Below are 68081 nucleotides of genomic sequence, written 5' to 3' on the forward strand. Positions count from 1 at the left end.
CGATCAGACAATTGGAATATTCTTTTTGGGGTACATCCTAGTGAAGGTAAGGACCATATGATATCAATCCTGCTGTGATCCAACCATGACTTAACCTAGATGTGTGTAACGTTACTCCACAACGTATGCCGTTGGTGACCATCAAAAGACAATCCCCCCCCCCCCCCCCCTTTCATGCATTCATGATAAAACATACCTATTTTATATATTTTATTTGGAAATAGTAGCGTGTACAGGCGAGAAACAGCAACGCTTTTAGTGAAAATCACATTTGACTGTATATCGTCGTTTTCTGGGATTAGACAGGATCACTCTAAACTATATTCATATTCACCACGGTATAACACGGGAACGTATTGGCGAAAAAAATTATTCTTTTTCATATATTGAACGATAGATAGGTGATGTCAAAAGGCCATAGTATTGTATCGATAGCTATAATATATAGCCCTGCAAACACCACCACTTATTCCTATCTCAGAGCGTTGGCCCAGTAGGAACAAAAGATGGGCTAGACCGTGGCGTCCATTGAGTTAACATGTCCTCCATATGACTCAATGTTCAGATTAAAGAATAAGAAAAAAAGTCAAGATTTTTAGAAGTGGAAATGTACGTTTCTGGTGGAATGACCCATCATTTGGTCTAAAGATATGATTTAAAAAGTGGGGCAATCATGTTGACAATTAGGATTAATTTACGACAACAGACTATACAGGCTATATTATGAGTAACAGTTCTCATTTTGCTTTTAAGATGGATATGTACCTGTTCGTTTAAAACCTAATTATATAGCCTACTATGAAACGGAACCACAATGTGCTTTTATGAGAAGAATATAAAAGAATATGCTTTTATACATTAAAGTTAAAAACAAAAACAACCATGTGTAGAAGAGTATTGTATTCATTTATTCACCAGGTTTCAAATACTAAGAAATATCAGGTGTACAGAAGAAGCTATGACCACAAGTTGAATGACTAACACATTAATTGCCAAAAACGAGTTACCTCATTATTGCCCGCCATGCGAATATCGCCAAAAACGAGTTAACTCGTTTTTATGATCGTTATTTCTTTTTTTTTATCCACTTTTTCTCCTATTTTTTTCTCCCATCCCAATTTCGCTGTGCCAATTCTCCCCTCCCATGTCTTTTTTTGTGATAAAATCTTTTTATTTTATTTTTTCAAACATGAAACAAAGACATATCACAATAAATACAATAATAATACATAAAAAGACATCCCAATGCAACAACTTAAAGGGGAACTATCTTATAAATGGCCTTTTTCAGTGTTTAGCATTGTTTCCTAGCTATGTGGACTTATATTAATATGATCTATGTCTCTAATTCTCATATTGGCGCATTCTTCCAATTCTCCTCTCACAATATTCACCCTCACTGAACTGAGTCATCTGAAAATGTGCTGATCTGTGACGTCAGAGAGACTCAGCTGCATGATAATGTGGCAGTGTGGCATCAGGCCACACAGTGGTTTAGGAGCCCAGCCTCAAAACGGCTCGAGATCTTGAGGTAGAAAAAAGCTGTTTTTGAGGACTTGATTAGAAATACAAAACAATGAATTAAAAAAAATTATAATTACAGAGGTGTTCCATAAACTCACAGGAATTGTGTAAAAGTGCCCAAATAGTGAAAGAAATAGTAAAATAGTTCCCCTTTAACACAAGACAATAATTGAGACAGACTGCACAGTGACCAACCCGAGCCCCCCCATCAGCGACGATCCCCAACCCTCGAAGACCCAGAGTCCGGTGCCCCAGCGAGTCAAAGCATCAGCCTCTTTAACACCACGACCCGCCGAGGCCCCGAACCAGGCCCCCCCCCCCCCCCGCGACCATCCGACCCAAATCCAAAGGGGCCCAGAACATATACATAACCAACCATTAAAAAAACACAAAAAAACAATATACATGGACACTCGCTCACTCGACCTAAATCCACCTCTTATCTGCACTGACAGGAGGCACAGGATTGTTTCCAACTGCAAAACAACTACAGACTGAGAAGCCCTCCTGTCCGCACATCCATAAGGAGGAAGCCCCCTCCCCCCGCAAATCTCAGATTGCCTGCCTTGAATGCACAGACCAAGCTTTGGTTTGGCATACGACTACTATACAGCAATCTATTCTAATGTACAGTACTGTAGCATGGTCACTGTACGGTACAACACAATGACAAGTTGGTATGTTGAAGGTATAGCAATCATGTTCCCCTTATTGGAAAGTGAGGACGTGGGTCATTTTCTATAGTCTGTTATATAACAGGAGAACAAATGTATAATCACAAATTGAAAACCAGTGATGGACGTAGCTTTATTTGAGATTATGTCAAAATTGGGGAGCGAGTGTGCATCATCATCATCATCATCATCACCACACTTTGTGTGAAGAAAGGTAAGAGTAAAGTGTGAAAATGATTTTGTCTTTTTATTTTAAACGTTTTAAATCTAAAAGTCCTCATTAAAAGCTATGTAACATTTAGAAAAAAAAAAAAAAAAACTTGGTCCAACCTAGTAATTGGCTATCGATACTATACGATATATACAAAAAAACAAAAAATTTAAATACAAACCAAGTTTCTAGATAAAAGAACAGAATGTATGCGACTTTGATTTGAATCCGAAGTTTTTCACCCACCCCCCCCCTAATATTCGGTGCATTCCTAGAATTTATACAACTTTGATTTGAATCCCTCTGAACAGACAAGTTTGATCCCTATCTGGGAAAATAAGACATCAGCGTGGGACCGGTAGGTGCAGGCACGTGCACACAGAGCCCAAGGGGAGCACCTGCCCCTTTGAGCCTCATAAAAAAGTGCCATAAAAAGAATTAAAGAAAAAGGTTTTTTTATTATTTTTTTCCCGTTGCCCTTCCAACTGAAAAGTGTCAGGATAGAATCAAAATATTAGGTAAAGAGAGAGAGATGCCCCGTATTCCATTGCAGTTTGCACAGCCTCCTCAGCGTGCCTCTCCGCGGACCTATATATTTTATGCATAGCGTGGGTGGTGATGATGATGATGATGATGATGATGATGATAGAAACCGATGTGGCGCATACAGTTGAATGCTGGTATTACACTCACTGAGGGACACGAAGAAGTCAAGTCCGATGGGATTTAGGAATCTCAAATACAAATCGGGATTGGAATAAAAAATGCATAACATACACAGGTATAGTGCCCTTTTCAGCATCTGAGCACCTGCCCCTCTAAAGTCCTGTGCACGTCCCTGGGTAGGTGTGAGAACTAGGGTCAGTTGTAGAACCTGGATGGACCGTCAGAATACCAGGATGGACCTGCAGAGAGAGGATAGATGATCAACACACGGAAGGGTAAAAGACTGAACAGCATAGCCTGGAAGACGGTCTTTCTCGCAAATGTTTTTCTACTTTTGAGATACAGACTGGTCTTCATCGTATACATCGATTTCCAGGAATTGCCATGCAATCAGAGCCAATCAGGGACTGCGTTCCAACTGCTGTTCTGTCCCATGGTGGAACCGAGCCCCTGATTGGTTGCCATAGTTGTTGATCTAAAATGCAGGCCCCTGCTGGCAAAACAGTAATGGTATCTCCCGAAGCAACAAGTGGTAATGTTAACTTCAGTAGCGTAAACAAAACGAGCGGTAACGTTAACTCAATGGACGCCATAACCGAATAAAGTCGGGTTAACTCACAGACGCTTGAGCGCCAAACCCGAGAAAAGTCGGGTTTTCATTCATACACAGGCACCGTGATCTACGTTTTAACTTTTATATGCAACTTAAAGGGAGTTCACCAGGTTCAGTACACAACATAAGGATCCATGAAATGGTCCACATTAAAGAAAATAATAAATGAAATAAAAAGGGTACCCAATAAAGTCTGTTTTGAGTGCACTCAATAAAAAAAAAGGGGAACGGATATTCTTAATCCAAGTTTAAAAGAATAAAAGTGATAACATCTATTACTTTGTCCTGTAAGATTTATATGTTTAAAGACAATGTAGCGTATATCAGCCTATGATTTATGGTAAAGTCGATTCCCGCGGGGGTGCGTCATATAAAAAACATCTCCTGACTGAACTTTTTTTCCCCAGGCAAAGTCATTCTTATTTTAACCTCCACTGTATATTTTTATTTAATAGCGTTAGCTAAAAGGTTAAAGACAACCCGTATCAGGGTCTGACAGCACTATAATAACATTTTCATATAACAGGCTGACGGACTCACCGGTAGAGCCGTCGTGCCGCCGCTAACCCTTCAATAAGCTTTGTGGTCCGGGCATAAATGTGTCCATGAATCCATTCAGTTAGATCCAAAACTGTCTGAATGTATCTTGCGATTATTATACATTTCCGACGACGAACTATTAGCGCAATCCTGTCTCTCGAGTCGCTGCGTCCTGCCATTATTGCTCGCCAATGACTCTGCTTGGCGCGGCAACGGTATAATCTTTTTTGTTTAAATCTGTATGCATCTACAAATCATATTATACCAGGAAAATCAGTCACGACTCCGAATCAAATTGACGGAAATCCGTCTCAAGACGGAGCGCTTTAATGCCTGGACACTGCACATACCCTATGCACAGAGTCTGTGATTGTGTGATATCCCCATTGATGCTGAACATTCCTTAGAAAGTATAAATCACTTTTAATAAGGCACGGCTCAGATGAAATCTCAGGTGAGGAGATTTGGGGAGCCTCAAGACGACACTGTGTGTACCTGAGTGGTTGCTTGAGAGGTTGCCTGAGTAATGGTTTCCGGTGCTGGGCATTCTGGAAGGAGGGGAGGAGTAGCTCATGGAACTCATGGATGAGTTGTTGTTGTTCATGCTGCTGTTCATACTGTTGCTCATACTGGGGCCCTAGAAGAAACATAGAAAAGAGTTTAAATTCAAACACTGTTCTCCATAGAACTTGCAATGCATACTATATTTTTTATAATTATTTTATTATAATTGTTTATCTACACCACTTCCTCTGTCAGTTCTTAACTATAGACCTGTTCGCTGTATACAAAAATACCCTGTTAGAGCCAATCAGCAATACCAACTGAGTGACGTGACTAAGTTGCCCCCTGCCTGCGCGAGCTGCTGCGCAAAAAAAATAAAATGCTCTATGGATATTTATCGATAATTTTGTCCCGATTTATCGATTGTCAATCACAAATGTAATTTAGATTAAAAAAATATATATCTTCTAACAAAAAAAGTCCATCTGTCATTACCTTCAGCTAACTGAAACCTCACTTAGAATTCAGCACACCTGAATGATCCAGCTGCCTTTGAATTAAGTTTTTTTTGTTGTTACCCTAGTGAGTATTTTTTTTTTTATTACAATTCCATTATGATTTTATGTCCTTTATGCATTTAAAAATATAATTAGACATTATAGATGTTTCTGCAATGTGGTCTCTTGTCTTCCTTGTATTCTTTTTCATATCCACTAGATGGAGATCGGTAGGATTAAAGCACTGATATTTAGGATTTAATCATCTTGAAAAATCTGAATCTGGATCAGGGTGATCCTATCCTGAATTGCTTTGAAATACCGGGACAAAATCTGGCCGAGTTGTCTGATCCTGGATCACAAGAAATGGGATTTCAAAGTCTGATCGGATCTGATTGAGATTCAAAGTTTTGAACTACTGGGCCCAGGTGATTAAACTGGGTAAAAAATATATAAATATTTGATTGTACATACTATCATACAGAGTTATATGGGTTATATGCAGGAGTATAAGTAACTTGAGGTCAAATGCTAGAAAAGTATAAGAACCCCGACTCTACAGTGTAGCTTAACGCTACTAAACTATGGCACTGTGTACGCTTTGTAGTCTGAACGCAAAGCTGAATGCAGAGTGGCAGGTTAAACATACTTCTACAACTAGCCACTTAATCCTCTCCATTCTGCTTACAGTTAGTTTTAGCTGTAGTGTGTGAACACAACATGAGGGGTCTCATACCGAGTTAGCACTACGGGTGCGGTAATCCATCAGCACGTCCGTTAGCTTCTGCGTCACCATCAGTACGATATGGGCATCGTTATCGTTATCGACGCTGAAGGAATCCTGTGGAAAGTTATCGGCATGTTTTGTAGAATGGAAACCAACAGCTGGTGTGATCAGATGGAAAGCATTTTTTTTTTAACCTTTATTTACCCAGGGTAGGTTCGCTGAGCACAGATGCTCTTTTTCAGGAACGCCCTGCTTCACATTCACACAGTTCCATTCACACCTGGGAGCTGCCCAGTACAACCACAGTTGACACCATTGGCCACTGAGCAACTCCACTGGAGCAGTTGGGGGTTAAGTGCCTTGCTCAAGGGCACTTCAGCGGTTGGTGTTCCTGCCCGTCCCGGGGATCGAACCGGCAACCTTCCGGTCACAAACCCGCTTCTCTAACCTTTAGGCCACCGCTGCCCCACGATTAGCATCACGATTCCTAATTAATTAATCATGGTGATTTTTAGGGATGGGCAAAACTAACTATTTATATTCAATGGGAAGTCCCCCACCCCCCGTTAACATATAATACTTTTTTACTTAACACTAAGCGTGGCGTGCACTATTTATCCTTGAATGCCACCACCCACTTCAATGATAAATCAAATCAAATTTATTTGTAAGGCCCGACAACACACGTTAATGTCCCCATGGGCCGGACACGTCTTCTTTAAACAAGTCAAGAAGAAACATAACAATAAGTCAAGAACACGACACCATAAGGTCCAACAAATTTAAAATAAATGCAAAATAAATGAATGAATGCAAACACTCCCAGACATACCCCACGCGAAGGTAAGGAAAAACTCACTAAAACATAGCAATAGGGGAAAAAATGCACCACAGGCAGTGTGGAGGAGAGAAACCTTAGAAGGGCCATTCAAGGGGGGGGATCTCCCTTCTTAGATGTCGGTGATAGTAGTGTTGCAGACGGACAGTTGGTAAGCATGCACTCTGTGTAATGAAACACAGATGAGTGCAGGCAATAGCAACTGAACATTTTGAAAAATTTAAGATGATAGATCTGATGATAGCGCTCTAAACGCATAATCTATGTCTTAAATTATGGCTGTGTGTCTAATCTGCCCGTCGCTTATCAATGACTTGTTTGCAGTCAACATTGTCGAAACGGATTATTATTATAATTTTTTTAATAATTGGTTCATTTCCGTTTTATAGTATTTTGAAAAGCCCTTGTTTTCTTTAAAGTTTCAGGAAAATATATAGATTCCGTGATTTACTGGAATACACAAAAAACGTTGTAATTTTTCGACACACACACACACACACACACACACACACACACACACACACACACACACACACACACACACACACACACACACACACACACACACACACACACACACACACACACACACACACACACACACACACACACACACACACACACACACACACACACACACACACACACACACACACACACACACACACACACACACACACACACACACACACACACACACTCAATCAATCAATCAAATTTATTTATAAAGCACATTTCACATGACGCGTGTCAACCAAAGTGCTGTACAGAGGGTAAATACACAAGATACATATAGACAACAATCACACTCCGTTTTATGGGAGGACACACAGGCAAACACATAGAAAAACAGGGCATGAGTCAGTGAACGGGAAAGGCTAGTAGGTAGAAGTGGGTTTTGAGCCTCGATTTGAAGGCATCTATCGAGGGGGCGAGCCTAATGGAGGTGGGGATGCTGTTCCACAGTTCAGGGGCTGCGATAGCAAAGGCACGGCCCCCCCTGAGCTTGAGGTTAGACCTCCGGACTGTCAGGAGCCTCTGATCGGCTGACCTGAGGGACCTGGTGTTGGAATAGGGGGATAGGAGGTCTGAGATGTAGGAGGGTGTGTGACCATTAAGGGCTTTAAAAACAAATAGGAGAACCTTAAAATCTATCCTGTAGCGTACTGGGAGCCAATGAAGGGAGGCAAGGACAGGGGTGATGTGGTCTCTCTTGCGGGTTCCGGTCAACAGTCTGGCAGCAGCGTTTTGTACCAGTTGTAAGCGGGACAGGGAAGACTGGTTAATGCCTATATAGAGGGAGTTGCAGTAGTCTAATCTAGATGAAATGAAGGCGTGGATGACTCTCTGAAGGTCTGCAGGGGAGAGAAGGGCTTTGAGTTTGGCAATGGTGCGTAGTTGGAAAAAACATGCCTTTACCACTGAGTTTACTTGTCTGTCAAATTTAAATTGTGGATCAAAAATGACACCTAGGTTCTTGACATACGGCTTGACCAGGGAGGACAGGTTGCCAAGGCTGTTGGTAAGGGTGGTGACAGCGTCTGGGGGACCGAAGAGGATTATTTCGGATTTGTTTTGATTTAGTTGTAGAGAGTTTTGTGCCATCCAACATTTAACATCATCCAGGCAGGATATGAGACTGTTAAGTAGAGACTGGTTGTTGGGTTTCAGGGAAACATAAAGCTGTGTGTCGTCAGCATAACAGTGAAAAGAGATGTTGTGCTTCTGAATGATTGGACCAAGGGGTAGCATGTAAAGGGAGAACAGGATCGGGCCAAGGATGGACCCTTGTGGGACCCCACAGGAGAGGGATGTTGAGGGGGAGGAGCAGTTGGCGATGTTGACAGCAAAGCTTCTATTTGTGAGATAGGAGGAAAACCATGCTAATGCAGTGTCTCTGACACCAACCCCATGTTGGAGACGATCTAATAAAATGGTGTGATCAACAGTGTCGAAGGCTGCACTGAGGTCAAGCAGCATTAAAATAGAGCAGTCACGGTTGTCAGCGGCGAGGAGTAGGTCATTTGACACTTTAAGGAGGGCTGATTCTGTGCTATGGCCAGTCCTGAACCCTGACTGAAATGTCTCCAGGATGCTGTTCTGGTGCAGGTAGGGAGACAATTGGCACAGAACAACCTTTTCAAGTATTTTTGACAGAAAAGGAAGCTTGGAAATGGGCCTGTAATTACTGTGCAGGGTGGGGTCAAGGTTTGGTTTTTTCAATAGGGGCTGGACTACTGCATGTTTAAAGCAGGATGGAACAGTACCAGTTGCCAGGGAGCTGTTAATAATGGAGAGGATGCTGGGACCGGTTGTGTGAAAAACCTGTTTCAGGAGAGCAGTGGGAACAGTGTCAAGGGGGCAGGTTGCAGGTTTCATAGAGGAAACTATCTCTGTGAGGGTGAGTAGACTGATGGGCTGAAAGCAGGTCAGTGTAGATGAGCAGACCAGAGGGACAGCTACATTACGTGTGGGGGGTGAGATGTTCCTTCTGATATTTTCAACTTTGGTGGTGAAAAAATTTGAGAATTCCTCACACTTAGCTGGGGACACATCCAGGCAGGTGCTGGGGGGGGGGGGGCTAATGAGAGTTGATGGTAGTGAACAGGGTCCTGGGGTTGTGGGAGTTGTTGATGAGGTCAGAAAAATATGTGATTCTCGCCGCTTTAACCGCTAGCTGGTAGTTAATGCGACTGTCCCTAAGCATTTCAAGTGAAACTTGAAGTTTGTCACGTTTCCACTTCCGCTCTGCCTTCCTATACTCTTTTCTCTGGGCTCTGGTGTTATCATTGAGCCAGGGCTGCCCTTTAGGCTTAGGTTTTTTTCTGTCTAAGGGGGGCTTACAGAGTCTAGAGTGGAGAGGCAGGTGGTGTTGAAAACACCACACACACACACACACACACACACACACACACACGTGAAAATAGATCTGATTACCCCAAGACTGGTAAAATAAATTGCTTACCTCAGATCAGATTATTAAACATATTATACATATGCAGACCCACAGAACCCCCCAGCTTTGCCGGCACAGTGCAGTACTCCAATTCAGCCATTGGCAATTCAGCTGTTGGGTGGGGGGCGCTGCTGAGCGGTCCCCCGACCGAACCTGAAAACACTGCGGGTCTGCAGCTCCATGCTTCTCGTAAATCTAGCAGCAAGCTCGCGCTGACACACCGTTGTCATTATTAGACAGACCTGCTTGGTGAAGCAACGATGAAACAAATGTAATGATTGTTTCGTTCATCGCATAGGCTATTTAATTTTAGCCTATTTTAATACAATTCAAATAATCAAATTGTGCTTAGAGGGAATTATTTTCACCGGACATTATGACCAGCACCAAGTCGTTGGGAGGTGGAGATATACATCACGCAAACCCACGATAATGTTGCCGTCTCTCTCTGCCAAATTTCTCAGTTCTTCGCTTGATATAATTAATACAAATGTCCAATATAACGGAATTCGTTAGCTCATAAAAATGTGATTATAACAGACTGCTGTTTATTAATGTCGGGGCAGACTGCCCACAGACACCTGAAGTCGGCAGCAGCACGGAGTCTCGAGGGACTTATTTTATTTGGAATATATTAATGACTGTATATACGCAAAAGTAGCCTAGTTTTAAGTTAAAATATTATAAATGCCTTGAGGATGTCATTCTTTATATAGGCCTATCAATTGTTTTTAAGCTCAATAAACTCTGACCGGAATTGATCCCATTTCCACTCCGACCGACAAAAAGAAATTCTAACAGAAACCCTGGTTTGGATTAAACAAAGTGTATGCAGTGATGCTGATGCTTTCCCAGCGGAACACAAGTTACTTAACGTTACACAGGTATGTTATGCACATTACCGTAATTAAGCTATGCAGCCAGAGCGCAGCCCTTTAGCTTGCTAACGTTAAGAAGATAGCAGGAGCCGCCAGCCAACAAAGATGTTGTTTCAACAAATGTATTCACAAAATCGATTATCATCCAAATGTTATTGAAGCCTCCCGTGACCAGTAACTTAGGTACTACTACTCAACCGCAGCAATGTGCGCTATGTGGCTAAAGTCAAGACTCGAAAGTACTGAACTAGAAAAGGTATTTAGGATGATTAAAAACATCCGTTCGAGGGGGTCAGGTGGCGTAGCGGAGATTACGTTCGTCACCAACACCGGAGACGCTGGATTCGCCTGTTCGAATCCAGCTCCCGGCGTTGCTATCAGCTTGGCTGGCCTCTCACACTGATACAATTGGCAGTATCAGAGGGTGGGAAAGCTGAAGGGTAGGTCCTGGGCGTTGTGGACAGCGACCCCTACAGTTCGGTCATGGCGCCTGCTCAGCAAGGGTAGGAACTAGGGAGAGATAGTGCGGCCTCCCACACGCTACACTCTCCCCGGTGAGAACCTGCGCGGCCAGGCTGCACATGCGTCGGAGGAAAAGCATGAAACAGTCTCCGGTCTCTCGGACCAACAGTAGGGGAAAGTACGCAACAACCAGGAAGGGTGGGATGGGAGAAAAATCGGGAAAAAAGAGGGGAAGAAAGATTAAAAAAAGAAAAAGAAAAAAAAAAACACTGGTGTTGGGCGGCTAGGTGGTGTAGTGGGCAAGGCACTCGCCACCAGTGTGGAGACGCTAGGATTCGCGTGTTCGAATCCAGCCCTCCACATTGTTTTTCAGTTTGGCTGGTCGTCCGCAGTAATACACATTGGCCGTATTACGGGGAGGGAAAAACTGAAGGGTGGGGATCGAACGTTGTGAACAAGCGACTCCTACAAGTCGGTTGGTGCGCCTGCGCAGTAGAATCAGGAAGTGTCGGGGGCAGCGTGAGCCTCCCACGCGTTACTCCTCGACACTGAGAGATCGAGCTGCGCAGGTGAAAAGATGCGACTGCTGTTACCTCAAGTACCGGAGGGGACTTGTGCTATGTATGACTTAGTCCACATTGCAGCCGGCTTGTGGGAGGCAAGAAACAGCGTTCGTGACAGGGGAGGGTTGAATTGGATGATACGAAATTGGGATGGGAGAAAATATGGAAAAATGGGAGAAAAAGTGGATCAAAAAAAAAAAAACACACTGGTGAATGTTCGAATCCCAGAAACAGGTTTGGGGACAGCTCTACAAGCTGGCGTATTTTCGAGAACTAAAGCATTCATCCTGAACGTTACATCACTGATGCTTGAAATGTGTGATGTTCTTCATCTTTCTTTTCTATTCCATCAGCTGTTAACAGACTGTTGTGCTACCTGGCTAGCAAAAAGCAGGTGTACCAGCCAAAAGACTGCTGTAGCATGTAGGCCTGAAAAGTCATTCTATCAATTAAAAAAGGTGCTGTAAGTGGTATTTTCTGTATTTTTTTTTATCCACTTTTTCTCCCATTTTCTATTTTTTCTCCCATCCCAATTTTTTCGTATCATCCAATTCAACCCTCCCCTGTCTTTTGAACACTGTTTCTTGCCTCCCACAAGCCGGCTGCAATGTGGACTAAGTCATACATAGCATGAGTCCCCTCCGATACTCGAGGTAACAGCGGTCGCATCTTCCCACCTGCGCGGCTCGATCTTTCAGCGTCAGGGGTCTGGGCTTTGGAGGGGCCCCGCCCCAGTCTCTTCCCGATTCTACTGCGCAGGCGCACCAACCGACCTGTAGGAGTCGCTGTCCACAACGCCCGATCCCCACCCATCAGTTTCCCACCCCCTAATACTGCCAATGTGTATTAGTGCGGACGACCAGCTAAACTGAAAGCAATGTGGAGCGCTGGGCTCGAACAGGGAGGCGAACCTGTTCGAGCCCAGTCTCCAGTATTCGTGGTGAGCGCCTTGCCCGCTGCACCACATAGCCGCCCTGGTATTTTCTGTTTGTTAAAACAATAGCTCTACACTTCGACAGCCACCACTGATATAGAGTGTCTGGTCAGTAACATGGGTCTCCCAGTCCCTCCTCTCTGTAGAAAACACAAAATACATGTTCCATCAAGAGACACTCACCAGGCACTGGAGCAAGGTAGCGGTAAGGCTGCCGCTTTCTGGAGCTGCTCCCGTCAAGCCTGGCCTGTCGATGGGTCCGTCGATGGGTCTGTCGATGGGTCCGTCGATGGGTCTGTCAGCCGGCCTGTCCATCGGCCTGTTCCCCATCAGGCCGCCCCGGAACTCGTCAGGGTAATGTCTTTCAGGGCTGTCGCCCAACACTCCGGCCATCTCGAAGCCGTCTCTTCCGCCACTCGACCCAAAACCGTCCCCTCCTCCGCCCTGGCGAGGACCTTTATCGGGTCCCAAGTAGCCCTGGTTCATGCCACCCATCGGGAAGTCGGAGAGAGGACCTCTGGGATACTCTCCCGGAAACATCGGGTCAGAAAGCCTGCCGTCTGCCAGAGAGACATGGCGATTAGATTCAGAAACACTTGATCTGACAAATACAATGAATGTACACAAATTTGTCTCTGTGACAGTGACGCAAAGTAGAACAGGGCCTTTCGTTCAAACCTTGTGAAATGTTAAATACCCACCCCCCTATTACATCTTCTGCTGCTTACCTTCTGTGTAGGGTTTGGGTCAAGTGCAGAGAGTCATTTCATCTGCGACCCAATGCATTAGGGATGTCCCGATCCGATCACATGATTTTCCGAAGATCAGGATCGGCAAAAAAATAAAAATCTGCCATTTTTTTTTATTATTATTATTCAACAAACATGACCATGTTCACGTCTTAAACTCATACTGAGGCCTTAATTTTGGTTTTAAATTGCATATCATCATTCATTTATTTATTGTCACACAGAGCAGAAGAATTTTGCCAAAACAAACCAATAGTATCCAGCTGCAGAACAGCAGACCAGCAACACTCTCCTATGCAAGTATGCAATTTAAAACCAAAACTAAGGCCTCAGTATGAGTTTAAGACGTGAACATGGTCATGTTTGTTGAATAAAAAAAATATATATATTTAAATTTCTTTATTTTTTTTTGATCGGATCGGGAAATATCGGTATTGGTAGATACTCAAAAACCCCGTGAGATGATTTAAAAAAAAAAAAAAAAAAAAAAAATTGTCAGGCCACTGAACTTAGAAGCAGGCCAGGACAGTGTTTCTAGTTGTATTCTAAAATTATATTCTATTGTATTCTAAAATGTGACTATATGGTTTTATATTAACTTAATAAATAAACAAAAACGAAAAATCAACTTATTTCAACAAACATTTCAAACTAAATAACAGATTATGCACATAAAACGCTGAAAACAACCAAAGCAACAATAGTATTTTAATGAGGCTATTATTATTATAATTATTATTTTGCAACAAGTTAGCCCTCTCATAAATAAATAGCACATATAAATGAATAACTAACTTGAACTAACTTAATAGGATTGAAGTGATATTTGGCTTGGTCACCTGGCAAAAAAAAAAAAAAAAGCCTGACGATGTGCATTGGGCCGCGGCTCTCTGACGCCTTATTTTCTGGGTCCCGGCCTGAAAAGTTTGGGAACCCCTGCAGTAGAGTATAACTCCCTGTCAACGAAAGCTGGGTTGCTCTTCAGCAACATTTTTCAGAATGTATGAACAATTGATTGAAAACTTTATTAACAGATTGCAGAATGGGTACAATACAGTACGGCTCAACACAAAACAAACTGCTAAGAGGATGCAGACCGAAGGTTATCCTATAAACCTAGTTATGCGAGCACTGGCAAGCACCCTGCTTCGCCTTCTGGACAGCTCGTTCATACCTAATGTATACATTGAAAGTATTTCTCATGCACCTTACATCTACCCAGCCACGCCCACTTCTGGCTACGTATATAACCCTGTGGCGTGGCTGTTCTCCTTCAGAGTCTGAACTTTATTCGAAAGACAGTCAGGGGTCCTCAGGGCGCAAAGCAGGACGCTTGCCAGTACTCACATAACTAGGGTTATAGGATAACCTTCGCTATGTGTAGATACTGGCTACGCGTTCTGCTTCGCCTTCTGGACAAGTGGGCGGAGCAAGGCGCGTAGGTAAATGTACCTGCTGAGGTCCCCTTTACGACCACCAGAAAAACGTGGCCCTCACACTCATCCTAGCGAGGAGTGGAGGGATAGAACACAGACTATGTGAAAAAAGGGTGCAGTACCCGAAAAACGCACAAGGTGAGTAGGCCGTGTGAACCTCACCACGCATCCCGCCAGTTACCTAGCGGCGGGATGCAGAGGAGGTCCCAGCCCTATGGACCGCACGAGCAACAGGGCTCTCTGTCGGGTCCATGAGCTAGAACCCGACCAAAGGGACCTGGTGAGGACAACGAGGCTGTGGCATTTCATTATCTGTTCTTCATGCACGCCTGGTGATACTAAATCCAAATTGAACACGTCCATTTGAAAGAGAAGATTTGGGGCGGCTGGGTGGCGCAGTGGGCAAGGCGCTCGCCACCAACGCAGGAGATACTGGTATCGAGCCCAGCTCTCTGCGTTGCTTCCGGCTTGGCCGGCCGTCGTACTAACACAATTGGCAGTGTTAGAGGGTGGGAAAGCCGGTGGGTGGGTCCTGGTCATTGTAAAGAGCGACTCCTACAGTTCGGTCGGGGCGCCTGCTCAGCGAGGAAAGGATCTAAGGGGGGTAGTGTGATCCTTCCACACGTTACACCCTCTCAGTGAGAGTCCGCGCTGCGCTGCCAGGTGAAAAGAAGCGGTTGATTGGCTAGACGTGTGTCGGAGGAAGCATGTGATAGCCTCCACTCTGTAGGGGGTAGGTGCGCAGCGACCAGGAAGGGGATTGGGAATTGGCATAACGTCTAACATTGGGATGGGAGAAAAATGGAGGGAAAAGGAGGGGGGGAAAAAAAAAAAAAAAAAAAAAAAGATTTGGCCCAATCCATAAATGTGCGAATTGGCTATAATAAAATCATTTATAGGCCTGCTATTCTATAATAATATTTCAAATTGCATTCGTAAAACCTGAGAACTGCATTGGGTGTATTGATAAGACAAGCCCCAACCCATCGTTTCTCCCCTATTTAGAAATGGGGGAGACCCGGTCCCCCGTAGGGGCCCTTGACATGGGATTTCTATACAGAACCTGGGAATCCCCTTAGTGATGAGCGCACCTGTCAAGGCTTTCGCTTATTACACGCACCCTTGTCAGGATTTCACCAAATTGATAGCATACCCAACGATAAGGGTTTATATCTCCACCCCCCCCCCCCCCCCAGTAACCTCATGAAAGCAAAAACATACGAGGTGAAAAAGGAACCTCGAGGAACAGTGTTTTTAGCCCTGTGTTGATCATAAGTGGAAAGCATACGCAAAGCATATGTTCCTTTTATCGCTTGAAAAAAGCCCAACACGAAAGCCAACCACCATCCGTGGGCTCTAAGTCTCACACGAGAGCCCCATCACCTCCTGCCGCCTCGTGAATCAAGAGGTTTATTTGTCACATACATACCAGGGCATACAGTGAAATGCGGGTGGTCATGCCTGCATCGATTGTGCAATAATACAATAATAAAATAGACATGTAAGACTTTTACGAGAAATTTACAAGATGTGCATGATAAAAATAGACAGCTAAGTTCCTGAGAAACTGGTTCCTATGTACACTACTATAAAGTTTTAACACAGTCATTATTATACTTAATGTATCTAAACTATACAATACCTCATTCCTTTAAAGTGACTTTTCCATTATTTAAAGTGACATTTTGTTTAAAGTGATCGTTTAAAGCGGTTGCAGCATGTGTTGTGTGTGTGTGTGTATGCTCAATGTACTTGTGAGTGGAGAGTTCAGTGTTCTGATAGCCTGGGGGAAGAAGCTGAGCCGGAGTCTCTCTGTTCTCGTAGCGTGTGTACGCAGGTGCTTGCTTGACCGCAGCAGCTTGAACAGGCTGGTGGTGGGGGTCTTTCATTATTCTGCAGGCTCTGGATTTGCACCTCCTGTTATATAAGTCCTGCAGGGGTTGTAGTGCAATACCCGTAGTACGCTCTGCTGAGCGCACCACTCTCTGGAGTGCCTTCCTGTCCTGTGCCGTGCTGTTTCCAAACAAAGCAGTGATGTTTCCAGTCAGAATGCTCTCTACAGCCCCGAAATAGAAGGAGTGGAGTATCTTCCCCGATAGTTACTGTCTCAGGTGATAGAGTCGCTGTTTCGCCTTTTTCACCACAGAATCTATGTGTGTTGACCATGTCAGGTCCTCTGATGTGGACTCCCAAGTACTTGAAACTGCTCACCCTGTCCACGATAGCCCCGTTTATCCACAGTGTGTCACTTAGAAAGTCCAGGATCCAGGCGCTCATGGTAGAGCTCAGACCCAGATCAATTAGCTTGTCAACCAGTCTGGTGGAGACTATGGTGTTGAAAGCTGAACTATAGTCAATGAACAGCAATCTCACATAGCATGTTGTGTAGTACTTGGGAGACCGCATCGTCAGTGGAACGGTTTGTCCTATATGCGAACTGCAGTGGGTCCATGTTACTAGGGAGAGAGGCACAGATGTGGTCCTTGACCAGCCTCAAAGCATTTAATGACCACAGAGGTGAGTGCCACCAGTCTGTAGTCATTTAGGCCTGCTGGAGAGGAGTTTTTTGGTACAGGGATTATAGTAGACACTTTGAAGCAGGCAGGGACCACGGACTCAGCCAGGGATAGATTGAATATGGTTGTAAACACTGGGGCCAGCCGATTTGCACAGGACTTTAGTATTCGTCCTGTTATCCCATCTGGGCCTGCAGCTTTCCTAGTATTTACTCACATAAACGCTAATCTCACACTGTGTTCCGTCAATGAGAGAGTGTGTCCCCCCCGCGGATGAACCCCCCCTCCCTGCGGCAGCCGGCGCGTCAGTGACGTCATTAGCCGGTGAGCTAACGTCGCCATTGCTCGCCCCAAACCTGGTGTAAAAACGAGTTGAGTTCATCCGCGAGAGAGGCATCGGCACTCACTATTGAGGGGGGGCTAACTTTATAATCAGTTATCGTTCGTACTCCCCGCCATAAGCCTCTCGTGTCGTTCTGTGCCATCTGTGTCTCCATCTTGTTCGCATATCGCCGTTTTGCAGCCCGTACCTCTTTGCGTAGCATATAAGCTGCTACCTTCCCGATGCTCGGTCCGAGTTTTGAGCAGCGGTACGAGCATTCAGGGCCACTCGGATGGACGGTTTCTGGTTTGGGAAAACCTGCACCTTCTTCGTGGGGACAATATTGTCAGGTAACGTTGCTGACTACAACATCGGCAAGACGCCACTGGAGCTCGACCGGAGCATGCCCCAGTCGACGTCCTCCAGTGCGTCTTGTAGGGTGGCCTCGGACCACTGCTTCACCTCTCGCGACACAACAGCCTTACACCCCTTCCTGACAGGGAGCGACGCGAGCGAGCGTGATTGCGAAAATGATTAAAATGTTTTCGTTTCAAATCAGACTATCCTGACCTGCCGCGAGCGACAGCGAACTGAGCAGCGATGTCGTCCACCCCTCAGATATTCGCTCGCTGTGTCTCTAGTGGAGCGATTACGCGGCCGAGTCCCGCCCCTAAACACTTTTTATTGGTCAAGAATCGCAGGCCCCCCCCACGTGTGCTTCCAGGTAACACACACACACACACACACTCGGACACGCGCCGCCTCATATCAGGACAGTGTCGCGCGCGATTTCGTCTCTAGTTCGCTCGCTCGCTCCCTGTCAGGAACCGGTGTTAGGGCCCGCGTCCACCTGCCTCAGATTTATGACCGCACGCGTCTTTTTTCAATGTATTCCAATGGGAAGGGAGCGTATGTGGCCGCATGCGGCCACCTATAGAAAGTGCGCTGCGGTCGGCTTTTTTTTTTACCGCCTTTCAGCTTTTCTATGCGGCCGCATACAGCCTAGAGCAGTGATTCCCAACCTGGGGTCCGCCAGGGGGCGCAGGGGGTCCGCCAGACCACAGATGATTTGAGGTCTTTTTTTTTAAATTTTTTTTTTTTTGATTTTTTTTTTATCATCAGAAGCATGAATAGTCTCTCCACTACAATAAAAAATAAAGATAAATAAATAAACATCTAGACATGATTTTTGAACGTTAACAGTAGGCTACCGGGTAGCCGCTAAAACGTGAATCAGTTGACTGTATCACTTTCTGTAGCTAGCCTAGCACGCTAGTTAACTTTCTCGGCTCGTCTGCAGTCAGCCGCCAGAGGCGAAAATGTGTGACAAACGAAAAGGAGATGACGGCAGCTCATCTGCAAAAAAAGTTAGGACCTACAGCAATCGCGAAAATTACATCACCATGGGCTTCACTGAGGGACCAGACAAACGACCCGAGTGTGTGATTTGTGGAGAAAAGTTGGCAAACTCGAGCCTGAAGCCCAGCAAGCTGAAGAGACATCAGGCGTCTAAGCACCCAGAAACCGTTGGGAAGGATCCAGACTTTTTTCGGAGGAAAGAACAGTCTCTCAAGGCGAACAAGCCTGTTGATGTTAGAGTAGCGTGGAGCAGGGGTGGCAGTGATTTACAGAAGGCTACCGAAGCCTCCTTTGAGTGTTCGCTTTTAATTGCAAAAGCAAAGAAACCGCACAATATTGGCGAGCAGCTCATCAAACCAGCCTGCATCAAAATGGTTTAGAAACTGTGCGGCCCACAGGTGGCGGATAAACTAAAATCAGTACCACTCTCGAACAATGTAGTGAAAGACCGAATTGATAAGATGTCAAGTGATTGCGAGCAGCAGCTGTCAGAAAAGCTTAGAAAGGGTCCATTTGCCATACAACTTGATGAAACTACAACTGTCGCAGACGAGGCTGTGCTCATCGTTTATGTGCAATATATTGAAAATGAGGATCTGAAGCAGGACATTCTCATGTCAGTCAACCTTACTACCAGGATATTTTTACTGCAGTGGATTCTTACTTCATTCAACATAAATGCAAACCGTTCACCATTAGGGCCTGATTTGAGAGGATGAATACAGGATTTGAATATTGGCCAAAATTTTGAAATACATATGGTGCAAGATTAGATTTGTTGATTGAAGGCACAAGTCAAAGAAGCATAGTGGGTCTAATTATGATGCATATGCCTGTGTATAAGCAGTTTGTTATTAAAATGACAAAAAAAAGGTATTAAACCCAGCTAGGACAGATTCTCTCTGCTACTGATTGGAATTTCCTGTCTCATATTTAGTTTAATTTGTTGCATTGATTTGTTCCATAAATGCAAACCGTTCACCATTAGGGACTGATTTGAGAGGATGAATACAGGATTTGAATATTGGCCAAACATTTTGAAATGCATATGGTGCAAGATGAGATTTGTTGATTGAAGGCACAAGTTAAAGAAGCATAGTGGGTCTAATTGTGATGCATATTGCCTGTGTATAAGCAGTTTGTTATTAAAATGACAAAAAAAAGGTATTAAACCCAGCTAGGACAGATTCTCTCTGCTACTGATTGGAATTTCCTGTCTCATATTTAGTTTAATTTGTTGCATTGATTTGTTCCATAAATGCAAACCGTTCACCATTAGGGCCTGATTTGAGAGGATGAATACAGCATTTGAATATTGGCCAAACATTTTGAAATGCATATGGTGCAAGATGAGATTTGTTGATTGAAGGCACAAGTCAAAGAAGCATAGTGGGTCTAATTGTGATGCATATGCCTGTGTATAAGCAGTTTGTTATTAAAATGAAAAAAAAAAGTATTTTATGGTATCTTATTAGGAGGGGGTCCGCGAATTTCATCAGAGATGTTTGGGGGTCCCTGGGGGGAAAAAGGTTGGGAACCACTGGCCTAGAGAGTTGAAACGTTCTGAACTTTTTCTCACCGCATGCGCCCCATTCTACCGGGCGCACTGCCAGCATGTTTCAGCTAGAAATATGCGCCAGGTGGACGCGGGCCCTTACGGGCTCTTTGTTTGTAGCCGGGCAAAAGAAAGATGGCATCGTGGTCGGATTTACCTAATGGTGGAGCCGGTACTGCCTTGTAGCCTTTTTTGAAAGGGCTGTAGCAGTGGTCCAGCGTATTACTTCCCCTAGTGGTGCATGTTGTGTTGGTAGAAGTTTGGCATAACTTTTTTTTTTTAATTAGCCTTGTTGAAATCGCCGGCTACGATTATAGCCGCGTCTGGATGTTTGTTTTGGTGCTGGTTCAAAGAGTCCTGTAGGTCTGCCAGAGCTTTGGCGGTATCTGCTTGCGGTGGGATGTATACTGCTGTGATTATTATGGCTGTGAATTCCCGGGGGAGATAAAACGGGCGACATAGGATGGATAGATGTTCAAGGTCCGGCGACCAGGAGCGGGAAATAATCTTTACCTCCTTGGGGCGACACCAGCCGTTGTTTGTCAAGAAGCAGACCCCTCCACCTACAGACTTTCCCGACTCTTCAGAACGATCAGCGCGGAAGACAGAGAAGGAATCAGATGGGGTGATGTTTTGGTCCGGTGTTGATGGCTTCAACCATGTCTCCGTGAAACATAGGATATTACAGTCCCTCACAGTCCCGTTGGAATCTACCGTACTTTTCGGACTATAAGCCGCGGCTTTTTTCCCCATTTTTCGACCCTGCGGCTTATATAACGGTGCGGCTTATATGTGGGCCAAACCCGAAAATATTGCTTTTTTTACTGCATTGAAATGTTATTTATCTGTTCCCTTATTTGCTAAACTTAATACAACTTGTAAATGAGTTAATTCTTGTTATTTGTCTGACAGTATTGTGACAATCCCCTCTGTGCACGAACCCTTACATATGGTAATTAAACATTAAAACACCTGCGGCTTATAGTCCAGTGCGGCTTATATATGTACACATCATTCAATTTAGCTGCTGCGGCTTATAGTCAGGTGCGGCTTATAGTGCGAAAAGTACGGTAATCCGTGCTCCGAGATCATCCATCTTATTCTCCAGCTAACAGACATTCGCCAACAGAATCGATGGGATCGCAGAACTTTTTTGCCCGATTCTGATTCCACTTCTCTTTCCTCTGTGCTTACGTTTGATCGCACCACCGCTTTTCCCTTTGTTCTCATCCTGTCTGATCTCCGATGGGCAATCTTGGCAAAAAGTGTTGTTAAACTCCTCATCTAGTCCATAAGTGACTGGCGGTCGTATGACGTCCATGCCAGCGTGGTCTTTATAAAAAAAAAAAGTATACAAAATAAACACAATGACTAAAAGTGTGCACAATCTCTGCGGAGCAAAACCAAGGGCGACTGACCTCGGTCACGCGTGCGCGTTTGCTGGGCCTTGTGGGCTGCAGCTCTTGCTGTCGCTTTTGCTGCAGATCTCGCTGCAGCTCTTGTTGCTGATCTTGCTGTAGATCTTGCAGCTTTTGCTGTAGTTTTTTTTGAAACGGGAAGCCCCGCCCCTCCTGAAAAAATTATAACAAACAAAAATAATTATTAAAAATAAATCATTTTTAGCATATTTTTTTATTATTAAAGTTTGCTTTAATCACAGTAACGTTGGCGAGCTAGATAAATTAAACATAAATCGGTTTTCATATAAATCAATCTTCACTAAGACTTTAAAACGGTGGCGCGGCACGGTCTACGGAGACGCAGAAAAAAACCTACCAAATCCATTTCAGAGACAATTCCGAGACCGACTAGCGTCACGTGTAACAGGTAACAGGTCTCAGTCTCTCTCTCTCTCTCTCCTTCAAGTAACCAAACGTTACACTATAAAAACGAACTGGAGAGTTGATATAAGTTGATATATGAACTGGATAGTTCATATAAGCCATTCTCCATTTCTGTATGTGTGCGCACGTGCCCGTCCCAACTCTGGTCTTTGGAAAGTTTGATAGTATTACTGAGGATGGCCAGATAATGTTGATATTTAAAACTTAATTTTAATTATACAGAGAAGCTTCAGCAAGTACAAAACGCTGCTGACCGACAAAAGAGAATCCCTCATAGAGGAAAACACAAAGGCTGCATCATGTAACACAATGGTGATGTCAGCCAGAAATGGGGAGAAGCATGAACCTGATAACACGAGAATCCAACAATCACCCCCCCCCCCCCCCCCCCCCCAACCTCACATAAAAACGAAACATATGAGGCGAAACAAGAAGCGGCGCTACTAGCCGTGCGCTTGTTGTTTTACAGACGGAAGACGCATGCAAGCGTGTGCTCGCTTTATTGCTTTGAACGACCAAACACAACAGCTAACCGCCAGACCGTGGGGTCAGGGGTCACGTCTGTTTAAAAGACGCGTCCAGCGTCCACCCGAAAGCCCGACGGCTCCGTTTCATAAGCGAGAACTTGTCGCCCGCCATGTTTTCACCTTACCACGTAAAGCAACAACACAGACGGGGTGAAGAGAGGGGCAGTGCCCTTGGCCATGTGCTGATGTACATTGCTTTGAAAGGAGCAAGACACATAATAGCAAAAACACCAATCGCGAATTCAGGGTCTACGTTTGTTTAAAAAAAACGCGTTCACACATGAATCCCGTAGCCCTCCTCACGCACAATAAATGCCGCCCGCCAACCTTAACTTGTATCAGAAAAGATAGCGGGCCCCCTTCGTTTATTTCGTACGAGGCATACCCAAAATACAGTGAATAATCACACGCTTGTTACAACAAAACTCGCCACTCTTTTAGAGTGTTATAAGATTAGGGTCTGCTCCTTTAAGAGTGATGCATAGTGGGATACAGTTGGACTACGCAAGCAGCGAATATTGTTATGAGACAGTGTACGCAGGAACGAGAGAAGCAGGTAGCTTGTTGTGACGTATGTAACGTTAATCAACCACATGATATGAAGAATACAATGGAAATAAATGCCCAGTCCTGAAGCTAACGGTTTCCAGTGGTTTACTGTCACCGCCACACATCTAGAGGGAATTACCCCGAAGTCCGGACAGTAACGTACGTTAATAAGTACGTGACTGTACATGACCACTTCGGCCCTAGAGTGAAGAGAACACTCTCCTGTACTCTTACTAAGGTTCGAGTTAATACAGAAAAGTAACAAGAAGGACTTTTTATTTTTAAAACGTAGTATTTTGAGGGGGTGCAGCATGCACTCGCAGGTCCCTACCTTTCCCCCCGGGCGCAGGTACGCCGTTGGGTTCTCCTCCTGGGTTGCTGAGAGCCTTCTTCCTCCTCTTCCCCGTTGTCGGGGGGACGGGCTCCTCCCTGGAGGCGACCGGCACCTCGTTGATGCCAGAAGTGGGTGTGGCTGGGCAGATGTAAGGTGCATGAGAAATACTTCATTAGGTAGAACACTCTCCTGTACTCTTACGAAGGTTCGAGTTAATACAGAAATGGTAACATTGGGGGCTCGAGTCCGGGATATGAAAACAAATCCTGATTTTATCGGTGAGTTGTAAACTATGGAAACGTGAAGTTAGCTCATGCTAACTCATGATAACGGACGCACGAGGCAATTTCAACAATGAACTGAGTTAAGATGATGACAGCCCATGGAAGTAACCTTGACGGAGAAATTACCAACTATAAAGAGCAAGTGATCAACTACTCTAACCCATTCATGTTAACCCCCACAACTACAACCATGTACTCTTCTCAGTCTGATGTCGCTAACCTGAGACGTGAAATTGATTACCAACATGGACAAAGTCTCAACCCGTTCATAACAGGTGATCGCCAGCTGCCCCCTACTGGTGCAATGTCAAACCCATTTACTGCACATAATAAACAACCATTGATAATGGCCAGTGACAATTACCCACGTGCTCATCTGTCGTTGTCAAGCACAAACCCTTTTGCTCATATGAATGATCAAAGTATGAGAGACAGTGGCATTGAAATGCAGCAACGTCATTATGGAACTGAGCCTCCCCATATGAACATGTTGTATGGACAAATGCATTCAATGACCATAGGAGATGCAGCTACCCATAACATTAACACCTGCATTGCTGCTAAACCTGCAGCCTTTATGGAGAGCACACCTACATGGCTGTACGCTAAGCTTTTTCACTAGGGGCACACTTGCCCCTAAATGAGAAATTTAGGGGCACAGAATATTTTTTTTTATGGGCACATTTTTAAATAACAATTTTACCATTATAGTGCAAAAAAATATGTTCCTCCTGTTCAGTTCAACTTATCTCGAAGGAAAGACTCTAATCAAAAAGGTTTAATGGACCTGTATGAGGCCATAGCTCTTACGGTGGGACTTTATAGAAGAGGAATGTAATACTATGCAAAACGAGAAATAAACTGATTTTACCAGCAGTAAGTTGCAAGCCACTTTCATACGGGGAACCGTGACAATTATTAGTATTATCTTATTTGCATATTGTCTCATTATTAGATAGATAGGTTGATACTTTATTGATCCCCGGAGGGAAATTTAAGTAGACAGTATTTAAGTATTGAAAAACGTCTTAATAGTGGGCGACTCACCTAATGCATGGCTGAACTGAACGTTAGAAGTGTGTCCCTGTCAATCATCACTGCCAGATCCGACTTAATTTCACCGGCTATGGTCTCTTATCATCTCTCCACATCGGACGTGGTTGTCATAAGATGGACTGATATCCGCTCCGTTCTTCTTGCAGAGCAAAATTAGGGGCTTAAACTTATTGAAATGAAGTTCTTCTTTGGCGATGCAACATTCAGTTTCGATTCGATGGTTCGCTAGGAATTATGGGATTTGGTGTTGGATGTATGGACTCTACGCAGACGGGACATGGTATTTAATCGCACGATAGACTACAACTACCAAGTATATAGCGTGGCCCAGATTTACTTCACACGCAAATCTTTTTTCACACAGGCTATCGCAGTAAATTCATTCATTGCCGACAGATTTTTTCATAGCACCGCGACATTATGTCGCACTGTACAGCCCTGGTTGTAGGCTAATGTTTTACTATTTTTTTTTATCCAATTTGTATGGATTAATTTAGGAGTGAAATGCGAATGAAGGGTTGAAATCACTACTCGCAAGGTTGCCCCCAAATATTATTGTCCACTCGCACGGGCCAAATTAAGGGGCAATTTGCGATAATCTCGTCGCAGTGTACAGCCCTGCCATGGGCACTGTCCGCATTGGAGCACCTATGGAGAGAGTGGCTCTGGATATAATGGGCCCCCTCAGCGAGACTGATCGTCATAATCGCTATGTGTTAGTAGTTCAAGACTACTTCAGCAAGGGGGTGCAGCATGCACTCGCAGGTCCCTACCTTTCCCCCCGGGCGCAGGGCAGGAGGTACCAGGCGGAGGTACGCCGTTGGGTTCTCCTCCTGGGTTGCTGATAGTCTTCTTCTTCTTCTTCCTCTTCCTCTTACTCTTCCCTTCGGTGGCCCCCGTCGTCAGGGGGACGGAAGTGGGTGTGGCTGGGTAGATGTAAGGTGCATGAGAAATACTTAATTAGGTATGAATGAGCTGTCCAGAAGGCAAAGCAGGACGCGTAGCCAGTATCGACACATAACAGAAAAATACTTTCGTCTTGTTTACATCGGGGTCCCCCATTTTCAATTCATGACATACACTAGGCTGACCAAACGTCCTCTTTTGCCCGGACATGTCCTCTTTTCACGCCCTGTCCGGGGCGTCCGGGGGGGGTTATTAATTCATCGAAATGTCCGGGGTTTCACTGTTTTTCAGTTTCAGTTTCAGTTTCACGGCCCTTTGCGAGCATCTGAAGGCTCGGAGCTGCATTTTTCGCCGAACATATAAATTACCGAATTAAAGCGCTATACGTTGCCGTTCGAATGCCATCTGGATCGCCAAAATCCGTGCCTCGGTTCTCGAGTTACATGCCGATATGTCAGGCATGCGACTTTTTACATGGCATTATCCAACCGGACTCCCGGAGAAGCATGCAGCTGCAGAGCCGCAGAGCCAGCGGCGCTCTCTCGGCCGCGCGCTGACGGCCACGCTGTGAGGCAATAGTATCCAGCTGCAGGACGAGAGCACCAACACTCTCAGGACCGCAACACTTTAAGGACCCTCGCTTCCATTGGCTGATTTGGGTCACATGACCGTCCCACCCAATGGCTGAATTGGAGTATTGCACTGCGGGATTGATTGATTGATTGAAAACTTTATTAACAGATTGCAGAATGGGTACAGTACAGCTCAATACACACAATTGTTAAGGGGATGCAGACCAGAGAAAGACCTCAAAGCAGTACTGTTACATTTGTGACATACAGTAAATATATACAAGGGGCAGGGAACTGTACATTTATGATGAATTGAAAATGGGGGACCCTGATGTAAACAAGACTTGCGCGATTTTGCGCGCCGCGTGGGAGCAAATTCGAGACACATATTCGGTTGCAAAAAGGTGTCCCACGGTCTCCTCTATGGCCGTGAATATTTTCACGCGGATCGGAATCACGGCGTGCCCATGGCACACTTTACCGTTTCGGCGAGTTTATTCCACGCTATGTCCTCTTTTTTGGAAATCAAAATATGGTCACCCTAACACACACAACAAACGGATATACAGAACTGTGTAGTAAAAAGAGATCATAAAAAAGATATACATCCGAAGGGGAAGAAACTGTATTGATTAATTGATTGAAAATGTTATTAACAGATTGCAGAATGGGTACAATACAGTACAGCTCAATACACACAATTGTTAAGGGGATGCAGACCAGAGAAAGTCTTTAGTCTTGTTTACAGGGTCCCCCATTTTCAATTCATGGTAACATATATGACATACAGATAGACAGTAGTGTTACATCTAGACATTTATGACATACCAGATCTACAAACACAGTACTGTTTGTGATACAAAAGAGTCTAAAAAAGAGAGCAGTTGTACATTGGTACACCGTACAACTGTACAATCTACAGTCTCTAAAGGCTACGGTTAAGCCATGTTATTCTCGTCTGCCTGCAAGAACAATAGCAACAAGTCACATGTTTTTATTTTGATATCTGGACATTCTTGTTCTCGTGCTGTTGTTGGTATACTGAGTCTTCCGTTAATAATAATGTCAATAAATCAAGCCAGACTCAAGATCAGGTGTATACAGCAGCCAGATTTAGCACTTTCACAAGGCAGGTCCGTTCTGCATCAATGAACATTTTCAGTAAATGCAGTACGTTAGCTAGCTACCCACCAAGATTAAATAACACGCGATGATTTTAACGTACTACAATATTATTGTAACCAGGTTGGGTTATTCTCTCCCACCCACCCCCTCCAAATGTACAGTCTCCTCCCCACTGTATGTATTATATTCTCTCCCCACCGTATGTATATTTCTCTCCCACCCACCCCCTCCTAACGTTAGATACATCGAGAGAAGCTCTCCCGACTATAACGGTAGCTACGCTTACACGACTCACTCTCAAGTTAACAGTTCCGTTTGCTATGCAAAGGGCCATCAAATAATGTAACGTTAGGTATGCTGTATTAATAGCCTGTTAAATACCATTACTCACATTTATACGAACAGTGGAGAAGCCTCTAACCTCTGGGATGTGGATGGCTGGTTCATGAAAAATAGACCACCGAAACACTTCCGTATTTTGAGCTCATGAATGAACGACGAGCTCCATGTAACGCGGAAGCACTGGTGCTCTTCTTTAAGGCGGCGTTTTGCAAATATATTTTAGGTGCTTTACCGCCACCTACTGGACTGGAGTGTACATTTTTAGAAACCCATTTTCCCACCATGTTGGAAGATTGATTGATTGATTGAAAAGTTTATTAACAGATTGCAGAATGGGTACAGTACAGTACAGCTCAATACATACAATTATTAAGGGGATGCAGACCAGAGAAAGACTTTCGTCTTGTTTACATCAGGGTCCCCCATTTACACTGTACACTGTACATTGGAATACTGACAAAGCCATACCTGGTCATTTACTGTACAACTGGGTTAGGACATTTGTAGGGGCCAGTTTCGAATTGCAGTCTCCCGTAAGTGTTCTTTTGAGAGTGTTTTTGAAAGTGGGTAGTGATTCACATTCCTTTACAGCTTTGGGTAGGGCGTTCCACATTGATGTGGCATAATTGCTAAACGTGTTTAGTCCCTTGTTTGAGCCGAATCTGGGTTTAACATGATTTGTGGAACTCCCTCTGGTGTTGTGATCGTGGTATTCACTGACCTTTGGGAAGTATTTTGACATGTACATGGGTACCTTGGTCGCGTAGTGTATCTTGTAGACCAGGCCCATTGCAAGTTGCTGTACTCTGTCGTCTACTCTAAGCCATCCTAGGTTGTCAAAGTGGGCAGGGGTGAGGTGGGTTCTAGGAGTCAATGGTTGCGGTGTGTTGATAATATATGAAAAATAATACCAACACCATTTTTATAAATTGGTGTTTTATTACTTTACACTGCGCCAGAAATGGTAGATTACCCTGAATCATCATATGATGAATAACACAAGATACTATTCAGAATGGTGGTGGCTCACCACGCTAAGCAGCGTACTATGTAATCATATTGCCTTGGGTTTGAATCTTGCCTGAAACATTTCTTGCATCTCATCCCTGATTTTGTGTGTTGGCAGCATGGTTGGCAGCCCTACAATTAAAATATGCGTATCTCCACTCTCGCAAAAGGTACTCATCGAAAGCACAAGTACCATGATAATCATCAGTTTCACCCTGGTACCGGTAAAACACGTTATTATGGTATTGCCATTGCGCCACTTTGATTTATTCTGCACCTAATCTCACACACATAATAGTTTGAAAGTTATTGAGCGAAAGTGTTTATTATGGCCACCAGTGATGTCATCGGGGACATTGAATCTTTGTGTTGTGTTAAGAGTGGAGAAAATAGAATACTGCATTCAGCAGTGTTTTTAAAATGTTTATGAAACGGAAAAAAGATGGAAGATAGATGTTCACACAACTACCGCCCAGCACAAAGTGCCCTGCAGTGAGAGGGTCCTGTGCAACCAGCACTCCCAACAGATGCATGGGCCGACGCCAATATAGTCCTCCTTATAAACCCTGGTCCAAGTGCTCTCGCCACTAAAGCTGCCAGGCACACAAGAAGCTAGAGCTGCCGGCCATCGCTGAAGCATCGTTCTGTGAGGATCCGTTTCTAAAGTCGTTCAGTTCAAAACAGGCGTAGCTAAATATTTTAGCTGAAGACCTTGGAGAATACAGTGAGTACATTTCAGCCGCCGTGAAAAACACGGAGCCCAACAGTCTGAGGCCCCCAGACGGCCCGACGTCAAACCACGCGTGTCTCGAGAGTGAATCTCAAGGGGCGACGAAACATGCCACGGCCGCGCCACCACCACCGTCGGCAGGAGAGACCCAAGGCCTCAGCCGCCAAACTCCCCCCAATCGTTGGCAGCGTGGTGAATGAATGAAAACTTTATTTAACAGATTGCAGAATGGGTACAGTACAGTACGGCTCAATACATACAATTGTTAAGGGGATGCAGACCAGAGAAAGACTTTCGTCTTGTTTACATCAGGGTCCCCCATTTTCAATTCATCATAACATAAGACACAAAAGGCTAAAATATTCGAGCTGGAATATCAATCTCGTAAACTGAATATCCGTATAGTTGGGCTGGACGAGTCGGTGAGCTGCACACAACCCGAAGCGTTTGCGGCAGTACAGAGACATACACTCACACAGTTACACACTCACAGTTACACACACTCATACAGAGACATACACTCACACAGTTACACACACTCACAGTTAAACACACTCATACAGTTACACACACACTCAGTTACACACACACTCACAGTTACACACACTCATACAGAGATATACACTCAGTTACACACACTCACAGTTACACACTCATACAGAGACATACACTCACAGTTACACACACTCAGTTACACACACTCATACAGAGACATACTCACACAGTTACACACACTCAGTTACACACACTCACACACACTCAGTTACACACACTCACACAGTTACACACACTCATACAGAGACATACACTCACACAGTTACACACACTCAGTTACACACACTCATACAGAGACATACACTCACAGTTACACACACTCAGTTACACACACTCGTACAGAGACATACACTCACACAGTTACACACACTCAGTTAGACACACTCATACAGAGAAATACACTCACAGTTACACACACTCAGTTACACACACTCATACAGAGACATACACTCACACAGTTACACACACTCATACAGTTACACACACTCAGTTAGAGGGAGCTAACCAGCTTGAGCTAACTGGAGGCTAACTAGCCAGTGCTAACAGGAGCTAATAGCAGGCTAACTAGCCAGTGCTAACAGGAGCTAATAGCAGGCTAACTAGCCAGTGCTAACAGGAGCTGACAGAGGATCTGACATGGTCAACACACATAGACACAGTAGTAAAGAAGGCGAAACAGTGCCTCTACCACCTGAGACAGTTAAGGAAGTTCAGAGTATCGGGGAAGATACTCCAGTCCTTCTACTCAGGAGCTGTAGAGAGCATCTTGACCGGAAACATCACTGCCTGGTATGGAAACAGCACGGCACAAGACAAGAAGGCCCTACAGACAGTGGTGCGCTCAGCCAAGCGTACCACGGGTATTGCACTACCTCCCCTGCAGGTTCTATACAACAAGAGGTGCAAATCCAGAGCCTGCAGGATAATGAAAGACCCTCACCACCCCAATAACAGCCTGTTCCAGCTGCTGAGGTCAGGCAGACGCCTGCGAACCCCAGCTACTAGGACAGAGCGGCTTAGGCTCAGCTTCTTCCCCCAGGCCATCAGAGCCCTGAACAATGAACATTGAGTGCCACAGAACACTGAACTATCCACACACAAGCACACATGAACACACACACGACACGCACGCTCACACACTAGCAGCCACTTAACACTTTAACATGAGCGGGCACACACTCATGCCGCACACTTATGGCCAAAAGGAAAGGCCACTTTAAATTAGAATAACAGGAACAGTGTATTGCACTACCAAAGCTACCTAGCATGTCCTATATGCTCTGTAAATAACTATGTACAGATACCGAGATGTCACACCATGTTACCTGTTTATTGCACAATGTTGTTTTTTTATTGGATTCTATTATATGTTGTACCACTGTATTGCACATCGTTGCGGGCAAGACCACCCGCATTTCATTGTATACTTTTATGCCGTGACAATTAAAACTCTTGACTTGACTTGAGCTAATAGCAGGCTAACTAGCCAGTGCTAACAGGAGCTAATAGCAGGCTAACTAGCCAGTGCTAACAGGAGCTAATAGCAGGCTAACTAGCCCGTGCTAACAGCAGGCCAACTAGCCAGTGCTAACAGGAGCTAATAGCAGGCTAACTAGCCAGTGCTAACAGGAGCTAATAGCAGGCTAACTAGCCAGTTCTAACAGGAGCTAACAGCAGGCTAACTAGCCAGTGCTAACAGGAGCTAACAGCAGGCTAACTAGCCAGTGTATTACATCAAATCCTGGGAACAGCCATCCTTCCTACGGCACCTGAGGTGGATCAGTGTTACAGATTGGGGACCCGACAGAACGACAACAACGCCAAACCGAGAGTGATTATGGCTGTCCTACGTCAGGTCGGAATAAAATAATTGATCATTCGGGAGACGCGCAGGGCGAAAGGCAGCCTGAAATACAAGGATGTATCAATATACTTCTTTGAAGATTATTGTCTGGATGTGGTGCTCCTGCGGGCCAAGTACAAGACGGTGATGTCTCAACTTTTTGTGGGAAAATACAATCCCACATTGCTGTACCCTGCAAGACTTCGCATCGTCGATAAACATGGAGACAGGATTTTCCTCGACTCGCCTGAAGATGCCGGCAAATACATGGCAGCACAACGTGCAGGATAGTGTTGTGGAAAATGTGTATACGGGGGTGGAGGTAGGAAAGGGGTTAGTCTTGACTAGTTTAATATAGGTCAACTAGCAGGGCTCAAAGACACTAGGGCGACAGTCTGGCTGATGTTCTTAAAACAACCTCAAGATAGGCAGATGGACATTTCAGTACATCATATCGTGTGCTCTAATCTTGTGTCTTTTCTCTCTTTCATACATACACAGCACACACACACAGACACACAGACACACACATACACAGCACACACACACAGACACAGCACACACACACAGACACACAGACACACACATACACAGCACACACACACAGACATACACACACGTCTGTACACAGACGCACACACACACAGACACACACACACAATACACACACACACACACACAAACACACACACACACACACACATCTCACTAAATCTTTATCTCTCTTCGATGTTCTTAATGTTTTACATCATATCGTGTGTGTACATCATATCTTGTTTATCTCTCTTCGATGTTCTTAATGTTTTTATCTAAATCTATGTTCTTCTTAATGTCTTTATCTCTCTTCGATGTTCTTAATGTTTTTATCTCTCTCCGATGTTAAATCTACGTGTCATCTTAATGTACGTCATGTCATATCTGACATGATATGACACGTCATCATATCTGTCATGTGGGGGCAGGACTGAGAGGGGATTTAGGGGACAAGCAGGGGGATTGAGAGGTAGAGTGTTTTTTGTTCAAGCTGTGGTGATCCTCTGCTCGATCCATAGCTCTGCTGTTGAAACTTCTTTTCCTAAATAAATTACCTACTTGTTAAAATTGGAAATATCGTCTCCTGCTGTGTTAAACAACCATCAGCCACAACAATAGTTTATATACGGCCTTTTAATCTTTGTTAAGCACGGACACCATATTGTATAAACTTTAATGAATCGCTGATTTGGGACAGATAGACCTACGAGTTCTGAGTCATTGAATGTTTTCCCCCGTTGGACTTTTATTATTGCTGACATATTGGACTAAAATTGGAACGATAGAGAAGATTAGCATGGCCCCTGCGCATGATTAGGGAGACTTTCTTCCATGTCCAGACTTACCCATTCCTAGGGGTGGGAATCACCAGTTGCATCACGATACGATACGATACGATATCGATTCTTTGGACAACGATACGATATTTTCCGATATCACAAAGTCTGCCACGATACGATACGATTCAGGTGCCTGCGATCGATATGAGACGATATTATATGCCCATTTAACACAATCAGTAACATTTAAATCAACAACAAAAAAAGGCAATGGAAATATCATGAAATTTTTATTGTTGATCTCTTCCAGACATTTAAATGAAAAACAATCTATTGTTTTTAATACAAATAGACCTCCTGTTCACTGTTTTTGGTTAGTTTTTCTCCGATATTAATATCCTATCACAGCGCTGTATTTTGGCTGGAAAAGGCATATTGGGAGTCAGGAGGTGCAGTACCGGCCAGATCCTGTTAGTGGGGCTATCTCCTTCCCAGTCCCTAGTGGACCTCTGCTGGGCCCTGTTTCTTGTACCTGGTTCAAGTCGATCAAGATGTCATTATCCAGCTTCAGTTAACCCGATGTTCGAAGCCGGGATTTTCCTGTTCCTCGAAGGTGGATTCAGTCTCGTTAACTCAAGCCAGACTTGCGACTCAGGCTAAATGCGCGCGGCCGCTTCAGGCGAAAAGCCAGCACGTATCGATGGCAGAGATCCTGATTCTCTAACGGCATTGATTGATTAATTGATTTAAAACTTTATTGACAGATTGCAATACGGCTCAATCGCCTCGCCGACAAGTTAAATGCGTTATCTATAGGCTAATTTTAAGTCCCTCATTACCTCAATCAATCAGATTATATTTCTTTAAACTTGCCTGCTGGATTGAATAATCAAATGAGATCTTGCTAGCGAAAATAATTAGTTAAACTTATACAGAATTACGATACGGCTCTCTTACCCATTGATTGATGTATAGTCGATCTTTAACTTATCTCCAATGTGGTCTAACGGGTTGTTGTTTTGACTATCACGCAGACCGACCGGGGTTCGAGACCCTAGTCTTTTCCTTCTTTTTGCAATATAGGAATAATTCAATTTGGTGCACGTTGAGAGCTATATAAAGAATGACATCCTCAATGCATGTAGATTTATAATATTTTAACTTAAAACCAGGCTACTTTGGCGTATAATCATTAATATTATATTCAAAAAAATCATATTGGAAACACCGGGTTTTGAACCCCGGTCGCTGGGTTGGCAGGCTTGAGCACTACCGCTGCACCACTGTGCCAGATGGGATAAATTCATTGTTTATACATTAATGAACGAGAGACCCGTGTTTAGAATATCCTTTGTTTTGAATGAAGTTTATCTCTTTATCCTCATTCATTAATGTGACGTCAACGGCTCATTCAATTTCTCAAATCCGTCAAACAGCGCATCTCATCAGACATCTTAATCCCAGTTACAATTAAAATAACCACATAATGTGTACATCACACGAGCGAGCGCCACGGTATATATAACGTGCATTATTTAGGACAAAGTGAATTTAGTATCAGCATTTTGGGTCTATTTTACATTTCAAAAGCCCCCTCTGGAAGAATGGAGCACAAAAACGTAATTCAGAATGGTATAATGCAGATCGTAGACTGTGGGAATAGTTTCAGGAAACGGGCTGTCACTTCTTTGCGGGGGCGTGGCGATGGTTCAGGCTAACTTGAACTTAAACTCTGCTTTCGACCAGGCTCAAACTTTTGGATCTGTTGTCATGGTGATTTGGAAAATCCACGTACGGGGAACCGGAAAGTCCGGCTAACTCAGTTATCCAGTTAAAGTTATCCGGCTAACTCAGTTATCCAGGTACAAGGAACGGGGCCCTGCTCTCTCTATCAGCTTAGCTTAGTTAGCTCACGCTAACGCAACGTTAATTTCGGTATTTAACGCGACGTGGGCATAAAGGAATGTCGAGGATGGAAAGCATGTTAGATGCATTTGACCCCTTGTGGGGAAAAAAAACAGGCACTTATTTCGGGCAAAATAGGCGGACTCTGAAGCAATGTTGTCTAACGTCTACACTACACACACGGAGCTGCACTGAGCTACTGTTGTTGTTGTTCCGGCCGGGCGGATATGCTCAAGAGGGGATTTTCAAAATAAGACTATCGCAATATGAGTCGATCTTTTTACGTTGCATCGATCCCATTTGATAATTGATAATAGATCGATATATCGATCTGGATCGATGTATTGTCCCACCCCTACCCATTCCATGACAAAGTCTATTCATGTTGGAATGAAAAAAAGAAGGTAAGATTCAGACTGAAGACATTTCTCTTAGGGGATGGATCAATAAAGTATATATCCGTGTAATTATGACTACTTACACTGTTTCGTGCCGACTGACGCTTGGACCGGCTTTGCGTCAGATGGAGAACGCCGCCCTGCTGCCTCCTCCTCGCGGTCACGGAGACGAATGTAGCGGACGGCGTCCTCCCCCATTTTTGTCCTCGCCGGCGCCTGCCGTACGTAGGCGACATAGCTAAGCAAATGGGGAGATGCATGCTTTTTGAGTGCTTGGCGTTCCAATAACACACAACTAACCACACAACATTATATTAATCGATTGAATTTTATTTGTATATACGTTCAAACATACGCGACAGTCTTGGGGTCCTTTGACTGGTACATGTCCTGCAGGGTCACACTCTTGTACTGGCCGAAGCCAACGAGGGCCACGCCCTCCTGCCCGGGCAGCAGAGACCTCTCTTTGGACGACTCGTATGCCCAAATGTGGCGGACCGGCTCCATAAAGTCCACATAGGCACTCGAGTAGCGAGTTAAGGCGTCCTGAAGACAGATACAATGAGACAGTTCAGTTGTTAGACAGTTCAGTTATAGAAGTTTTCTATTTATGAGCGGCTATGTGGCGCATTGGGCAAGGCGCTCACCACGAATGCTGGAGACTAGGCTCGAACAGGATGCCTCCTGTTCGAGCGCCGCTCTCCACATTGCTTTCAGTTTAGCTGGTCGTCCACAGTAATACACATTGGCCGTATTACGGGGAGGGAAACTGAAGGGTGGGGATCGGGCGTTGTGGACAGCGACTCCTACAGGTCGGTTGGTGCGCCTGCGCAGTAGAATCAAGAAGCGACGGGGGCGGGGCCCCTCCAAAGCACAGACCCCTAACGCTGAAAGATCGCGCTGCGCAGGTGAAAAGATGCAACGGTTGTTACCTCGAGTATCGGAGGGGACTCGTGCCATGTATGACTTAGTCCACATTGCAGCCGGCTTGTGGGAGGCAAGAAACAACGTTCGAGGACAGGGGAGGGTTGAATTGGACGATATGAAAAATTGGGATGGGAGAAAAATAGAAAATGGGAGAAAAAGTGGATAAAAAAAAAAGTTTTCTATTTGTACCTACCCCTAGCAGACTGTACAGTACCTTGTTGGCCATCAGCGGACACTGAGACCCTGTGTGCTGCTCGCGCTCCTTCTTTTGAGCTGCCACCAGCTTCACCGTGTAGCCCACGTCATTCTCCAGGAGCCAGAGGAAGGTCTGACCCTGGTACTGGCCGAACTGAATCGCAGTACGACTCAGTACTAAGGCCGTGTTACCAGGGTCACCCCCCTCGGAGACGACGCGGGCACGGGCTTCCGCCTCCACCTCCTCTGGCTCTTTGGCCATCGCGGCCGGGGCGCGGACATGGCTCTGGGCCACCTTGGATGCCATGATAACGAGCTCCCCTTTTGGTGTTTTTCTAAGCGTAGGATCCATCTAAAGCAGGTATACATGGACATTAGACTAAGATTCAGAAAACAGTCAAGGGTGACAAAATGTAATGACAAACAGCGAGATGCACGTCATGGCAGCATGTATTGTGTTCAATTACACTTGCTTGACTTGCGCACAATAGAAACACACAGTAATACAGTAGATGCTTTGTTTTATCAAGCGCGCACATAGGTTTATTTAGATGAGAATAAGTTAAATGAACTTACAGTCTCTGAAAAGTTGCAGCAGGTCAGTGTATGACATACAGATAGACAGTAGTGTTACATCTAGACATTTATGACATACCAGATCTACAAACACAGTACCGTTTGTGATACAAAAAAAGAGTCTAAAAAAGAGAGCAGTTGTACATTGGTACAACTGTACAATCTACAGTCTCTAAAGGCTACAGACATGTTATTCTCGTCTGCCTGCAAGAACAATAGCAACAAGTCACGTGTTTTTATTTTGATATTTGGACATTCTTGTTCTCGTGCTGTTCTTGTTGGTATACTGAGTCTTCCGTTAATAATAATGTCAATAAATCAAGCCAGACTCAAGATCAGGTGTATACAGCAGCCAGATTTAGCACTTACACAAGGCAGGTCCGTTCTGCATCAATTAACATTTTCAGTAAATGCAGTACGTTAGCTAGCTACCCACCAAGATTAAATAACGTGATGATTTTAACATTTGATTGATTGATTAATTGAAAAGTGTATTAACAGATTGCAGAATGGGTACAGTACAGTTCAATACATACAATTGTTAAGGGGATGCAGACCAGAAAGACTTTCGTCTTGTTTACATCAGGGTCCCCCATTTTCAATTCATCATAACATATATGACATACATGACATACAGATAGACAGTACTGCTACATCTATACATTTATGACATACCAGATTTGCAAATACAGTACTGTTTGTGATACAAAAAGTGTCCAGAAAAAGAGTGTATATACATTTGACGTAGAAACTGTACATTGGGGGAGGTTGGGTGGGTGGGGTGGGGTTGGGTGGGTGGGGGCTGTACATTGGAGGTGGGGGGGAGGGGGGGGTGGGTAGGGGGGACACACACACACTGTACATTGAAATACTGACAAAGCCATACTTGGTCATTTACTGTACAACTGGGTTAGGACATTTGTAGGGGCCAGTTTCGAATTGCAGTCTCCCGTAGGTGTTCTTTGAGAGTGTTTTTGAAAGTGGGTAGTGATTCACATTCCTTTACAGCTTTGGGTAGGGCGTTCCACATTGATGTGGCATAATTGCGAAACGTGTTTAGTCCCTTGTTTGAGCCGAATCTGGGTTTAACATGATTTGTGGAGCTCCCTCTGGTGTTGTGATTGTGGTATTCACTGACCTTTGGGAAGTATTTTGACATGTACATGGGTACCTTGATCGCATAGTGTATCTTGTAGACCAGGCCCATTGCAAGTTGCTGTACTCTGTCGTCTACTCTAAGCCATCCTAGGTTGTCAAAGTGGGCAGGGGTGAGGTGGGTTCTAGGAGTCAGGTCAAGGAAATATTAGCCTCTAGGATGGAACCCAGGTAGGTAATTTCATCTTTCCTTGTGACAATATTGTCCCCCACTGTAACCGAGAAGCCGTCGGTCTTGCCGAGTTTGTTATTTGAAACGAAGAGAATAGACTGAGTTTTGCCCATATTATTGTAACCAGGTTGGGTTATTCTCGCCCACCCACCCCCTCCAAATGTACAGTATCCTCCCCACTGTATGTATATTATATTCTCTCCCCACCGTATGTATATTTCTCTCCCACCCACCCACCCCCTCCTAACGTTAGATACATAGAGAGAAGCTCTCCCGACTATAACGGTAGCTACGCTTACACGACTTTCACTCTAACAGTTCAGTTTGCTATGCAAAGGGCCATCAAATAATGTAACGTTAGGTGTGCTGTATTAATAGCCTGTTAAATACCATTACTCACATTTATACGAACAGTGGAGAAGCCTCTAACCTCCGGGATGTGGATGGCTGGTTCATGAAAAATAGACCACCGAAACACTTCCGTATTTTGAGCTCATGAATGAACGACGAGCTCCATGTAACGCGGAAGTACTGGTGGTCTTCTTTAAGGCGGCGTTTTGCAAATATATTTTAGGTGCATTACCGCCACCTACTGGACTGGAGTGTACATTTTTAGAACCCCATTTTCCCACCATGTTGGAAGATTGATTGATTGATTGATTGAAAAGTTTATTTTTTTTGATCCACTTTTCTTCCATTTTCTATATTTTCTCCCATCCTAATTTCGTATCATCCAATTCAACCCTCCCCTGTCACGAACGCTGTTTCTTGCCTCCCACAAGCCGGCTGCAATGTGGACTAAGTCATACATAGCACAAGTCCCCTCCGGTACTTGAGGTAACAGCAGTCACATCTTTTCACCTGCGCAACTCGATCTCTCAGTGGCGAGGAGTAACGCGTGGGAGGCTCACGCTGCCCCCGACACTTCCTGATTCTACTGCGCAGGCGCACCAACCGACCTGTAGGAGTCGCTGTCCACAACGCCCGATCCCCACCCATCAGTTTCCCACCCCCTAATACGGCCAATGTGTATTAGTACGGACAACCAGCTAAACTGAAAGCAAATGTGGAGCGCTGGGCTCGAACAGGCACTGTACACTCTACATTGGAATACTGACAAAGCCATACCTGGTTATTTACTGTACAACTGGGTTAGGACATTTGTAGGGGCCAGTTTCGAATTGCAGTCTCCCGTAGGTGTTTTTTTAGAGTGTTTTTGAAGGTGGGTAGTGATTCACATTCCTTTACAGCTTTGGGTAGGGCGTTCCACATTGATGTGGCATAATTGTGAAACGTGTTTAGTCCCTTGTTTGAGCCGAATCTGGGTTTAACATGATTTGTGGAGCTCCCTCTGGTGTTGTGATCGTGGTATTCACTGACCTTTGGGAAGTATTTTGACATGTACATGGGTACCTTGGTCGTGTAGTGTATCTTGTAGACCAGGCCCATTGCAAGTTGCTGTACTCTGTTGTCTACTCTAAGCCATCCTAGGTTGTCAAAGTGGGCAGGGGTGAGGTGGGTTCTAGGAGTCAATGGTTGCGGCGTGTTGATAATATATGAAAAATAATACCAACACCATTTTTATAAATTGGTGTTTTATTACTTTACACTGCGCCAGAAATGGTAGATTACCCTGAATCATCATATGATGAATAACACAAGATACTATTCAGAATGGTGGTGGCTCACCACGCTAAGCAGCGTACTATGTAATCATATTGCCTTGGGTTTGAATCTTGCCTGAAACATTTCTTGCATCTCATCCCTGATTTTGTGTGTTGGCAGCATGGTTGGCAGCCCTACAATTAAAATATGCGTATCTCCACTCTCGCAAAAGGTACTCATCGAAAGCACAAGTACCATGATAATCATCAGTTTCACCCTGGTACCGGTAAAACACGTTATTATGGTATTGCCATTACGCCACTTTGATTTATTCTGCACCTAATCTCACACACATAATAGTTTGAAAGTTATTGAGCGAAATTGTGTTTATTATGGCCAGTGTGTATGTGTCTGTGTGTGTGTGTGTGTGTGTGTGTAGGTGTGTGTGTGTGTGTGTGTGTGTGTGTGTGTGTGTAGGTGTGTGTGTGTGTGTGTGTGTGTGTGTGTGTGTGTGTGTGTGTGTGTGTGTGTGTGTGTGTGTGTGTGTGTGTGTGCGTGCGTGCGTGCGTGCGTGCGTGCGTGCGTGCGTGCGTGCGTGCGTGCGTGCGTGCGTGCGTGTGTGTGTGTGTGTGTGTGTGTGTGTGTGTGTGTGTGTGCGCGGGCAGCCGGACACCCAGCCGCTGGCCGGGGGGAGCGTGCAGTTCCTGGAGATGGTACACTGGGCGGCAAGGTGGCTCTGGAGAGAGGGGCAAACACATGGCGCTAGCGGCTGGCCCCTAGTGGGTGCTAGCTTGGCCCTCACATGTGAGAGGGTGGGGGGAAGTGTATTATGAGAGAATGCAAACACATCATGCCACGTGGGCAGCCGGCCTATACAGGTCCCCTGGGATCCCACGGCAAAACATCTCGCATTTCCCGGTGACCTTTTTAAAATCGGTGTACAATTTCAATCTCTGCAATGTAAAAAAATATATATAATAAAATATATGTATATACACGTGTCTGTGTGTAATAATACGATTTGAGAAAGTCATTTTAAGTTATTGTAAAATGATGAACATTCTGCAAAATATTAAAAAAAAACACATGTATTGTGTGACTGGCTGCTATGGTGCTGGTTAACCCTTTGTAGTGTGGTAGTGAAATGGTTAAGTGCTTAAATTCAAAACGTCATGTAGGCCTACTGGTAAAATCAAGTTGTCAATACTGACACAATGCACAATACAAGAGTTAAATGTGATAATTTACTGACACCTAGTGGCGGTATTATGCAACTGCAGAATGTGCCAACCATGTCAATAGGGTCCAGCTGCAGCCTCGGAGATTGTTCTCTCACGGGCAACTGCCGCCAGCCACACGACATTTCTGCCGCTGACAGGACAATGCGCTGATTGGCGGAAAGTACGGAAGTATCTCGAAGTACGTCTGACGTATCTCGAAGTACGTCTGACGTTTCTCTACGTTACAGATCATATCCGCATGAAATAAACTAAAATGTTAAAACCCATTTAGACTGTTTCTCATTCCTGTACTGTTGTTTATACTCTGCTCCTGTGTTGTAACCCAACCCCCTCCAATGTACAGTAAATGACCAAGTATGGTTTTGTCAATATTCCAATGTACAGTTTTGCTTGTACAGTTGTACAGTGTCCCCCACCCACCCACCCCTCCTACCCGACCCCCCCCCCCCCCCCAACCACCTCCAATGTACAGTCCCCCCCCCCCCCCCCCCCCACCTACCCAACCTCCTCCAATGTACAGTTTCTACGTCAATACTCTCTTTTCTGGACTCTTTTTGTATCACAAACAATACTGTATTTGCAAATCTGGTATGTCATAAATGTATAGATGTAGCAGTACTGTCTATCTGTATGTCGTGTATGTCATATATGTTATGATGAATTGAAAATGGGGGACCCTGATGTAAACAAGACAAAAGTCTTTCTCTGGATTGAAAATGGGGGACCCTGATGTAAACAAGACGAAAGTCTTTCTCTGGTCTGCATACCCTTAACAATTGTGTGTATCGAGCCGTACTGTATTGTACCCATTCTGCAATCTGTTAATACAATTTTCATCCAATCAATCACTTGTGCGGTTCCTACATTGTATAGGAAATTAAATTAAGAAAATAAACATTTAAACAACTGTGTCTTTAATGTATTACTGTATTGTATTGTATGGGCGGGAAAGGAGGAAATAAATCATCATCAACTGAAAATAAACAAACATGTCAAGCAAAAAAAGGTTACAACTGACACTTATTATTAATATACAAATATTTTAAAAGAACCATTTCAACCCCCATTTACTTTACCAAACCAATCAATAATATGTAGAAATTATAAAGAAATAATAATGATTAGAAATAATTCTACAGAATACAAATGTTAATATGAACATGATGTGGTGTAGGAGCAACATAATGCTATTCCTTCAACACCTCGTTCACCACTGAACAAACAGGTTACTGGTGCATATCAGACACATAATGCTATTCCTTCAACACCTCATTCACCACAACTACAGTATTATTATATGGTCCAAAATGGTCTCCCTTCCTTCTTCATTTGTTTGTTGATCCTCCGGTCAAATTCCTCCACCTCACTGAAACAATACAAAAGGACAACATAATACATTTTATTTATATAGCACTTTATTAGAAGTCATCTCGAATTGCTTCACAAAAGATACATGCATAATATAATAATGAATACAATACATACATAATTATATAATTATTATTAGTAATAAATAGAAAAATACAAAATTATAATAGAATTAGCAGTAAGATAATGTACCACCATATATTTATTGTAGGGCAAAATAACTGATATACATACCCTCATCTCGCACCTTGTTGCTCATATGCACATGTCCAGAGTTAATAATATTGTATATTGTTTACACTGCCTTTTTATTCTATTTTTACTTCTCCACTGTACTATAATTATGTGACCTGTACCTCTATGTCTTCTACTACCTGTACCTCCCCTCCCCCCTCCCCATGCTGCTGAATTTATCTTATCTTATGAATACAAGGTAATAATAAGGCTTACCTTGTAATTGCATTTCTCCATCTTTGTTTGCTGCGTGCTAACTAACTGCATCTGCTTTTGACGTTCAATTAACGTTCGCTAACGTAGAGAAACGTCAGACGTACTTCGAGATACGTCAGACGTACTTCGAGATACGTCAGACGTACTTCGAGATACTTTCGTACTTTCCGCCAATCAGCGCATTGTCCTGTCAGCGGCAGAAATGTCGTGTGGCTGGCGGAAGTTGCCCGTGAGAGAACAATCTCCGAGGCTGCAGCTGGAGGCTACTCAACCATGTTGGCGATTGGCCGTAGGTGTGTTAAGCACATTGAGAGCGTTGTATTTGTTGTTGACGTTGGCTACTTTGTAACTGTGCCGTTTAAGATACGTATCAAATCAATAGAATTTCCAACAAAATGGACAAATGCAGCAGCAGTCTTACCTCTTATCTACGTCTACAAGTAAACTACAAGTAAAACTCATCTGTATAGGATCCAGAGATTGAAATCGAGAACTATTCAATAGTCAGGAGGGATAGAAACCAGTATGGAGGTGGCGTCTGTGTGTATATTCACAAAGATACCAAATTCATCAACCGTACTGACCTTAACCATGACGAGATTGAAACTGTTTGGATTGAAATCTTATTTGAAAGGACGAAATCAGTACTAGTAGGCACAATCTATAGACCGCCCGAACACAGTGGCTTCTATGACACACTTGATGGGTGTTTAGCCGGGGTGGAGGGCGTAGAAAAAAAATCGTATTGGGGACTGGAACACGGATATGCTACGTAAAGCAGCACCCGTCTTCAAGGCCTTCAGTAGGTTTTGTGATCTACACGGCCTCAGCCAGCTAATCACCCAACCCACAAGGGTATGTGAATCAACTCAGACTACCATTGACCTCATCCTGACCTCTGACAAGTCCAAGATCTCCAATCATATCTCACTCTGAACTAGAACTGTCCGTGCATGCTTTTATTTCCTCTAGGCTTGACTACTACCACTCAGGGCATTATGGGGTAGAACACATAGTAGCATACTACAAGAACCTAGGGGTCCACAAAGACGACTTCAAACTGGAAATGGTAACAACAGATGAGGTACTCAAAAAACTGAGCGCCCTCCAACCTAACAAGGCCACTGGCCATGACAACATCCCCTCCAAATTCCTCAGAGACTCAGCAGCCGCCATCACCCCAGTCATCACACACATAATAAACCTCTCCATAAAACAGGGACACGTCCCCAAGGACTTCAAAATTGCGAGAGTGACCCCTCTGCACAAAAAAGGCAGTAAATTAGACCCAGGCAACTACCGCCCTGTTTCTATCCTTACCGCCATCTCGAAAGTCATGGAAAAAATTGTATACGAACAGGTCGAAAAATACCTTGCGGAAAAAAATCTAATCTACGAATTCCAATCTGGCTTCAGAACATCCCACTCCACTGACACATGTCTTCTATATTTAAACGACCACATCAAACAAGAGGTGGACGCGGGCAAATACTGCGGCATGGTCATGCTGGACCTACAAAAGGCCTTCGACACTGTCAATCACACCATTCTGATTGACAAGATAAAATCAATTGGTTTTGATAGTCTATCAGTGAGCTGGATGCAATCCTACCTGGAGGGGAGAGAGCAGATGGTGGAGGTAAACGGTACCCTATCCCCCCCCTCACAGTAAGCTGTGGTGTTCCACAAGGAAGCATACTAGGTCCGCTACTGTTCCTAATTTATGCAAATTACATGTCGTCAGCTTGTGACTGCAACTTGTTACTGTTTGCGGACGACTCAGCCCTGCTGGTCTCTGACAAGAACAAGTTACAGGTTGAAAAAACCCTCAGCTCAGAACTAGGCAAAATCTGCATATGGCTCGCTGATAACAAACTATCTTTACACATGGGCAAAACAGAGTCCATTCTCTTCGGTTCAAATAACAAACTCAGCAAGACCGACGGCTTCTCAGTTACAGTGGGGGACAATATTGTCACAAGGAAAGAAGATATTACCTACCTGGGTTCCATCCTAGAGGCAAATCTTTCCTGTGACAAAATGGCATCCAATGTAATAAAAAAAAGTCAACCAACGAACTCGATTCTTGTACCGGATCTCCTCACTGGTAAACAAGAATACCCTGAAGACTCTAGCAGGAGCACTCATTCAAGGGTAGTACGACTATGCTTGCACCTCATGGTACCAAAGCACCTCAAAGGCGCTAAAAACAAAATTACAAACATCTCAAAACAAACTGGTCAGACTACTGCTTGACCTTACTCCTAGAACCCACCTCACCCCTGCCCACTTTGACAACCTAGGATGGCTTAGAGTAGACGACAGAGTACAGCAACTTGCAATGGGCCTGGTCTACAAGATACACTACACGACCAAGGTACCAATGTACATGTCAAAATACTTCCCAAAGGTCAGTGAATACCACGATCACAACACCAGAGGGAGCTCCACAAATCATGTTAAACCCAGATTCGGCTCAAACAAGGGACTAAACACGTTTCGCAATTATGCCACATCAATGTGGAACGCCCTACCCAAAGCTGTAAAGGAATGTGAATCACTACCCACTTTCAAAAACACTCTCAAAAAACACCTAAGGGAGACTGCAACTCAAAACTGGCCCCTGTAAATGTCCGAACACAACCCCCTCCAATGTACAGTAAATTACCAAGTATGGTCTTGTCAATATTCCAATGTACAGTTTTGTTTGTACAGTTGTACAGTGTCCCCCACCCACCCCTCCTACCCAACCTCCCCCCCCCACTCCTACCCAACCCCCCCCCGACCAACCACCTCCAATGTACAGTCCCCCCCCACCCCCCCCACCTACCCAATCCAATGTACAGTTTCTACGTCAAATGTATATACTTTTTTTTCTGGACTCTTTTTGTATCACAAACAGTATTGTAATTGCAAATCTGGTATGTCATAAATGTATAGATGTAGCAGTACTGTCTATCTGTATGTCATGTATGTCATATATGTTACGATGAATTGAAAATGGGGGACCCTGATGTAAACAAGACGAAAGTCTTTCTCTGGTCTGCATCCCCTTAACAATTGTATGTATTGAGCTGTACTGTACTGTACCCATTCTGCAATCTTTAATAAAGTTTTCAATCAATCAATCAATACTGCAACTCACTTTTCACCTGTCTCACCAAATCAGCCACAGACAAACTACAAATGGTCCAAAGTGCTGCAGCCAGGCTACTCACAAGGTCAAAAAAATCATGTCACATCACTCCCATTCTGGTATCCCTGCACTGGCTCCCGGTACACTATAGAATTCACTTCAAAGTCCTCACTTTCACTTTCAGAGCACTCCACGGTCAGGCCCCTATCTACATAACTGAACTCATCCATCCCTACACCAACACCCGCTCACTCAGATCTGCCGATCAGCACCTCCTGGTGGTCCCCAGGTCCAGGCTGAAAACAAGGGGTGATCGAGCCTTCGAGGTGACAGCACCAAGGCTCTGGAACGCTCTCCCCCTGGACCTGCGAACTGCCCCCTCTGAAAACTCTTTTAAAAAACAACTAAAAACACATTTGTTCAGACAGGCCTTTGGTCATACATAGGCACATTTTCTTTTTCTTGTCCTCACTGTTCCTATAGTTTTGTTTTAATTAGTGACTCATGATTTTATCCAAATTCTTTTATTCTACTTTTTCTATCTGGTTTCACTGTCTTTTTTTAACTACTGTTTGTTGTTGTTGTCATTTATTTCTGATTTTGTTTTATTGTGTTTTTATATTAAGCTGTAGTGTAAAGCACCCTGTGCATTCGTGCTGTGAAGGGTGCTATATAAATAAAAGTCATTCATTCAATAAAGGGGTTATAGCATGCAGGTTAAGTGATCATTATATGATATTCTGTACCCGCAAAAAGCTAAAGCAAAAGGCTGGCTGTCACAAAACAGTCACATCTAGAGATCTCAAAACCTACTCTAGCGAGGCCTTTAACCTTGAACTGGAGAGCCTGGACTGGTCAGATGAGTTCAATGGTACACTGCTTGAAGAAACATGGCTTGGCTTCAAAACCAAATTTTCAACAATACTAAGAACCACCAGGGTAAAGAATCGCGCTGGGCCGTGGATGCACACTGAAATACTGACCGCTATGAAAGCCAGAGACAAAAAATGCTCTTCGTTTCGTAAAAGTCAGTCAAAGCTTACCAAAAGCACGAGCAGTGAACTCCAAGCCCACGTGACTGAACTCAAACTAGAAAGAAACAGACTAAGAAATGACGTAAACTCCATGATCAAAACTGCAAAAAGAAATTTCATCAATGACAAAACTGAGGAAAACAAAAACAAACCACGTGAACTTTGGAAATTACTCAATAATCAACTAGGCTGCAGTAAAAAACTTAAAACAAGATTCTCAAACATAAACATAAAGACGGACAACACGCTCATCACAGACAAGCTGGATGTAGCCAATTACTTAAACACTGTGTGTGTGTGTGTGTGTGTGTGTGTGTGTGTGTGTGTGTGTGTGTGTGTAGGTGTGTGTGTGTGTGTGTGTGTGTGTGTGTGTAGGTGTGTGTGTGTGTGTGTGTGTGTGTGTGTGTGTGTGTGTGTGTAGGTGTGTGTGTGTGTGTGTGTGTGTGTGTGTGTGTAGGTGTGTAGGTGTGTGTGTAGGTGTGTAGGTGTGTGTGTGTGTAGGTGTGTGTGTGTGTGTGTGTGTGTGTGTGTGTGTGTGTGTGTGCGTGCGTGCGTGCGTGTGTGTGTGTGTGTGTGTGTGTGTGTGTGTGTGTGTGTGTAGGTGTGTGTGTGTGTGTGTGTGTGTGTGTGTGTGTAGGTGTGTGTGTGTGTGTGTGTGTGTGTGTAGGTGTGTGTGTGTGTGTGTGTGTGTGTGTGTGTGCGTGTGTGTGCGCGGGCAGCCGGACACCCAGCCGCTGGCCGGGGGGAGCGTGCAGTTCCTGGAGATGGTACACTGGGCGGCAAGGTGGCTCTGGAGAGAGGGGCAAACACATGGCGCTAGCGGCTGGCCCCTAGTGGGTGCTAGCTTGGCCCTCACATGTGAGAGGGTGGGGGGAAGTGTATTATGAGAGAATGCAAACACATCATGCCACGTGGGCAGCCGGCCTATACAGGTCCCCTGGGATCCCACGGCAAAACATCTCGCATTTCCCTGTGACCTTTTTAAAATCGGTGTACAATTTCAATCTCTGCAAAATATATATAATAAAATAAATATATGTATATACACGTGTCTGTGTGTAATAATACGATTTGAGAAAGTCATTTTAAGTTATTGTAAAATGATGAACATTCTGCAAAATATTAAAAAAAAAAAAACACATGTATTGTGTGACTGCTATGGTGCTGGTTAACCCTTTGTAGTGTGGTAGTGAAATGGTTAAGTGCTTAAATTCAAAACGTCATGTAGGCTTACTGGTAAAATCAAGTTGTCAATACTGACACAATGCACAATACAAGAGTTAAATGTGATAATTTACTGACACCTAGCGGCGGTGATATGCAACTGCAGAATGTGCCAACCATGTTCAATACTATCCACCTGCAGAACCACGTCTCCAGCGGGCTGAGGATACGGCGGGCTGAGGACACTCGCTTCCATTGGCTGATTTGGGTCACGTGACCGTCCCACCCAATGGCTGAATTGGAGTGTTGCACTGCGGGCATTGGCTGATTTGGGTCACGTTGCACTGCGGGATTGATTGATTGATTGATTGATTGAAAACTTTATTAACAGATTGCAGAATGGGTACATGTGACCGCCACTGGCCCTGATTGATTGATTGAAAACTTTATTAACAGATTGTAGAATGGGTACAGTGACCGATTGATTGATTGTTTGATTGATTGATTGATTGATTGATTGAAAACTTTATTAACAGATTGCAGAATGGGTACAGTGACGTCACAGGCCCGGATTGATTGATTGATTGATTGAAAACTTTATTAACAGATTGCAGAATTGGTACAGTGACGTCACAGGCCTGGATTGATTGATTGATTGATTGATTGATTGAAAACTTTATTAACAGATTGCAGAATGGGTACAGTGACGTCACAGGCCCGGATTGATTGATTGATTGATTGATTGAAAACTTTTTGTAGCACAAACAGTACTGTATTTGCAAATCTGGTATGTCATAAATGTATAGATGTAGCAGTACTGTCTATCTGTATGTCGTGTATGTCATATATGTTATGATGAATTGAAAATGGGGGACCCTGATGTAAACAAGACGAAAGTCTTTCTCTGGTCTGTGTATTGTTGAGCTGTACTGTACAGGGTCCCCCATTTTCAATTCATCATAACATATATGACATACATGACATACAGATAGACAGTACTGCTACATCTATACATTTATGACATACCAGATCTACAAATACAGTACTGTTTGTGATACAAAAAGGGTCTAAAAAGAGAGTAAATACATTTGAGGGGGAAGAAACTGTACATGGATAGAACAGTTAGTTGTGAGAGTAGAGAACACAGAGATAGAACAGTTAGTTCTGAGTAGAGAACAGATGGATAGAACAGTTAGTTCTGAGAGTAGAGAACACAGATAGAACAGTTAGTTGTGAGAGTAGAGAACACATGGATAGAACAGTTAGTTCGGACAGTAGAGAACACATGGTTAGAACAACAGTTGGTTCTGAGAGTAGAGAACACAGGAATAGAACAGTTAAGTCGGAGAGTAGAGAACAGAGGGATAGAACAACAGTTAGTTCTGAGAGTAGAGAACACATGGATAGAACAGTTAGTTGTGACAGTAGAGAACACAGGAATAGAACAACAGTTAGTTCTGAGAGTATAGAGAACACATGGATAGAACAGTTAGTTGTGAGAGTGAGAACACAGGAATAGAACAGCAGTTAGTTTGAGAGTAGAGAACAGAGGGATAGAACAACAGTTAGTTGTGAGAGTAGAGAACACATGGATAGAACAGTTAGTTGTGACAGAGTAGAGAACACAGGAATAGAACAACAGTTAGTTCTGAGAGTAGAGAACACATGGATAGAACAGTTAGTTGTGAGAGTAGAGAACACAGGAATAGAACAACAGTTAGTTCTGAGAGTAGAGAACAGAGGGATAGAACAGTTAGTTGTGAGAGTAGAGAACACAGGAATAGAACAACAGTTAGTTTGAGAGTAGAGAACAGAGGGATAGAACAACAGTTAGTTGTGAGCAGTGGTGCGTTGGTCATGGGACGGGGTTGCACGCTGTTCCACCAGGTCTGTGAGCACAGGAGCATGCAGGAGCACGCACATGCACACGCGTGCACACAAGAATGTGCTGCACTCGACTGATGCGCCAATTCGCCAAATACCCACCTGGCTACTTTGCATAACAATAGCTCAGGTCATCAGGTCATCAGGTCACAAAACTTGTGAATGAAATGTGTTACATTCCATTCCTAGAGGCAATATAATGCATCACTGAGCACAGAGTGACAGTTACCATCTTCCTGGACTCTTACTTTTGAAACAGCACTGTGCAATATTACACCTACTGTAGACCTCAGTATATTTTTACTGTATTTATTTACTGTATATTTTATTCCATTTTTATTCTACTCTTATCTTAAACAATTTGATTTGTTTTGTTATTCTTATTCGTGACCTGTTCTGTCTAAATGTTTAAATGTTGAGCGATTTGCAGTGTCAAATTTCCCACGGAATAAAAGTATTTCTATTCTATTCTATTCTATTAGGCATTGTCTTTATTCTGTGCGCACGGGAGGGAACATTTATGCACATGCGCGGGAGTGCACGTGCATGTGAAGTCATTAGCACACAGTGCAACCAGGTATGAAATCACTTTGTGAGAGTACAGAACACCATGATAAAACAACAGTTAGTTGTGATCCAGCACTTTATTATGTCAGTTTTTTATTCACAGTATGAAATCAGACATCGTATAAAAATGATTGTATGAAAACAAAAGAACACTCAAGGTAATATGTGTATTAAATCACCACGGCGGTCTATATAAGACTCAGCGAGACAAATCATTTTGTGGTGTTCCTTTTTAGTACGATTTTTGCAGGTCTGACTTAATTTATCATTGCACAATTAGCCAGGTATGCCTTAATATATATATTAATAAAAAATCGAATAAAAACCACTGTCCAACTATATATATTTTTTTTTTAAAGATTATACACCAGAAACCATTACATAAAAAAACATAAACCTTCTCCCATCCATTAGACATGATTCCCACATGAAGGCTTAATACATAGAAATTAGATCAGCCACATTGCTGCAGCGGTGGCCACGCCCCCTTATGAAGCTATGGAATCAGTGGTGGCCACGCCCCCTTATGAAGCTATGAAATCAGTGGTGGCCACGCCCCTTTATGAAGCTATGGAATCAGTGGCTGCCACGCCCCCTTATGAAGCTATGGAATCAGAAGCAGTGTGATGTCATCATGTTGTCGTCAGATATTCATTCTGAGGCTGTCGGGGCTCAAAGGCTCTTGCCTATTATCTATTAAGAAAATTAACGTTTGTTTTTTATTTAACAGTTATCAAAGCGCTGTAGCGATCTGTAACACAATGTATGAACTGTATCTTTAACTAATTGTTACTGTGTGGGAAAACTACAACGGTTATGTATCTTAATGCTGAAAGTTATTTGACTATGGCTCCATCATAAGCCAGTGATTTGTGTTCATATTGCCGTCACAATTTGATTGATGTCTCTATTGACGCAATAAAACAAGGAGTGTGCAATACAATACAAAGAATATTGATCAAAAGGATAAAAAAAACACAATAAAGCCCTAGAGCTCGTTTCCATTGCGGTCCTTTAAGATAAGACGAGGGAAGTGAACGTACGTGTGCATATGTGGGCGTGTGTGTGCGCGGGGAACATAAAACAAGATACAATATAAAAGTTACATTTGAGAGACCCTCTCCTCCAGTCTGGGCCACCTGAGGCTGAGGAAGTGAGAGGGGAGGAGGTGGGTTCTGGGGTGTAGGCTCAGTGAGAGGGGAGGAGGTGGGTTCTGGGGTGTAGGCTCAGTGAGAGGGGAGGAGGTGGGTTCTGGGGTGTAGGCTCAGTGAGAGGGGAGGAGGTGGGTTCTGGGGTGTAGGCTCAGTGAGAGGGGAGGAGGTGGGTTCTGGGGTGTAGGCTCAGTGAGAGGGGAGGAGGTGGGTTCTGGGGTGTAGGCTCAGTGAGAGGGGAGGAGGTGGGTTCTGGGGTGTAGGCTCAGTGAGAGGGGAGGAGGTGGGTTCTGGGGTGTAGGCTCAGTGAGAGGGGAGGAGGTGGGTTCTGGGGTGTAGGCTCAGTGAGAGGGGAGGAGGTGGGTTCTGGGGTGTAGGCTCAGTGAGAGGGGAGGAGGTGGGTTCTGGGGTGTAGGCTCAGTGAGAGGGGAGGAGGTGGGTTCTGGGGTGTAGGCTCAGTGAGAGGGGAGGAGGTGGGTTCTGGGGTGTAGGCTCAGTGAGAGGGGAGGAGGTGGGTTGTGGGGTGTAGGCTCAGTGAGAGGGGAGGAGGTGGGTTCTGGGGTGTAGGCTCAGTGAGAGGGGAGGAGGTGGGTTCTGGGGTGTAGGCTCAGTGAGAGGGGAGGAGGTGGGTTCTGGGGTGTAGGCTCAGTGAGAGGGGAGGAGGTGGGTTCTGGGGTGTAGGCTCAGGATCACCCTTACTAGTGTGTTTTGGGAAGTCTGTCACCTGTTTTTAAGTTTCATGGTGATGGCTGTGAACCAGGAGGAGCAGGCATAATCAAAATTACATTGAATCAGCGAATTTGCCAAAGTTACCAAGGCCCTTCTGTCTATGAAAGAGGAAAGTCTAGCAAAAAAAACGTGTTACGAATAGTAATTTGGCGACCAAACCATATAAGCGTCTTTGAGCATTTGGAGCGCGCTATATAAATCTGATGTACTATTATTATTATTATTATTATTATTATTATTATTATTATTATTATTATTATTATTATTATTATTATTATTATTATTATTATTTAAAAACCGGGGGCCTTTTTTAGATTAGAATTAGATGCAAATAAAATGGACTCTGTTTTACCCAGATGAAGTGATAGTTTGTTATCTAAGAGCCATATACTGGGACTGTGTAGCTCACTGCTCAACGTCCTTCCACCTTCACCCTTGTCCCTGTGAGAGAACAGGAGGGCAGAGTCATCTGCAGAAAGGAACAGGTTTCAGTCACAGGCAGATTGCATATCATTGATATCAATTAAAAACACATGGGTTTAGAGAATGAAGAGAGAGAGAAAGAATGAGTAACATGTCTAGAATGCATTACAATTAACGTACTTATTATAATGTATTATAATCTGCTCATGAATGAATGATTTTATTTCGGTCTTTTACAAAGCATATAGAACATTTAATCTGCTCATAACACTGTATAATTATAGTCATAAGCACACTTGATATTCATGATGATTTATAACAATAATCATAAACATTATAAAAATACTTCTACAATAAATACTTATAGTGACTATAAAGTGATTGTATTGCATTGTAAAAGGGTTATAATGTACTACAATTATGGGAATTACAATCCACTGCAATAGTGCAAAAGAAAATGTCCATGAGTGACCAGTAATTATGAAGTATTATACTTGACCTAATAAGTAATTAAAAAAGCAGATTATAACGCATTATAAGTATGTTTATAAAAATAATTCACCCATTGATTTAAGTTGAGGTACTATAAAACAAGAACATGGAATAGAATTGAATTCTATTGAAAATGGGGGACCCTGATGTAAACAAGACGAAAGTCTTTCTCTGGTCTGCATCCCCTTAACAATTGTATGTATTGTATTGAGCTGTACTGTACTGCAATCTGTTAATAAACTTTTCAATCAATCAATCAATCAATCAATCAATCAATAGAATGTGCATTTAACAAATCAATGCTGGCTGACCTCTCAGTGGCCTGGATGACCTCTCAGTGGCCTGGTAAAAGGTAGAAGTGCTTCGTAAGACTGCATCTGTCTTTGGTGGGCATCTGTCTCACTTTGCCAAACTCTTCAAAGCAGTTCATGACCTGTGTGGTTTAAAACAGGATATGAAGATTAGTTTGGCTGTGAGTAAGAGAGTAGGTAATACAGTGTTATTTATTGTATTATTGATGTCTTTGTATGATCATGCTTTGTCAGCTGCTTTATGAGAAGCTTGGTTGGTCCTTGCTGATGGAGAGGCACAACTGGTATTTGTTCATTTTTAAGGCCCTTATTGGTAAGCTACCTCCTTGTACTACATCATTATTGGTAAGCTACCTCCTTATACTACATCATTATTGGTAAGCTACCTCCTTATACTACATTATTATTGGTAAGCTACCTCCTTATACTACATCATTATTGGTAAGCTACCTCCTTATACTACATCATTATTGGTAAGCTACCTCCTTATACTACATCATTATTGGTAAGCTACCTCCTTATACTACATCATTATTGGTAAGCTACCTCCTTATACTACATCATTATTGGTAAGCTACCTCCTTATACTACATCATTATTGGTAAGCTACCTCCTTACACTACATCATTATTGGTAAGCTACCTCCTTACACTACATCATTATTGGTAAGCTACCTCCTTATACTACATCATTATTGGTAAGCTACCTCCTTACACTACATCATTATTGGTAAGCTACCTCCTTATACTACATCATTATTGGTAAGCTACCTCCTTATACTACATCATTATTGGTAAGCTACCTCCTTATACTACATCATTATTGGTAAGCTACCTCCTTACACTACATCATTATTGGTAAGCTACCTCCTTATACTACATCATTATTGGTAAGGTACCTCCTTATACTACATCATTATTGGTAAGCTACCTCCTTATACTACATCATTATTGGTAAGCTACCTCCTTATACTACATCATTATTGGTAAGCTACCTCCTTATACTACATCATTATTGGTAAGCTACCTCCTTGTACTACATCATTATTGGTAAGCTACCTCCTTATACTACATCATTATTGGTAAGCTACCTCCTTACACTACATCATTATTGGTAAGCTACCTCCTTATACTACATTATTATTGGTAAGCTACCTCCTTGTACTACATCATTATTGGAATTTTATTTTGGAACCTATAGAACCCGTTCTAGTGGTTAAGGTCCCCTGAGTTTGCTCTGAACAGGGTAAATCTACATTTTGCTATGATGCCTCTCTAGCTCATGGAATGAACTCCAACGGTCCTTAAAGCTTGAGATTCTCCCCTCTGTTGCAGAGTTTAAAACATTGATCTCCAACCTTTGTCAATCAAGTTGTACGTGTTTTAATTGATTGTTATCCTTGCTTATGTCTTATTGTTGTGATTTTATATTCTGTGTGATTTGATATGCCTTTTCTTCCTTATTTCTCTATGTACACTCTAAATGTAAACGAGGGAAACCTCAGTTGCCTTTCGAGTTTAAATAAAGGTTTGAAATTAAATGAGCTAGCAGCCAAAGCTTTCCTTGCATAATATACTCAGAAAATAGTTTCCATTTGCAACACTTGCCGTCGTGAACAGATCCTCGATATGCAGGTCATGAGAGTGCTCTTTGAATGTCGTATCGATGAACTGAATGAGAAGAGAGCCATTCTCTGGGTGTCTGTATGACACATTATCTGCAAGTGAAAGAAAGATTGGACAACATATAAAGACAAATGCTTGGTCATCTCTCAGTCTCTTTGTGTATGAAATATATTTGATCTAAAAGGTTTGTTTATCAAGAAGATTAAAATAAGTATATTTTATATATTATTATGATCAAATAATCAGTTTTTTTAATCATGGACACACTGACCAGGGGTGCTGGACAGAAGGCAGATGAAGTCTTTCTCTATGTGCGCCTTGTGAAGAGCATCCTCCACAAACCCCCCTTCATCAGTAGCCGGCTGGGATGGGTCGTCAGTACTGTTCATAGCAGGTGCCTTATCGTCCGGAAGCCCATCGCTAACCAAAGCAACTCCTTTGTTCCCTGAAACAACATGAAAAGAGTTCCTTAAATATACTGTGTATAACTCCACTCTAGGGATGTCCCGATCCGATCACGTGATTGTCAGAAGATCGGAATCGGGGGGGGGGGGGGGGGAATCAGGATTTTTTTTTTCTTTTTTTTACTAGACTAGTTCATAGTCTAGAATTATTCTGCACTAAGCCAATTTTATATTTTAATTAAGGCTGTCAAATATATCGCGTTAATATTGCGTTAACTCCCGATTCTATTAATGCCACTAATTTTTTTAACTCAAGATTAACTAAAAAAAAAAAAAAAAAAAAAAGAAAATTTTTTTACTAAACTTCACTCAGGTGTATTATTGATGCTCTCATTGATACTATGTTTGTTTCTGAAGTGTGTGTGTGTGTGTGTGTGTGTGTGTGTGTGTGTGTGTGTGTGTGTGTGTGTGTGTGTGTGTGTGTGTGTGTGTGTGTGTGTGAGATATAGAGAGAGAGGGGGGTGAGAGAGATGAGGAAGGGGCAAAAGAGCTGGGAGAGTGTGAGGGAGAGAGGGGGGTGTGTGATTAATCAGCCCTTGTGTGTGTGAATGTAACAAGTTCCTAACGTTTTCTTTCCCCTATTATTTCATGCACACTTTATTCATTGTTTTAAATTATTATTTTCTTTTAAGTTATTTTTTGCATCACTCTGTTTTGAATTTGATGCAAATTTGCAATGCATGAGGGTCATCCTTTTGTGTTAAATGGCTGCACAAAGCAAGCATTTGTTGACTCGCATGTTGATAAGAGTATTAAAACTTGGAACTTGAAAAAGATCTGTTTAAGGTAAAAAAAATTAAAATAAAAATGCGATTAATTTGCGATTAATCACGAGTTAACTATGGACAATCATGCGATTAATCGAGTTAAATATTTTAATCGTTTGACAGCACTAATTTTAATTGATTATTTATGACTGAATGTAACTGAACTTGTGAAGCTAGTCAAGCTACCTCTGTCACTGCACTACCTTTTGTTATTGCACTATTCTGCATGTCATTTGTTTTTTAGTTTACATGGTTATTTTGTGGTGCACCACTGATAAGCTTTATTTTTATTTTGTTTTGAATTTTGATCCAATGCTGCAATAAGTGAAAAAAAATAAGCTCTAATAATATCCATGTTGGATATAATGGATATACTGTTAAAAAAAGTCATATCCATGTTGTATTTTTTTTTCTTTTCTTTTTTCTTAATGCATTGCCGAAAGATTGGATCGGGAAAAAAAATCAGTATCGGATACTCAATATCACATGATCGGGATCGGATTGGGAGCAGAGAAATGCGATCGGCACATCTCTACTCCACTCGTTCAAAGCCGACAATAAAAAGTGCCATATAAATTTGGCCGAGTTTTAGTGTGGACTGTGTAGTTTGGAAATGTAATTTAGATGCCGGATAAAACATTAAATGCATACTCCTTGCCATTTGGCCGGGGTTATTGTATTTAACCTCAGCTCCCTATGAGTTGAAATAGAGGTTTGAAATGAAAATGGGAGAGAAACAGCAATCACTCCACAGCATTTCTGGGGGGAAAAGAGCAAGAAAGAAAGACGGAAAGAAAACAAACCAACAAGCGTGGAACACCGCAGACATTCTTCACATTCACAACAACTACCGTAGCAATCTTACATATACCGTGCATGTTACTGCCTGCGGCTGCCGCCATTACATTGCTCAACTCTCTGGCTCCCTCCCGGACGGTGTGTGCATGTTCACGCACCATATTTATCTGTTGAGGTCATGTGCTTATTCTATGTGCTTATAGGGAGGTGTAGTCTGACGCCACTGGTTGTTCCACCCGTATAGGGATTTATCATTGGGAAAATAGATTATCGGCTATTGTAACAATTCTGCCGCATGGAATTTGAAAAACGTTCCACTTTTGCACAAAATGAGTTCCCTTCTATCACTAACATTATTGTTTAAGCATTTTTGGTTGAAATAAAATTTGTCTATTTTTTTTTATTATTAATTGCGAATATTTTCATGTTGAGCTATAGATTGTGGATGAATAAGCACAGAAGGGTACACCATGCCAATGTGAATGCTTTATTTGTTTTAAACGAGACGATTTAGAAATGGGCAATGGGGAAATGCATTGGGTTGGACAGAGGGTGGAACACGAAAAACGGCAATGACGTAACCACTACACCTCCCTATTGTATGTGCTTGCACCACTATGCAAATGTAATTCCTCATGGAAAATTAAGCCATCTGAAAGACGGTGAAATGATCACCTCCCCTGCAGGCCTGGATTATGATGACCTTGGGTTTGTCCTTCAGAGCAGGACAGTTCTGCGTGTTCAGGTGTTTGAAGATGTCGTCAATCGGGAATTCATCGCGGGATCCTGGAGGGTCGCTTTCCTTCCAGCCGACACCACAGACCTTTCCCAACTTCCCATGAGACATGAGGACCACAAAGACACTGTCTGTCTGGGAGAGACGCGGATCTTTAGAGAACGCCTTCACCGCCTCGTCAATAGCCTGCAAGAGCAAACAAGTCGAATAGTTTCTTCATTCAATTGACATTATCTCAAATCTCACCCCCTTTTTTCTTGATCCTCCAATCACAACTGTTGCTTCTCCCGGACAAGCAAGGAAAGCAACAGTTGTGATTGGAGGATCGGTATTACTACACCTCCTCACCTACAATATTACATCACTGAACCTACAGTATTACTACACCTCCGCACCTACAATATTACTAGTTACATCACTGAACCTACAGTATTAATACACCTCCGCACCTACAATATTACTAGTTACATCACTGAACCTACAGTATTACTATCGTTACACCACTGAACCTACAGTATTACTAACGTTACACCACTGAACCTACAGTATTACTAACGTTACACCACTGAACCTACAGTATTACTAAAGTTACACCACTGAACGTATTACTAACGTTACACCACTGAACCTACAGTATTACTAACGTTACACCACTGAACCTACAGTATTACTAACGTTACACCACTGAACCTACAGTATTACTAACGTTACACCACTGAACCTACAGTATTACTAACGTTACACCACTGAACCTACAGTATTACTAACGTTACACCACTGAACCTACAGTATTACTAACGTTACACCACTGAACCTATAGTATTACTAACGTTACACCACTGAACCTATAGTATTACTAACGTTACACCACTGAACCTACAGTATTACTAACGTTACACCACTGAACCTACAGTATTACTAACGTTACACCACTGAACCTACAGTATTACTAACGTTACACCACTGAACCTATAGTATTACTAACGTTACACCACTGAACCTATAGTATTACTAACGTTACACCACTGAACCTATAGTATTACTAACGTTACACCACTGAACCTACAGTATTACTAACGTTACACCACTGAACCTATAGTATTACTAACGTTACACCACTGAACCTATAGTATTACTAACGTTACACCACTGAACCTACAGTATTACTAACGTTACACCACTGAACCTACAGTATTACTAACGTTACACCACTGAACCTACAGTATTACTAACGTTACACCACTGAACCTACAGTATTACTAACGTTACACCACTGAACCTATAGTATTACTAACGTTACACCACTGAACCTATAGTATTACTAACGTTACACCACTGAACCTACAGTATTACTAACGTTACACCACTGAACCTATAGTATTACTAACGTTACACCACTGAACCTATAGTATTACTAACGTTACACCACTGAACCTATAGTATTACTAACGTTACACCACTGAACCTATAGTATTACTAACGTTACACCACTGAACCTATAGTATTACTAACGTTACACCACTGAACCTACAGTATTACTAACGTTACACCACTGAACCTACAGTATTACTAACGTTACACCACTGAACCTATAGTATTACTAACGTTACACCACTGAACCTACAGTATTACTAACGTTACACCACTGAACCTATAGTATTACTAACGTTACACCACTGAACCTACAGTATTACTAACGTTACACCACTGAACCTACAGTATTACTAACGTTACACCACTGAACCTATAGTATTACTAACGTTACACCACTGAACCTACAGTATTACTAACGTTACACCACTGAACCTATAGTATTACTAACGTTACACCACTGAACCTACAGTATTACTAACGTTACACCACTGAACCTACAGTATTACTAACGTTACACCACTGAACCTACAGTATTACTAACGTTACACCATTGAACCTACCTGTGCAGAGAGGTTCCTGTATTTCTTCACACTGTATCCCAATAGTTTGAAAAGATTCTCCATGTTCTCCTCATCTTTGACAGCTCCTCCCCTGTTCATGCAGGGATTTTCAAACTCTATATTAGTGATCAAAAGGGCCAGCCGCTTCCTTTTGGACGGATCAATCATGGGGTATACCTGTCGGAGCAAAATAAAAAATTATGAATAATAAAGTCTCACTCTAAAATGAGATATCTCACATTTGAAATATCAAGAGCTACACGGAAATAAAACGAATAACAATAACATTTCCATTTTCCCTTATAAAAGGATAGTTTTGTAGAGATTTTTCACAAGCCTATCTGAATTGTAAAAAGAAAATGTTTTATTAGAAGTGGCAAGGAAGTACATGTTTACTTTCATGCTCTTTTGTGTCTCTTGCACGAACCCATCAGAACAGTGGATGAGTCCGGAGGATGTGGGCGTGGCCTGCTGGTCAGGTGACGGGACACCTGTGAAACCATAGGAGAGGGTTACTGTGGAACGATACCGTCTCAGCTAACAGGCTTCTGAAGCAGCATGTCACCAAGAGGAGTGTAGGATACATATATCTTTTTATTTGGCACGTGTTGACGTGTTTCAGCAGCAGCCTTCTTCAGGACATAATGACATGAATAATGTGTGAAGGGACAAGGTCATATCCAGACACACAGAGACACATCTTCAAGTTGGAATCATTGGTTAATTACCGTAATTCCTCTAATAGTAACCGGGTCTCAAATACAAGCCGGGTCTCTATTAATGGCCGGGTGCGCTCTTGAGCTAAGCAATTATAAGCCGGCCTCCTAATACAAGCCGGGTTACTAATATACTGAGCTGCATATTGAGCTAGTTACTTGATTTCACTTTGAAAACGTTGAAATGACCAGTGACCACCTGTAATTGCACTGTTTACCATTTCATACAGTACTTGGTTTCAATAAATGAACCCAGTACATTTTACTGGGTTCAAACTGACACAAAATGTTGATTTATTCATTATGATCCGTTTGAAAATTTGAAATATAGGCCTCCCTCTTATACAGGCCTCCTCCTAATACAAGCCTGGTACCCGCTACAGTTGAAACAAATACAAGCCGGGGTTACTATTAGAGGAATTACGGTAATCACATCATATACACCAGCTAGTCAATTGTGTCACATACATTACTCGCATTACATTACTCATTGGTACAGTAAAGCCTCCTCTCAATGTTGTTAGTTCCCAACCCAGCCTACTATCAATTGGTTCAACTCCCTGGACTCCACCATTACTAAGTTTTACTGGAAGAATAAAAAAGCAAGAATTAAGTTAACCACCTTTCAAAAAAACAAAAACCAAGGAGGACTTGAAGCACCTAACTTTCTCAACTATTATCTGGCCAACCAATTAATATACATCTACAAATGGATTCACCCTACCCAACAATACAACCCCTGGGAAGACATTGAGAAGGACGTGTGCATGGAAATCTCACCACAAGATCTTCCATTCTTTCTTCTTTAGCACAAGCATAAAACATCACTCTTGTTTTAGGAATACAGTAATTTCCACAACTCTGACAGCCTGGTGGAAAGCCAACAAAATCACTGGTAACACACTAACCCCCTGTAAATACACACCAATCTGGCACAACCCTGACTTTCAACTCGGCAAATCACCCATATACTTCCCAGCTTGGAAACAAAAAGGCATTACTCATCTTCACCACATCTTCACAGACAACAGCCCAATCACTTATCAAGATTTGACTAAATTTGCACCAACACATTCACAATGACTAACAACACTAACCTTCAATTAATCCAATAAGGTGTTACACAGAGTACATATCACACAGACAGCACAGGATGTTTCAAATGGGATTTGCAAGCACAGATGTATGCTCCCATTGCACCCTCAACACCCCAGACAACTATTTCCATGCCACCTGGCCACCATGGCCACCATGCCCACCAAGACTTGAAATATATATTTTTTAATATTTTTCTTATTTTACTACAGTTTTTATTTAATTTTGTACTGTAAATAGTTAAAACGTATAATAAATAATAAAGTTGTCCCCCGAAGAGCGGGGGAAGGTGGATGGAGTGCCCTCAAAAAAGATCCGGGGAAAAAGAGGGGGGAAAAAATGTTGTTAGTTCGGAATCTTGGAACTTGTTTGACTTGTTCTAGCGACTCGCTGGTAACACTCTAAAGTTCTTCCAACATTTACTGAATTTAAGTGTATGATTTCCAATCACTGTGTCAACTTGTGACTGTTTTAACTAATGTTTAAAACATTTTATAGCTCATTCTGCTTATTGACTTCCTGAAACGTCTAATTTTAGAATTGTATACCTTGTACATTTTATACAGAATCAGTTACCGTAAGCCCATTCAAGGGTATGATGATGACGTCAATGTTAAATAATATCTGTGTAGGTTAGTTAATTTGCATGCTGTAGTAGTAAACTAAGCTTACTTTAGCCCAATTCTGAATTAAGTGGGCGCGTTCTTCTAAAGAGTCCAATTTTATAGAAATACTTTTATTAGAAATACTTTTATTATCCCGTGGGAAATTTGACACTTACATTTGACACTTATCAGTGGCGGCTCTGCCACTAGGGGCGCAAGGGCGCCGACCCACCTGCTGACTGCTGTTAAATCAGAGAGAAGAAGAAAATAAAACTTTTTAGTTTTTAGTTTTATAGCCCTATAAATAATATAAACATGTTTAAAATTAATAACATTTACTCATTTTAAGTATGTTTGTGTTTCCAATGCACAATATAACGTTATTATATAAAATAAAAAAATACTCGTTTTCTTGAACAGGAAGTGATATCATTTTTTTTTTCCTTTTTTTTTTCGGCCCGGGCTAGACGCAATAGCGCTCTGAGTGCGCGTCACGGTTTGATCGCTGTATCCGTCGAAGCCAATCAGTGCGTAACGCGTTGTGCGTTGAAATATGACTATTATGTTGGAATCCGGGCGCGATTTGAAGCGGTCTAGCCAGTAGCGTCAAGAATTTCTGTAGCCACATTTCGCGGAGACGCTCTCTGATTGGCCGACGCCAGTATTTTTTTCCGTAGCAGAATTTCACAGAGACGATCTCTGATTGGCCGAATCCAATTTCTAATGTTCCAATTCTAGCTTATTCCGGTCCGTTGGTGAGAGATAGTTGTGTTGTTGTTGTGTTGTTGTGAAATGCAGGCAGCAGAGCGTGCCGTGACTGCAAGTTCTTTAGATGGTTAAGCTTAGGCACTCTTTCAAAGTTGGTTAAGGTTAGAGTTTGTCTTAGAGCATGGCGATAGAACGCCAGGTAGTTTGCAGTCTGTTCGACGCGGAAAAATGGACAAAGAAATGTACTTGTGTTGTGCTAACAGCCTAACAAGCTAACACTTGGCTAACAAGCTATATGGCGGATGCAGTCTGGAGACAGTGGACAGTGGATATACATCAACAGTGGATTATACACGTTTATCAAGCTCTCCTGCCCTGGACGTTTCAACTAAACAGTGAGTCTCTCTCTCTCTCTCTCTCTCTCGCTCTCTCGCTCTCTCTCTCTCGCTATACACAGCTGTCTCCGCGAAATGCGGCTACGGAAAAAAGTATTGACTGTGCTTGCTGAGACGATAATTAATAGGCTAGCGATTCAAAACGCGCTGCTGTGTTGTGAACTATAACATTAATTTAGCTGCTGCTGATGCATAATGAATGAATGGTGAGTTGTTTAAAATGACAACATACATGTGTTAATTATTTGATTTGATTGATCCGAGAGACGGAGAGAGATTGCTCCAGAGCATCTCAGAGCATTACATTTTCAACTCGACCTATTAACGAGAACTGCGACCTACAAGGCACCAGCGCCAGCGGCCGCCACTGACACTTATGATTCTGAAGAGGGCTGAAGAAGCCCCACGGGCTACCAGGTGACAAAAACGAAAGTGTGACTCGAGGCTGCCACGTTGCGGCGAAACTCATCTGACAATGAAACGAAAGGTGTAACCGGCGCCTAATTACATAGGCCTACTGCACCAGAGATAACATGCAAGTCAATGTAGGTAGGCTACGCCTATTCTCATGCATGAGGCAAATTGTGGGGGGGAAGTGGGGAACTGTCTCATTGATTTCGCTGCTTCAAAGCCGAGGAGCCGAAACAGTAACAAGTTCCCCTTTTTTTTTACTCGTTTATGGTGTACTATTTGTCAAATAAACAAATCTAAACATTGTGCATCGACAAAAAAGCTTTAATAAGATTGAGCGCGAGTAACCTAAATGATGGAGAGGAGAGAGAGAGATTTGATTGATTTTGGGGCTCATTATTACACTTATTGGACCGAAGCCACATTTCCCGAGTCTAATTCAAAATGTATGAACCTGTACTTTTCATATCGTGCCTGCGGCCCTGGTCACATAATTTCCAAGGCAAAATAAATAGGTCTAATTCTAAATAATTATCTCATATAGCTGAATGAATGAATGAATGAATGAATGAATGAATGAATGAATGAATAAATGCAAACTTTATTTGACAGATTGCAGAATGGGCACATGAATACAGTACACCTCAATACACACAATTGTTAAGGGGCTGCAGACCTGAGAAAGACTTTCGTCTTGTTTACATCAGGGTCCCCCATTTTCAATTCATAGTGAAGAGCGCGCTTTGCTGCTCGTTTAATAAACTTTGAGTAGAGGCAAAAAAAAATAGCCACCACCTATTATTTATTTTCATATAGTAAAACGTACCTGCTGTCGATAACTTTGACTCCAGTTCCTTTGCAATGTTGTTGCAGCCGATCGCCGTCAGTAGCGTGACGGTCACTTGAATGGCACGGGGTTCAGTGAAGACTTGAACCAGTTTATCGGCGAGATCCAGGCTATCAGCGTTCTGGACCGCACTGCGACGCACGCGTGGTTCCTCTCTGCGATCGATCAGTTGGTTCCGAAATCGTTTCAGGTCCAAGTCGCTCAAGTCTTCCAATGCCTCAAATATAAAGGCATGGGCGGTTTTGGCCATGTCTGTTGTTCAAACGTGAAATATACAACAGCGCAGTCTCGTTGAGTCCAAAACGAAAGTGAGTTACACAGACAGACATACAGTTACATAAACACGCTAAGATACGGAAATAATAATGCTTCCTGCAGGGGCGAACTTTCTTTTATAAGGGAGGGACAGGGGGGCCCGGGGCCGGGGGACATTTCCCCCTCTAGCCTTCAAATAAGCTGAGACCAGCAGAAAAACGTGTTTGTAAGTGTTAAGGTATTTTATGACTACACACAGCACCACGGTTTAAAGGAGGAAGGGTGATCTTATCTCTTTTCAAACAGATATACTGAGACGGAGCAGGATGAAAATCATACAGGAGACCTACTCCTTAAATTACTGAAAAGTGTCTTAAATTATCTATGCATATAGGCAAACGAGTCAATATCTATGGCATGATTTGGCATTCATTTAGAAGATTAAAAGGATACTAAATATTTATAGTCTAAAATGTAAAGTACATATAAATAAACATAACGTTCTCTCTGATTATAAGAACAGGTAATGAGGATGATCAAACGATACAAGAATTGTTTAGCCTATGTAGATTATGTTTTGAATTAGAAATGACAATAACCACATGATTGTAATTAATCTGATAAAGTCTTTTTCAGGTATGTGGAACGCCCTACCCAAAGCTGTAAAGGAATGTGGATCACTACCCACTTTCAAAACCTCTCTCAAGGAACACCTACGGGAGACTGCAATTCAAAACTGGCCCCTGTAAATATCCTAACCCAACCCCCTCCAATGTACAGTCATTTACCTAGTATGGTTTTGTCAATAGTCCAATGTACAATTTTGTTTGTTTGTACAGTGTCTCCCCCCCCCCTCAATGTACAGTTTTGCCAATGTACAGTCATTTACCTAGTATGGTTTTGTCAATAGTCCAATGTACAATTTTGTTTGTTTGTACAGTGTCTCCCCCCCCCCTCAATGTACAGTTTTGCTTGTTTATACAGTGTGCCCCCCCCCCCCAACCACCTCCAATGTAGATTACCCAGTATGGTTGTCAATATCCCAGTGTACCCAACCCCCCCCCACCCAACCTCCTCCAATGTACAGTTTCTACGTCAAATGTATATACTCCCTTTTCCTGACTCCTTCTGTATCACAAACAGTACTGTATTTGCAAATCTGGTATGTCATAAATGTATAGATGTAGCAGTACTGACTATCTGTATGTCATGTATGTCATATATGTCCTGATGAATTGAAAATGGGGGACCCTGATGTAAACAAGACGAAAGTCTTTCTCTGGTCTGCATCCCCTTAACAATTGTGTGTATTGAGCTGTACTGTATTGTACCCATTCTGCAATCTGTTAATAAAGTTTTCAATCAATCAATCAATCAGGTATAATAGAAGGTACAAACAATAATAAAAGAAGCGATGTGTTTGTCTTTGAAAATTACCAAACAATATATATGTGTCTATGGTGGAATTGATAAGTGTACTGTTTTAACCAGGATAAAGTTAATCTCCTCTAATAACGGGGAAGAGGAGTGTCTGAAACAAACTTCCCCAGTTATCAAACTAGCCACAGAACCGTGATTGGATGAGCCAGTTGTGGGCGTCATAGGGATGACGTTTGGGTTAGGCAAAAAATAGTTCAGAGTATATTTGCTTATAAAACGTAATTGCCTAATTCAATTATTTTTTATTTCTCCACGTGGTGAATACACAGGTCACAACATGTTTACATGAACGTTTTGGAGTTGTATTTGGAGTGTATTTCGTGACTGTATACAGTGTAAGGGAACGTCAGGCTCCGGATCTCCCCCACTTCCAGTGATGAAGCTCCGGATCTCCCCCACTTCCATGAAGCTAAGCTACGCTAACGGAGCGACTGTTCCCAAAGCTAAATGCACGCACAGAGACAAAAAAGGTATGTATCTTCTTGTCTAACTCCAGGGAAGATGTTAAATAAGCTAATTTCCCAAAATGTTGGAGTTTTCCTTTAAGGCACTGTGGCAGGAGGAGAACGGAACACAGACGGATGGACCACACGGTGGACGAGAGACACCATACCCCTGCAACAGAGAGACGAATTCAGCCGAGCATCCTGTCTCCAGCAGAGAACTGCAGATTAGACAGAAATAATTCGAGGATCTGTTGATAATCTTTTTGATTAGTTTGGAACATTCTGAAGCCGACTTTGTCCTAGGAGCGGCTTTAGAATCCAACATTAGTCTAATAGGCGTTGTTTTGCAATAAACGCTATATTCTGATTTGAGCTTTTTGTCCGTCTGAAGATTATTCAACCGCCGCCGTCTTTTTACTTTGATCGGGTGACTTCAAGCCAGTA

The 68081-nt window shown here is 43.0% G+C and overlaps 2 protein-coding genes across 3 annotated transcripts; both read right to left on the minus strand.

The window, feature by feature from the left end:
* Window positions 1-1867: 1867 nt before the first annotated feature.
* Window positions 1868-39346, minus strand: LOC311236421 (uncharacterized protein). The gene is made up of 11 exons (XM_084324101.1): window positions 39241-39346; window positions 36957-37289; window positions 36171-36361; window positions 35899-36053; window positions 25892-26044; window positions 23776-23916; window positions 21943-22095; window positions 12771-13147; window positions 5966-6070; window positions 4724-4865; window positions 1868-3314 (listed from the first exon to the last, which is right to left on the minus strand). The coding sequence occupies exons 2-11, from the start codon at window positions 37287-37289 to the stop codon at window positions 3271-3273; spliced, it is 1794 nt and encodes a 597-aa protein (XP_084180227.1). The 5' UTR covers window positions 39241-39346; the 3' UTR covers window positions 1868-3270.
* A 13564-nt stretch (window positions 39347-52910) lies between these two features.
* Window positions 52911-65809, minus strand: LOC311233995 (caspase a-like). 2 transcript variants are annotated; one of them, XM_084321070.1, is made up of 9 exons: window positions 65476-65809; window positions 63312-63377; window positions 61116-61210; window positions 60720-60896; window positions 58725-58971; window positions 56292-56465; window positions 56003-56112; window positions 54396-54517; window positions 52911-53638 (listed from the first exon to the last, which is right to left on the minus strand). In XM_084321070.1, the coding sequence occupies exons 1-8, from the start codon at window positions 65744-65746 to the stop codon at window positions 54419-54421; spliced, it is 1239 nt and encodes a 412-aa protein (XP_084177196.1). In that variant the 5' UTR covers window positions 65747-65809; the 3' UTR covers window positions 52911-53638; window positions 54396-54418. The 2 variants fall into 2 exon arrangements, with proteins under 2 accessions (XP_084177196.1, XP_084177197.1); XM_084321071.1 differs by lacking the exon at window positions 63312-63377.
* Window positions 65810-68081: the final 2272 nt, after the last annotated feature.

Source organism: Notolepis coatsorum (genome assembly GCF_963971535.1).
Source record: "Notolepis coatsorum genome assembly, chromosome: 1".
Classification (NCBI taxonomy): domain Eukaryota; kingdom Metazoa; phylum Chordata; class Actinopteri; order Aulopiformes; family Paralepididae; genus Notolepis; species Notolepis coatsorum.

Excerpts from the sequence above, each read along its gene's own strand:
- LOC311233995 (XM_084321070.1), bottom strand. The coding sequence starts at position 65,746 with ATGGCCAAAACCGCCCATGCCTTTATATTTGAGGCATTGGAAGACTTG. Across the intron at positions 58,972-60,719 it reads ACAGGAACCTCTCTGCACAG|GCTATTGACGAGGCGGTGAA; the intron begins GTAGGTTCAATG and ends TTGCTCTTGCAG. Across the intron at positions 56,466-58,724 it reads AATCCAGGCCTGCAGGGGAG|GGAACAAAGGAGTTGCTTTG; the intron begins GTGATCATTTCA and ends ATGTTGTTTCAG.
- LOC311236421 (XM_084324101.1), bottom strand. The coding sequence starts at position 37,289 with ATGGATCCTACGCTTAGAAAAACACCAAAAGGGGAGCTCGTTATCATG. Across the intron at positions 26,045-35,898 it reads GTCAGTCGGCACGAAACAGT|CCACACCCACTTCCGTCCCC; the intron begins GTAAGTAGTCAT and ends ACATCTACCCAG. Across the intron at positions 3,315-4,723 it reads CCTCTCAAGCAACCACTCAG|GTCCATCCTGGTATTCTGAC; the intron begins GTACACACAGTG and ends CTCTCTCTGCAG.